Source organism: Crotalus tigris, unplaced genomic scaffold (genome assembly GCF_016545835.1).
Source record: "Crotalus tigris isolate CLP2741 ecotype Arizona unplaced genomic scaffold, ASM1654583v1 scf7180000018701.437623, whole genome shotgun sequence".
Lineage (NCBI taxonomy): Eukaryota > Metazoa > Chordata > Lepidosauria > Squamata > Viperidae > Crotalus > Crotalus tigris.
Window position 1 is genome coordinate 176,684 of NW_024097155.1, and position 58,317 is coordinate 235,000.

Here is a 58,317-nt window from a genome sequence, read left to right on the forward strand (position 1 = left end):
CTCCAAAGGAGTTCAGATGGAGACAAAGAACCACGGATGTAACGGACCCCCCTCCCCCCACCCATATCATAGGGTGCTTCAACATCCCGACGAACCTAACGCACGCTCCCTTGACTCGGGAGAATCTATGGCTTGTGTAAACCGGCTTACGACCTGTCAATCCAGCCAGGCGGGTTTCCCGAGCCGGGATCGGAAGCTTCGCCCAGCGCCCGATTTAGCGGACAGCCGAGAGAAGCGGCTGAGGATTGATTCTTGGGTTGACCTATCCAGCTTTCTCTCCCTCCGGCTTGCTGGGGGGGAGAGTTGTGGTTGCTGTTTGACGTCCCCGCCGCCGCCGCTTTCCTCTTGCTTCTCTCTCCTCCTCCAGCGCTGCGGGCTCGCTTTCCCGGCATGCCTGGCGCGGCCGTCTCCGCCGTCCCCTCTGACCTCGGGCCCGTCGTCGTTCTCTCATCCGGGCTCTCCGCGCCACACGGGGAAGATGGCGGCGGCGACGTCGTCGGCGGTGGCGCTCCCGGCCGAATGGATCCGCAACTGGGAGAAATCTGGCAAGAGCGAGTTGTGAGTTCGGGGGAGGGCGCCGTGCGGCGGGTGGGAGGGCGGGCGGGCCGGCCTCTGCCTCGAGCCGATCCCCCTGCCCGGCTAGGCCGTCTGTCCGTCCGTCCGGGCGAGCTGAGCCCCCCCCCTTGTCCCGCCTCCTCCCTGCTTTCAAGACCCAGGCCCAAGGCCGCCGCCTCCCCCGGCGGGCGCCTTCCTGGCCATTGGGACTACAGCCCCCAGGATCCCCAGCCCGCATTGCCCTTGGCTTTGGGTGGGAGGAATTCTGGGAGTTGGAGTCCAGCCGGCCGGGAAGACGCCAGGCTGGGAAAGCCAGAGGCTTCTTTCATCCTTCCGACCTCTAGAATAGCCCCCCTCCCATTTTCTTCCTCTCCCCCCCCATTTAATTTATCTCCCCCTTCCCATTTTCTTTCTCTCCCCCCTCCCCATATTCCTTCTCTCCCCCTTCCCATTTTCTTTCCCTCCTTCCCATTTTTGTCCCCATTCCCCCCCCCCATTTAATTTATCTCCCCTTCCCATTTTCTTTCTCTTCCTCCGCCCCCCCCCCCAAAAAGCTCTGCATGCCCACTGATCATCCCACCCCTCTCTTGGGTCTCCTTTTTCAGGCTTATCCAAAATCTGTCACTTGGCTTATCCTAATGGCATTTTTCCTTTCCTGTTTTGACCTCCACTTCTTTGGATTTCTTTTTCTTCTTCATATATACAAAAAGATCAACAGAAAGGAAAACAATGTATTAAAATGTTCTTAAGAAAATAAAGCGCTAGTACTGGTATATAGAAACCCTTTCTCCCCCCCCCTATTCTTTACCTGCCTTTAAATCTTTCCAAGGATACTTTGGTGTTATCCTCTTAATATGATTCATAGGGTTTCAAGACTAATGGATTGTGTGCCTGTCTTAACAGCAGTGGAGTTAACAAAATCAGGTGCTCCAACACTGGAGGTTTTTAACAAGAGACTGGACAAGCCGTCTATCTGAAATGGTATAGGGTTTCCTGCTTGATCGGGGTTGGACTAGAAGACCTCCAAGGTCCCTTCCAACTCTGTGGTTCTCTTAAATCCCTTAAATCAGGATCATGGACTGGGAACAAGAACATCTGTAAAGGATTCTTTTTTTATCCAAAATATTCTTACAAAGTCCAGTTAAGCTCAATGAGGATTTTCTGGTGTTCAATATTGTCCTGTAGAACTTGCATTCCTCTGTATAGTTTGGAGACTTTGTCCATGTATCAATTTTAATTTATTTTACCGTATGCAATTGTCATGCAGAGCATGGCTGCTTCAGTTGAGCTCATTAGGAGTCACAGCTAATGACTCCTAACGTGCTCAAATCCCAGCTAGTTTCTATTTAATTGAAATATCTTTAAGCCGCCTTTTGCTGTGAATAGCAAACGTACAGCAACCTTGGAATACCAAAGGAATACAGGTATCGCCAGTAAAACCCCGAGAACAGAATCAAAGTGTTGTGTTGTATACATTGATAGACTATTTATAACCCTTTTTTTTTTCGTTTCTACCCACAACTGAGAAAAAAAGTTACCTGTCTCATTTTCTGAGATAACGAATCCCACAGTTTAATCTGTCTGCAAAGAAAATCCTCGGAGAACTCATTAGTTGTACTGCATCTCACAAAAAGCCGGGATCCTTAGAAATTAAGACTTATAATGAATAAATAAATTTGAACACTCTGCTTTGCTCTTCCTCTTCATCAAGGCTGCCTATGATTGATTGATATGCAAAGCAGAATATTTTCCTTTTAAAGACCCCAAAATATACATGTTGGTCAAGAACAATCCAAAGTATGTAGTTTGCACATAATACTAACATGTCATTTGGGTTATTTAACAGCTTTTATTGGTAAGAAAGAAACTAATATGAAAAATGAAGCAGGGTAGACTAATCTCTTCAAATCATAGTATGCCCGACTTCTTTGCAGTCCTACTGTAACGTTAACAGTGATTCCCCAGATGGAAAGATATATTAGATAATATTAGATTTTTTTCCCAAGGGAGGTATCAAGTACATTTGGGTTAGAAAACATGAAGCATACATGTAAACAGAAGCCAAATCATGGTGTACTTTCTAGTAACAGTGTTCTTCTTGATTATTCCTTTGGTCAGTTGCTTTAAAAATATGGACTGGTCAATGTCTTGCCATTTGGCTGTATTTCTGATCATTCTGAATTACAAGGACATCTAATTTTATGTGACAAGATTTAGACCAGAAAATCCAGCTATGGAAACTGTTTCCACGCATATATTTCTGCAGGAGGACATTTCGAAAGAGATTTAAGCTGGATAAGAAGCATTGACTTGTTTATGTAACTCTTCTGTTCACAAACACAACTGTTGGTATTCCCCAAGTGCCCCTTATTACCATTTCTCCTGTGTGCTTTATTTTTTGTCCTCTTAACTTCTGAAGCCAATTTAAGATCCAACGTGCGCTTGCTTAAAACATGGCTCTGAAGTCGTTCATTTGCAGAAAAGGATAATTGTGATTGATACGGAAGTTAAAGTGCAGAGTGTTGGATTCAAGATTAAATATAGTTAATGCAGATTAATGCTGGAAATTGGCATTTTAAAGCCACTGACAATTATAATTTCAGTAAGGAACATGCTGCAATTATTTACAATCTGTGCATTAAGGAATTCGTAGAGAGGTTTCTAAACTTTCTGGGTTCACGTCACCCTTGGTGTGTTATAGTTCTCAGTGTTACATCCCGTTTCTTCGAGTGTAACAGCACAATTTGGGGAATTCCGAGATGTAACATCTGTGAATTTACCAGGGCCCAATGGGATATTTCACATTTTTTAAGGAAACATAGTAATGTTAGGCTAGCAGTTTGCACGGTGTGCAACAGATGTTGAGTTTTGCTGCACTTCCCTTGAAAATTTAAAATCACCTGTGGAAATTCAGAGTGCACAGTTTGGAAACGTGGCATTAGTAGTTAAATGTTAGCTAAGAACTGGGGTTTTCTTAATCTAAAGTCTAGTAATTAAAATGAGCCATGTAATTTTAGGCCTGACTAGGTTATCTGATTTCCCCTCATTTTGAATTAGTAAAGGCTTTAACGTGTTGTCCAAATATATTCATTTTCGTTTAAAACTGCCTTCTCTTTATCATAACCAGGCTATGGATGACAAATACGTATTCCTTTTCATGTTGTTATTAGACATTTTAAAAGTATTTGTTGAACAATTGCTTCTGTGTGTTTTTAGGTATAGCCCTTAATTTTGATACTGTAAGTAGGTCCTTCTTAGTTGAAAACGTAAAATCCAAGTGTGTAATCTTCAAAGAGAACAAAGAGCAGAATTAAACCCATTCCAATGCGAGCAAGGTTTCAGGTTTCTAAAAGATTTGATGCTAATGGAAGAAGTCATGTAGTGTACATAATCTCCTATTTTACAGGATGGTAATCTCAAGGTCATATATTATCCCCGAGAGTATTTTTCTAACGCCATCTAATCCATTGCTTCTCAAACTTGGCGACTTTTTAAAGATGTGTGGATTTCAGCCCCAAAGTTGCCATTCTGGCTGACAAATTCTAGGAGTTGAAATCCACACATTTTAAAGTTGCCAGGTTTGAAGAATACTGAATTAGTTCATATCATTGTTAATACAAGAAATTCTTTACTGTTTTTCTGTATTATTATTATTGTTGTTGTTGTTGTTATTATTTGGTCACAAACCTAACAGAACTCATCATTTGCTAAGGTAGTTTTGAAATGAAGACAGTTGTAAGCTTCCAACACTGGAAGTTTTTAAGAAGAGATTGGACAGCCATTTATCTGAAATGATATAGGGTTTCCTGCCTGAGCACAGGGTTGGACTAGAAGACCTCCAAGGTCCCTTGAAGCTCTATTCTATTCTATTATATTCTATTCTATTCTACATTACATTACATTACATTAAATGTATTCTATTCTATTACATTACATTACTTTACATATTTTCTATTCTATTTTATTATATTCTGCATTCTATTGTATGCTGTTGTTTGCACATTTCAGCTAACATGGAGAGAAGGGAGAACAGTAGAATAGAACTGGCAGTTGGAAGTTGGGAAATTGAAATGGAAGACATAAAATTGATAAACATGAAGGGTCCAGTTATTTGAAAATCCCAGATCCTACAGCCCTACAGTATAAATTAACAGCCAAGAGGAATGCACAATTGTGTCTCTTTTTCTTCACAGTAATAATAATAATAATAATAATAATAATAATAATAATAATAATAATAATAAAGTTGGAAGGGACATTGGAAGTCATCTAGTCCAACCCCCTGCTCAGACAGGAAACCCTATACCTTTTCGGACAAATGGCTGTCCAGTCTCTTCTTAAAAACCTCCAGTGTTGGAGCATGCACCGCTTCTGGAGGCAGGCTGTTCCGCTGGTTAATTGTTCTAACTGTCAGGAAGTTTCTCCTTAGTTCCAGGTTGCTTCTCTCTTTGGTTAGTTTCAATCCGTTGCTTCTTGTCCTGTTTTCAGGCACCTTGGAGAATAGCTTGACTACCTCTTCTTTATGGCAGCCCCTGAGATATTGGAACACTGTTATCCTGTCGCCCCTCGTCATGTTCAGTCATTGTACAGGTAGCCCTTGACTTACAACAGTTCATTTAGAATTTAGCCACGCTGGCAAGAAAAGTTTGTAAAATGGGGCAAAACGCATTTAACAACTATCTCACGTAGCAACAGAAATTTTGGCCTCAGTTGTGGTTGTAAGTCGAGGATTACCTTTTCGTGTTCAGTCATTGTATTCATCTGGTGGAAATTAAGAGTGGGTCTTTATTTGTTGTTTGCATCAGGCTCACAATAATGAAACTTCAAAGCAACTTTGGGTCAAGCTCCACTCAAATGCTTCAAAGGCCCTTGTTTTTTTTTTTTTTCACCCAGCCTCTTTGCTAACTAATTTGTCAGTTAATAGAACTTAGAGGACCTCTGTAAATTTTGCTATAAGTAGTGACTGGCTATGATTAATAGCAATTCCTCCATAAGTTTACATGACCGTCAGTTTCACTACTTTTCTTTAGTACTTATTACAGCAAGAAATGAGAGTCCAGGCAGATGCTGATTTTATTTTAGTTTATAGGAAAGAATGTCCCAAAAACCCTTCCTTTTAACAGAAAAGAGCTTGGCTTGTTTAGAATTACTGCTTATAGACGAATTCACTTGGCACAAAACTTAAAAACTGTATGAGTTTGTCTTTAAGCACTAATTTGCTTAAACACTGCTAGCAGATTCTTAGAATCTCTGAGAAACTGCCTGTGATTCAAAATTTAGAAAATCCACAGTTCTTCATCATTAAACGTTTGGCCTTTATAGTGAAGTGTTAATTTCTGAACCTCAAATTGGGCCTAAGAGCTCAAATTTTGGATTTACTACTTTAAAAAAACATTGTTCAAGCCTTCAAAGCATTGAGTACATAGATGTACCATTTGAATCAACGCCTTTTAAAAGTACGTTGCCCAGATCAAATGTCTAATATAAAAATGCAACTGAAAATGTAATCATTAAAACTTAATCTAAAAATAAGCAATTCTCCCAATGTTTAGGTTTTTATAGCATTCTGTAATTAGGAATGTTTTCCAGCTGGTGAAGTTGTAATAAAAACTCCACAAAATTTTTATTCACTTCAAAAAGAAATAAGATTTTAACAGTGTTTTAAAAAGTATCTCCAGTATGTATCCATTCTGCTACAGTACTTAAAATTAATCTAAATTGTTCATTAGCTTTAGGTCATCTTTTAAACTCTATATTCAAAATATTAAGGGAGTAAGCAGACCAGTTGGGTCTATCAAAAGGCACAGTTCTTTTTTCTTTTAAACATTTCCTAGGTCTGAATATATTTATTAAAAAGGAATGTGTTTTCATGAATTACAGACTATAATAATGTAATGGTCTGGTGTATTATGACATTTAATCAGCCACAAACAGGTAGCTATTAAATGGCATCCTTTTGCAGGAAATTAACTTAATTGTTTTCCTTTTGATTTTAAAATATTGTGCATAGCCACAAGAATATATTTCAGTGGGCAAACTATCAATTCTGGATATTAAACAATGTTCATTTCCTTTCAGCTTGCAGCTATGTCGCATTCTTTCTGAAAATGCAACTTTTAGAGGTGAGTAAAAGTCTTGGGGCTTTTGTAACTGAGATCAAACTGTAAAAATCTGACTTATATATCTTTCTGTAACCATCAACTGCAACTTAGAAATAATTAGAAATGACTTAAATTAATGAAACATGATACTGTCTTAAATATGTATCAGCAATATTCTTTTGAATATATTGCATTATTCAGTCCCCCTTTGTCTCGTTTTACAGGTATCCAGAAGGCTCTCTATGAGCTTACGTATCATGTTGTTAAGGGAAATCTAAAGCATGACCAAGCATCAAATGTTCTCGGTGATATTATAGTAAGTATTTATTTCTACTACTTCCTGAAGCAACCATCTTTAGCCTGACCCTCTCCAGTTTAGTGGAAATTGTAGGCCCGTTGGATCAGTGGCTTAATGGTGCTGGAGGTGGTCTTTTCTCCGCCAGTTCGAGTCCTAGCACAACGTGGCAGGTGAGCTCCCATCACTTGCCTCAGCTTCTGCCCACCTAGCAGTTCGAAAAGATGTTCTAAGCGAGTAGATAAATAGGTATCACTTCGGTGGGGAGACAACCCGCACTTTGTGCGTACAGTCAGAACCCTGTTGGTGCTGGACCTTCCCGGTTGCAGCACATATTTTGCGAGGTGGCTTTGGTGGAAGGAGATGACCCCGGATAATGCTGGAGGAAAGCCACTCGTCTTTCTGGTCCGGAGCTAGCTGCCCCCCCCCTCCCCATGGCGGCATCTTGGGAACTGCACAAGCTAGGAGTCTTAGGCAGCCAAACTACTACTCTGCAATTAGTCTTGTACTCTCCTGGCTAACATCTCCATACACTAAATAAATAAGTGGGAATTGTAACCTCCCCAAGTTCTCAGCCAGGATGGATGTTGATCACATTCTGATAGTTGCAGCCTGAACTTATTTGCAAGGTGCCCAGATGGAAGAAGAGCACCCTAAACCTATCATGCTGCTTTAGCTTTGGTGGCAAACAAACCACAAAAAAACCTGACAGTGCAAAAAAGTTAGTTTTAAATGTTGAGAAGGAAACTGAATAGACTAGAAAATGAAGTTCTTGGGTAATTCTTCTTTCAAGAGGCTGGGACAGAACGCTCTAAGGAGAAGACTGGATGGCTAACCTATTAACTTTAGCCTGTTCCCCTAGAAGCTGTTACTGATTCCTGTCCATTGTGACATAATTATATTGTTTTAGCTTTGGGGACTTGGAAACACTGCCGTGGTTTATGATTAACACTTCAGATCTACACTTTAATTAAGTCACTGTCACTGGGTCTTAGACTGGAAATCAAAGCAGTTGGAAAAACAGCCCTGCTTAAGGCAAACACTTTGAAATGCTCCTGATTTAGAAACGATAGTTAAATACGCAGTCACACTCCACTTTACCATTAAAGTCAGTTTTTAATTGTAATTTACTTTCTTCTAAGAGCAGGCCACAGAGTTATTTTATTTACTTCTTCGGGGTGGCGTTTCTTGAGGCAGCTGTCACTCTTAAACTCTCAAACCAGTTCGTGTGTGATAATGGTTTGTGGCTGATGACCTCTTTAAGAAGCCATTTGCTGATATACAGGGAGTCCTCGGCTTACGACCGCAACCGCGTCCAAAATTTCTGTTGTTCAGCAAGACGTTGAAGCAACTTTTGCCGCAGTGAATTTGGCTTCTCCGTTGTCTTTGCTTGTCAGAAGGCTGCACAAGGGGATCACACGATCCCAGGACACTGCAACCGTCATAAATACGAGTCAATTGCCAAGCGTCTGAATTTGGATCACGTGACTGTGGGGAGGCTGCAACGGTCGTAAGTCTGAAAAGGGGTCATGAGTTACTTGTTTCAGTGCCATTGTAACTTGGAACGGTCACTGAGCAAGCTGTTGTAAGTCGAGGATAACCTGTAGTTGAGTTGAGATAAGCCTTGGGCAGCCTCAGATTTGTGTCAGTCGACCTTAACTGCAGGTCCCAATCAGAGTATTTTTTTAAAAAAAAAAATGTTTCTCAACTAATAATTTCCTTTAACAGGAATTTCGGGATGATATGCCTTCCATTCTGGCTGATGTATTCTGCATATTAGGTAGGTCTCCTTTAATTTTCCTAGTTCCTTTAACAGTTTCAAGGAAGAATCTATAGGAAAGACTTGACTGATCGTATTCATAAAGGCTAAGATTCTCTTGACAGAGGAATAATGAAGTCTGAAACAGCACATGGATATTTAGGAAGAAATGTGTGTGTGTGTGTGTGTGTGTATGTATGTGTGTTTTCTGAGGTTTTCGCGGGTGTTTGTATGTAGGTCTCTGGTTATTAGGGTTTTGTCCCGCATCAAATTGGAAGTGTCTTGGCGACGTTTCGACGAAGTCCCATTCGTCATCTTCAGGCTGGCATTTTCAGCTTCGTGCTTCTAGGAGTAATGTTGCTCCTAGAAGCACGAAGCCAAAAACACCAGCCTGAAGATGACGAATGGGACTTCGTCGAAACGTCGCCAAGACACTTCCAATTTGATGCGGGACAAAACCCGAATAACCAAAGACCTACATAGATATACATGCATATGTATGTACGTATACATACATACATGTATACATATACATATACACAGTTTAAAAGGATCCCAGTGAAGTCAGGGCATGCTCAATAGCCAATGGATCATTTTTCATATTCACCATGCTAGCTAATTTTGTGTGTGCATTTATTATGTATAATATTTAATGGTCAGACCAAGAGTAAATTCCACAGTGCAGTCTTATAAGGTAGTGCCAAGCACCAACGGCTGGCGGGGGAATTCTGGGAGCCGAACTCCACAGGTCTTAAAAGTTGCCAAGGTTGGATACCACTGAATTGGACGCCGACTGTCGTGATAAATATTAGCCCTGAATAATGTGATGCTGTTTGTTGGTTTTGTAGACATTGAAACCAGTTGCTTAGAAGAAAAAAGCAAAAGAGATCAGTTCATGCAGTTGGTGTTAGCCTGTTTGGTGAGTTACTCTTTCTTTGCTTTTAAAACTTCATTTCAGGAAAAGAGAAGTGGTCGAAATGTACATGGTGGAAATGTTTAGAACTTTGCTCCCCCCTCTTTTTATTGTTTAATACTGCCCAATTTATAAAGGAAACATCTCTGCTGAACACCGGATTAGATCCAGATGACCACGGAAATCCCAGCTGTAATTTTGAATCTTAATTCAGGATAAATGATACCAGATCAAATTTAGTTATTCTCCCGATCTCCTCCGTTTAATGGTCGTTATTCTGCTCTAACATGCTGTTTAAAAACTACTGTTCATTTGGGGACTGTTCCAAGCTTACAGCGGCACTGGGAAAAAAAAGTGATTTGTGACTGGTTTTTGCAGCATCCCCATGGTCACATGATCACAATTCAGACGCCTGACAACTATTTATGGTTACGTGGTCCCCATTTGTTCCCAGCCAGCTTCCATCAAGCAAATTCAATGGGGCAAGCTAGAATCACAGCTGGAAGGACTTGCTTAACAACGCTGTCAAAAACAAGGTTGTAAAATAGGGCATCACTCGCTTAACAACTGCCTTGCTTAGCCACAGAAACTTTGGGTTCAAGCGTGGTCGTAAAACGAGGACCACCTGTATAACGTCTGGTCCCCAGAAAGGGGTTCGCCCTTACTGAAAGACAACATAAGGTCAGACCCCGTTGTAAATAAAACTCACCGTTTACTTTCCAGAATCTGGTTTCCGATACTATATTAAAAGAGCGTTTGGACCCAGAAACGTTGGAATCATTAGGGCTTATCAAGCAATCCCAGCAGTTTAATCAGAAATCTGTGAAAATAAAGACAAAACTTTTGTGAGTATATCGTTACTATTCCTCAAAACTCCATCCCTTTTAATGTTCCAGAAATCTCTCAAAACATGGCTGTCTCTTCAGCCCTGGGGGTCCCAGAGGATTCCTGGCTTTTGGGTAGGGGGGAGGGGGCCTCCCTGACAGCAGTTAACATTCATCTTCTCTTGTGTCTTGTGCTTTTTTTTAAAAAATCACAATTATTTTTAAACAGAGTTACTGTTTATAGTGACTTGCCCCGAAGGAGTTTTTGTGTGATGGGCGTTCATATAAATTGGTTCAATAAAGCAGAAAATGTCCAGTTTATTCCAACTTCCAGTTTTTTAACCCTTATGCTTTTCTTGTTTCTTCATTTCTTGAATTGTAGTTATAAGCAACAGAAATTTAATTTATTAAGAGAAGAGAATGAAGGCTATGCAAAACTGATTGCTGAACTGGGACAAGATTTATCTGGAAATATTACTAGCGAATTGATCCTAGAAAATATTAAATCTTTAATAGGTAAGGCATGTTTTCTGATACAAGTTCTCTAGTTACAGTTTTCCTTATATGCCTTAGATTTACTTCATTTTGAGTTTTCTTTATATTCTCTCTGTTGTCTCCAAAGTCTCCTTTCTCACACTTTCCTTTATAACATAGTTTCCTGGGTTAAAAAAAATATTCCTGATACTAATGACTATTGCGGATATTTGATAAATTAATGCTAGATAGAGGGTCTTAATCTTGTATGCTTCGTTGTCTTGAACAAAAGTAATGTTTTTATAACTCCCATCTGTTTAATAGGATGTTTTAACCTGGATCCTAACCGAGTATTGGATATTATCTTGGAAGTCTATGAATGTCGACCAGAATATGATGAATTTTTTGTACCTTTGATAGAGTCGTATATGTATATGTGTGAACCTCAAACACTCTGCCATATACTTGGATTCAAATTCAAGTTTTATCAGGTACCACAGAAGTTCACGGCTTAAAATCCTTCCGTTATTTCAGCAGAAATATAATATCCTAAAAGTATTTTTTTTTTTCTTTCCAGGAACCAAATGGAGAGACACCCGTCTCCTTGTACAGAGTCGCCGCAGTCCTTTTGCAGCATAACTTAATAGATCTGGAAGACCTTTATGTACACGTAAGTTACCTATTTTGCTTTTAACAATAAAATATGTATTCTGTTAAGTGGTAACCTGTCTCAGATTCGGGGCTTTTCTGTCTAATCCGTGATTTATGAGCATATTTTTAATCTCATTGAAGAGTAAGCATTCTCTCATTCTCAGGAAAGAAATCTTAAAAACATAAGGTTTCTTTTAGTGCATAATATCTCTCCTTTGATAAACATACAGTGAATTAATACTGATTAGGACTGACAGTGATACAATGGCACCTCGGCACTCATTGTTAATTTGTTCCGGGAGGCGCTCTAAGTACCAAATACGATGAGTACCGAAGAATTTTTTTCCCCCATGAGGAATAATGTAGTGAGTCACAAGGCAGCCAACACCAACAAGTTGTAGCATCTGCGTTGAGTATCAAACAAACTGAGTGCCAGGACAAAATTTCCATATCAAAATGCATCAAATACTCAGTTCAGCCGAGTACCAAGGTACCTCTGTATTTATCAGAGAGAGGAAGCTAGTATGTGGAAGCTAATATTCAAATTCCCTTTCCAGCTTCTACCGTCCGACCACTCTATCCTGGAGGAGCACCGACGGGAAATTGGGGAGGCTAAGCAAATTGTAAAGAAACTTACCATGGTTGTACTGTCTTCTGAAAAGACAGAAGAGAAAGAAAAAGAAAAGGAGAAGGAAGAGGAGAAAATGGAAAAGGTGAGTTCCTGCCGCACAGACGTCCATGAAATCAGATTCAAGGACTGAAGGATCAAGCAATATGGTTAAGGCAGAAACTTCCTAGGTTAGCAGTCCTGTACACCAGGGGTCCCCAAACCTTGGGCCGTGGACTGTCAGCGGGCCACAGCATGCCAGAAACCGGTCCGCGGGATGCAGGCAGTACATGAAACCACGCCCCCTCCGGTCCGCAGAAAAAGCTCTCTCCACGGATCCGGTCCCTGGTGCCCACAAGGTTGGGGACCTCTGCTGTACGCGATCTAGCAATCTAGTTTTAACAAGGTGGTCAAGAGTGAAACTTTGGCAGCTACGTGCCTTTCTGTTTTCATCCTGCCGTTGGGGGGGGGGGTGCTTTCAATTGGGTTTATTAGAGACATGGAACCTCTCCAGTTCTACGGAGGTTTGCTGAGAGTCAGCTGTCTGGAAGCCTTTCAAGGACGTTCTAGCAGGTGTGAAGAAGAGAGCAGACGGTTCCCATAACAAAGAGAACGTGTTTACATGAGTTACGTGGACATCTGGGGGGTTTGGCTGGGAATGTCACTGTTATATGCTATGGTCTAATGCAGGGGTCTTCAAACGTGGCCCTTTTATGACTGGCTGAGGAATTCTGGGAGTAGAAGTCCACAAGTCATAAAAGGGCCACGTTTGAGAACCCCGGGTCTAATGCCTTGGGATTTTAGAGTTGGTTTTCCTTCACCTTTACCAAGCCCTGTATTCAATAAAACAGTAAGCTTTTCAGAGATGAAAATAATCCTGGACTTTTATTCGGATACAAAGCCGTGTCGATACCGCAGTTCTACTGGGAATCGGTTCTGCTTTGACTTGCAGAGAAGATGTGGCTGAGGGCAAAGGAATCGTCTCTATTTTAGCTGAATATAAAATATTTCTGCTCCTGATAAAAATGGGCTCTCATCCTAGATCTCTCACATTAGGCTGCCAAAACCCAAACATATCCAGTCTACACGGGACTGTAGGTTTAATCAGGCATCGGGATGACTTTTTTTTTTTTTAAACTGGATTTATTTCAGCCCTAATATTTAAGCATAGGAAAACGGTGTCATTAATATGCAGATATGTTGAAAACCTGCTTTCTGAGATAGTCCTGGGGAGAAAAGCGCAACTTCCTGCTCTAAATCAAATACTTTCCTCTGTTTGGTTGTTTCTTCCAGCCACCAGATAACCAGAAACTGGGTTTATTAGAAGCCATGTTGCAGATCGGCGACTGGCAGCACGCACAAAGCATTATGGACCAGATGCCTCCGTTTTATGCAACGTCCCACAAATCTATTGCAATTGCTCTTTGCCAGCTTCTACACGTGATGATTGAGCCCCTCTACCGAAGGTGAATTGATCAGATGATGTATATTGTGCATGTTTTGACGAACTGCAGAATTTTCGGCTTCCTCAATGGACACTTCCTTGGTTTCAGAATTCATGGCTGGGGTGGTGGAGAGTTGATAAGCATTTTTTACTCACCGGGCCTTTGGCTTGGAAAAGGGTTATTTGCCTATTGCCTTTTTTGAGACGCTCCTCAAACTCGCCGAATCGTCTCAAGAGCTTCCCTTTCTCGTTTTCCAGAGTCGGAGTCCTCAAAGGCGCCAAAGGGACCCCGGTCCCCCCGTTGCAAAACAAGAGAGCCCCAAAGCAAGTGGAACATTTTGAGGACTTAAGGAAAGAAGTCTTCAGCATGCTGTGCTATCTCGGCCCGCACCTCTCCCACGATCCCATCCTCTTCGCCAAAGTTTTGCGTCTCGGGAAAGCCTTTATGAAAGAGGTAAGGTCAACTTCAAGCTAGGACTTTCAGAGATGGTTTTTTTTTTTTTTTTTTTTGCCTTAAAAGGTATCCTAGCAACAGCATCAAGGGCGTACAGGTCATCCTTGAGTTAGGACCGTAATGGAGCCATAAGCCATGGCAGTCTTAAAGTGGGCCAGTCATGTGTCCAATCTGATTTTATGAGCTTTTTTTTTTTGCAGCAGTCGTCATGGAGGATTTTGGCTGGAAACGAGAAGTAAATACAGGTTGTCCTTGACATAACAGTTCATTTAGTGACCGTTCCAAGTTACAACGGCACTGCAAAAAATGACTTAGGACCATTTTTCACACTTACGACTTTTGCAGTATCCCCAGGAATACATGATCGAAATTCAGACGCTCGGCAATTGACTCATATTTACGATGGTTTGCAGCGTCCCAGGGAGTCACGCGATCCCCTTTTGCGATCTTCTGACAAGCAAAGTCAACGGGGGGAAAACCAAATTCGCTTAACGACCAGGGCACTAACTTATCAACTGCAGGGATTCACTTAACCACTGAAGCAAGAAAGGTCGTAAAATGAGGCAAAACTGACTTGACAGGCGTCTCGCTCAACGACAGAAGCGTTGGGCTCAGATGCGGTCATAAGTCGAGAAGAACCTTTTTTGCAGCAAGAGGATCTCTCTTTTTTTGCCAGAAATTCAGAAGTAAATATGGGTTTCCGGCAAAATCATAAAAAAAAATTTAAAAATACAGAGTCACGTGGCACTGACAGAGGACATAAATGCAGCCTGAAATGGGCTGTCAGGAGGGGTGACCATCAGAACTTCAAATCTGGGTTTTAAATGTACTACCCCCAGCTAGGTCTGTCAGAACTTTGAATGTTCGCGAAACAAGTGGTCGTAAATTGAGGATTTTATGTCTAGCGTTTTGAAGGGGTACTTGAGAAATAGTTATTCAGAGCAAACAAACAGAGCAACAGAGTGACCTTCCTGTTTATCAATTTTAGCTAGACTAGCAAAGGTTGCTGCAATAAAAAAAGATTTGGAAAATGAAAACAAAGGTTTTAAGATGCATTAATGTTTGGGGGAACACTGCCCCAAGTTTCAGCTGCCAAAAATACCTTTCTTTGAAGTTGTTCCTTAATTCTGAATTACCTTCACTTAACAATTCTGTTTTGTTTTTGTTTTTTAAATCAAGCCATTTTGGATGCTCACAATACCCCTTTTCCAACACTGAGGTATCTGTAGACGTCTTACAGCTCTCGTTCTTCCCGCTTTTTTTCCATGTTGAAAATTATTATTTTGAAGCTGTTTCAAAAGCAAGCAGCTGAAGGGAAAACTGAGTCAACCTAGGTCTTTGCTGACTCAGATGGCCAGTTTAAAACAGCAACTCGTTAAAACTGTAGAAGCAAGTTGATGTTTTTTTATGCCTGGTTCTGTCATGTTTCTTCGGGAATTCTGCTGCTAGTAGTTACACATACAAATAATGTGTAATAAATACTGTCAGTCTACTTTGAGAGGAAAATTATCATTTTTTTATACAGCAAAAGTGCTCGGCATAATTTCACAGTTAAACAGCTGACAGGCAGTTAGAGCAGATTCTGTACAAAGTGCAGTGAAATTTATCTCCTAAACATCTGTTAATTAGATAAGCCCTGGTAAACCCAAGTCAGGATTTGGCAGGTTGCTGAGAACTATCTCCAGATGTCTTGCAAAATAAAAACGCAGCGTAGGGTTGAGAACTGATTTTGTTTTCAGTTCGCAGGTACCAAATGTTTTAACTGTCTGCTCATTTCAATAGGTGCTTGTTCTCACATTTTCCTGATTTGCAGATATCCCCGACCCCTCTTTGGGATGATGTGAATAAGCAGCCTTGAAGTTTACATTCTCTTTTGGGGGGGGCAGCTATGAGGAAGAAAATAATTATTTATTTAAAATCCTTTTATTCCCTTTTTTCTCCTAAAAAGAACTCTAAACTGGCTAGCCAAAATACCTTAAGAACGTACTTAAATCACGACACTCCTCTAAAAGTCACATTAATTAGAAAAATCTGTTTCCTGCCGTAAAGTAAACTGTTTTTCCCTCCATTCGCTGGGTTAATACTTGGTGCTGACTTCTGCTTTGCTCCTGGTCTGATTCCATTGCGTTGCATTTCCTTTGTTCACACAACGTTAAAGAAGCGTGAATCCAAACAGGTTCTTTCAGGATCAGCGTGCACTGTTTCAACTGCTCTAGAGGTCCTGAGCTTAAACCAGTTTGATATATGGACACTCACTTGAAGTTTGGAAGCTAGCTTGGCCAAGACCATTGTGTGTTTTCTTGTAGCCATTTTGGAAAGGAGAAGCAGGTGATGTGTAACTGCAAGGCTATGCCTAGTGATGCCGAGGTACAGTTCAGTGTTTTAAGTGCGAGTCAGACCATTTAACAGAATAAGAGAGTTGGAAGGACCTTGAAGATTTTCTAGTCTAACCCCTGGTCAAGCAGCAGACCCTATAGCATTCCAGACAAGTCGCTGTCCCAAGTCTTTTTTTAAAAAAACCTCCAGTGATGGAGCACCTACAATTTCTGAAGGCAAGCCGTTCCACTGGTTAATTGCATTCGCTGTCAGGAAGTTTCCCTTTAGTTCTAGGCTGAATCTCTCCTTGATTAGTTTCCATCCATTGTTTCTTGTCCTGCCTTCAGGCTGTTTGGAGAATAATTTGACCCCCTCTTCTTTGTGGCAGCCCCTGAGATATTGGAACGCTGCTATCATGTCACCCCTGGTCCTCCTCTTCATTAGAATAGACATACCCAATTCCAGCAACCGTTCTTCATTAAGTTTTAGCCTCCAGCCCCCTAAGCATCTTTGTTGCTTTCCAAAGTCTCAACACCTTTTTTTAGAATGTGATGACCAAGACTACCTCTGTAATTTTGTGGACTCGATCACAATTGCTCCCTAATTTTCTCCTTTGTGGGATTAACCAAGGTGGGAAAGAGATGTTATACAAATATCACCAACGTACCAAGCTTTTAACGGTTTCAAATGAGGGTTGAAGTTTTCTAACTGTTGACCTATAAACAGAGTCATTTGTGAGGGTAATTTCTTTGTAGCCAACTGAGGATGGAGATGCGTGGTTCAAGTTCTCCTGCTGCGCGCCACATTACGGAAGAGCTACCACATCCTGTTCTTTCCCTTTCAGAGGTTCAAAAAAAATTAGATCCACCATGATTGCTCTGACTCAGATGTTTCCCTCTGAAAACGTGGAAGAGGAAAGGTTTTCATTGACATGCTTGGCATTGTCTCTTTGGTCTGAAGCCATGGCATCGTAGCCGTTAACCTACTTTCTTTTTTTTCCCCTGTAGTACCAGCTAGACGGAAGCAAACAAGAGGACAAAGAGAAATTGGTAGGTTCTTTTAAAATACCTTCTTGACAGACCTTGTAATAATTGACCAAGATAGAACTGACAATCAGCTATCCAGCTACATTTACTCATTGTTGGCTGACATAGGCATTGTACAAGCAACACCCCCTGGGGCTGACTCTTTATCGCCTGCCATTCTAGTTGTCTTCTGGGCCACGATGCACAGTCTCTTAACAAATACTATTTTACAGCCTCTCTAGTCCAGGGTAGAAGCCCAGGGCTTGTGTAACGAATCCATTTCATTTGTGGAATTGCAAAAAGAATGTTCCAGCAAATGAGAGGTTGCGCGACTGTGGAATAAATCTCTTTTTAGGAAAGGGAGAAGATGAAAAATGCTGATGGCTTCAGGATACCGTGCATACATTCCTTCACTTTCCCCGTATACTTCCTTAGAATTAGTTTTCATTGTCTCCATTATTACTCGAGAATGCTTATTAAACTCCATTTCAGCGTTAGCATTTTTGGAATACCAAAAGTTATTTCTAGGCTCAGGTTAAGCCCAGGGTTTGCTAGCTACAAATTTCTCTTGACTAAGAAGCTCCAATTCGTTACAGTTTTGTCCTATTTTGAGAGGGGGAACCTCCAATCTGGTGGACTTGATGGCAACGGCTCCCTAGTGTTCTTCTTTGCAGAGGGAACCAAGTTGGGAAGGAGATGTCACACAAATGTCACCAACTCACCAATCGTCTTTATTTTTCTCTCGTTTTAATGATTTGAAATAATGAGTGGGGATGTTTCTAACCACTGATGTGTAAAGAGCAATGGGTCTTATTGGAAAGACGTGCCTGATAAAGTTGTAAAAAAAGCAAATTAAAAAGAGGACCCGACTTATTAATATTTTGGTTTTCCCCTTCTCTTCCCTGTTCGCCAGGAGATATTATTCAGCTGTCTGCTGAGTATCACTGACCAGGTTTTGCTTCCTTCTCTTTCCTTGATGGATTGTAATGCATGTATGTCCGAGGAACTCTGGGGGATGTTTAAAACATTTCCATACCAGCACCGGTGAGTAATTACCTAGAATGTTTTAAATCCAATATATCAGTGCCTTTGGAACGCTATGTCAATGGCTTCCTTTCTCCTTCCTTTCTCCTGTACTAGGTATCGTCTCTACGGCCAGTGGAAGAACGAAACCTATAATAGTCATCCATTGCTAGTAAAAGTTAAAGCTCAGATAATTGACAGAGCCAAATATATCATGAAGTAAGTTAAATATTGATTTGAATAAGCATTCCTATTAAGTATGTGCAAAACCAGATGCTCTAGCATGGAATGTCTAGCGTGTTAGAATGTTCTAGAGAAGCCTAGCATGGACTGTTCTGGGGAAGTCCAGAACATTCTATTAGTCCTCCAAGTCATGCTGCTCTGGTCATTGTTCAGTTTTGCAAAAGTTAATTTCTTAGGCCTAAAGCAGTTCTTGGTGTTCTCAGAAAGTTAGTTTTGAACATCTCCATTCTTTTGCATACTTAGATAGAAACAAATCCTGTTTTATTCAGGGGAGATTATTCATAAGATATGTAGGATTGCTGACTAAATTATCTGACAAGAGTGCCACTCTTATATTTCCTGAGGTATAACATTGAGCAAAACTTCCTGTAGTCAGTGTGAAACTCCAGAACTGTTGTTTAAATAATGCCAGCTTAAATAACAAAATAAGGGATGAATTAAAACTTGGTTAATTTTTTTTTTCTGGATTAAAAAAAAAATCCATACGTAGCGTCTCACAAGTACTTTGATTTACACGCTTAAGTTCAGGACAATATTCATTATATATGAAATATAACCATATACGCAGCTTTCCTCAGGATTTTGAGAGGACAATCTTAGACCTTATTCACAGGAGAGTAAATTAAATTGCTGTGTAATTAGCAGAGAAAGCTGCAGAAGAAAGGAACTAAAGTACGGTATTCTCTTACAGGCGTTTAACGAAGGAGAACGTAAAGCCTTCTGGAAGACAAATTGGGAAACTGAGTCACAGCAACCCAACCATTTTATTTGACTATGTACGTGGCAAGATAAGTTGCAATACGTATCTGTTGTCGCAGCAAATGTGCTTGAAGCTGCGTAGTTTAAAGCAAAGCGAGTGCAAAGAGCACCTGTTTATCAAAATTGTACAATAAATAGTCTTATGAATGCATTGCAACTTGACTGTTAATGGGTAAATGAAAGGAAATGGTTGAGTGAGAAGAGATTGTAGTCCTCAGGTTACAGTGGCGATTGGGACAGGAATTTTTGTCACTAATTGATTTGGTCATAAAGCACAACTTCATGGGGTCTCATTGATTAGTTTTGGCAATACCAGCAATCCTGGTTGCCATTGTAATCCCAGGACTGCACAAGTCATTAAGCATGAGAAGGCAGAAGTCCAAGGCAAGCAGGCTAGCAAGAGCTATAAGTTGCATGTCTTTGTCTGTCTCTCTCTCTCTCTCTCTCTCTCTCTCTCTCTCTCTCCATGTGTGTGTGTATGCCAGTGCCACAGGGCGGTGGTACCGAGTGTAAATGAGCAAAAAAGTGGCCAAAACAACTTTTGCCTTCCTGCTGGCTTCCCCATTAACTTTGCTTATGGGAAACCGGCAGATATTCGAAATCGTGATCACATGACTGTCTCGCTGTAATGTTATCACAAGCCAGGCACCAAATGCCTGAATCACAATTGTGTGATCACAGGCACAGGACCATCGCTGAAACTCTTGGGAACCAATCCTAAATTTCCCTCGTTCAGTTCTTTCCTAACTTCGAATAGTCAATGAATAAGTAGTTATAACCTGAGGACTATCTGCAAATCACAGAAACCAAGAAACTGAAGTGTGTGAAACACAGTTCAGTGTGTAGATGTATCTTGAAATGTTTCCCTTACTCTTTTTCAGATTTTGTCCCAGATACAGAAATACGATAACTTAATAACGCCAGTTGTTGATTCATTAAAATACCTCACTTCACTAAACTATGATGTTTTGGCTTGTATCCTTTGCCAGTTTCTTAGAAGTGTGATTTAATCGTGTTTTACATTTCTGCTGCCTCCGTTGTTCCTCACGAGTGATTCCAAGGTGATCCCTTGCTCACCCTCTAGGGCTAGTAGTTCTTGCAATATTGAATTCAGACTCAGAAATTTGATCTCTTTACACCAGGGATAGTCAACCTTGGCTCTTTTATGACTCGTGGATTTCAATTTCCAGAATTCCTGAGCCAGCTTAGCTCAGCTTGGAAACTCTCCCTTTCCCCTCAGCATGGCTGGCTCAGGAATTCTGGGAGTTGAAGTCCACGAGTCATAAAAGAGCCAAGGTTGACTACCCCTGCTTTACACCGTGACTTATAGCTCCTGAGTTTCGTTCACGCCGTTATTTAAAGCATTTTTTTCTTGCGCCTTTCGAAGGCAGTAACAATTCTTCTTTTGGCCCCGGGGTGCAGATTTTAAATTTTACCTACAGGGCATCAAAGGATGCCGTTAGTATAATTGTTCAATAGAATTAAGCCTCAGTTATACAATCAAACAATCCACCCCATCATAGAACTGCAGCTTTTCCCAAAGAAACTCCTTAAGAGTGGTTTGTTTGTTTTTTCTACTTCGTTTTAAGACTTAGCAGCATTGGGTGGCGATGGGAGGGCTAGGAAAAATATTTCCTTTCTTAGTGTGGTATTTACAAAGACCTTGTCTTCGTAAACACTAAGATTCCTTGTCTTAAAGATTGAAACTGAGGTCCTCGGTTGTTTTCTCGCAGACGTTTGATTACCCAACTTGGTAATATCAGTGCTGTGGCTGATGAAAAACTTGAAGAAGTTACATAACTGGGTAATGAAAACATCTGCAAGCAAACAATCGTGAGAGGACCAGAGGCTACCAATAATTCTGTTGCACCAGACTATCTCAGATGTCAGCACCCTGTAATGTCTTTTAATGCTAACATTAACAACTCAGTGCAATTCTTCCTCAACGTCATCCAAGATTGCATCATTGAAGCGTTGGCCAATCCCGAGAAGGAGAGGATGAAGCACGACGACACAACAATCTCCAGTTGGCTTCAAAGTAAGTATTTGTCTTTTGTACAGTTTGCCCAGTTAAAATGACCGGAGGCATCTCATCTTTATTTCCACAGCAGTCTTCTGGAAGCGCATAGGGGTTTACAAAACAATGAGAAATGCCACCTTTAACAAAAGCTACCATGCTTTCCACACACATCCAATCTCTAAGTCATCTGCTGGAATATTTGGGAACTACCTAACATGGGTAGCAAAAGTATTAATTTCTGGCTTACTGAGGTCAGGACTGTGTTGTTAGGTAGTTACCCTGATCTATTTCTTTTCCCCCTGTTTCCTTTTAGGCTTAGCGAGTTTTTGTGGTGCTGTTTTTCGAAAATACCCGATAGAACTTGCCGGACTCCTCCAGTATGTGGCAAATCAACTCAAGGCGGGAAAAAGGTGAGTGGAATGCAGCTGTCTTTGTTTTCACAGCCATCCTGTTAAACACAGGACTAAATCTGCTCGGTTTACTATCTCAAAGCATGGATGGATGGCTGGGTGGGTGAGCAGACGGGGTTCTTTGACTGCCTTCCAGCTCTGGATTGGGAGACTTAAGCAGGGCAGGTCAAATTGCATTTTTTTAATATAAACTCATATTGTAACATCTGTGGAGTGCATGTAGTCCCTCTGCCTCCCACCCACCCCCAATGTGGTTTAGCTAGGGCTTGTCTTTGTAATAGCTACCCTCATTTTGCATCTAAGTGGAGAAAAGCACTTATTATTATTTATTAAACTTGCTGCCCATCTTGCTGCAGGTTCTATTTATAAACTGCCCAGAGTCATCCTATGTGGGAGACAGACAATTTTTAAATTAGGATGGATGGATGGAGATAGCAGATAGACAGAAACAGCACTTAGACATATACTTCTTTACAGCCCTCTCTAAGTAGTTTACAGAGCCAGCATATTTCCCCTTAAAATTGGTGCTCATTTTACCGACTTGGGAAGGATGGAAGGCTGAGTCAATTCCAGACTGTGTGCAGAATTAGCCTGCAATACTGCATTCTAATCACTGCACCACCATGGTTGGATAGAGATAGGTAGGTAGGTAGATTGATTGATTGATTATAGATAAATAGACAGCAGACAGACACAGAAGCAATTTCCGAAAGTATTGTGGGAGGGTCCTGATACGATCAGGGCTAATATACACTCTACTGTAAAATCAGTTTCATCTCCATGCAATCCCAAGTCTTGGTTTGGCTTTATTTTTTCCTCCCTTATTCTTTTTTTTTTTCCCCTGTAGTTTTGACCTCCTCATTTTGAAAGAAGTGGTACAAAAAATGGCGGGAATTGAAATCACCGAAGAAATGACCATGGAACAGCTGGAAGCCATGACGGGCGGGGAGCAGCTGAAGGCAGAGGTGTGTGTTGCATGTTTTTTGAAGGGAAAGCAGAATACGGGGGATGAAAAATGCAGCCACTAAATCGCAGGATATTTCACCTCCCATTTGCACAAAATGACAGATTATTTTCAAGTGTGCCAGGAAGCAACAAACCTGATGGCGGCTAAAGCTTATTAGAAGTTTGTTCTTTGAGTTGCAATGATTGGGCAGGAAAGTTTCTCAGCTGGGTTTCTTAACTTTGTTTTTGCTTTTGTTTTGTTGTTGTTGTTCCTTTTGCTCAGGGAGGATATTTTGGCCAGATCAGAAACACGAAGAAATCTTCTCAGAGGTTAAAAGATGCCCTTTTGGACCACGATCTCGCCCTTCCGCTGTGCCTTCTCATGGCGCAACAGCGCAACGGTGTGATCTTTCAAGAAGGAGGGGAGAAACATTTGAAGCTGGTGGGAAAGCTGTACGATCAGGCAAGCAGAAAAGAATCGCATGTTGTTGTTTTTTAATGATCTTAAAATGTTTAAAAATACCTCCACAGGCAGACGGCTACCAGAAGGCTGGATTTGTCTGCTGCATGTGACGACCCAGGGCGCAGCAGCGAGGCAATGCAGTCAGCTGGCAATCCAAACCGCCCTTTAATTGCCCCAAATGTTCCCCAAATGCTCCCACATTTCAGGCAAGCTTCAAAACAAAGGAAGACACACACACCTTCAGCCACCTCTGGCTGCAAGTAGTTTCATACACAGTCTGATTAGAAGAGTAATTTACTCAAGGCCACGGAGATAACAAGGAATGACACATACATCCAAAATCTAACGAGTCTGTGGAAATACAAGCTTGCCTGAGCAGTTTCAGAAGGGGATCCAAAATACAGTCCGAGTTCTTTAAACATCCAAGCAACATTGTCAGCCAGTCCAATGGTCAGAGTTTCTGGGTTTCCAAGCAGAAATCACAACACAGAACAAGAGATCAGCAACACCACCACACAAAACTCCAAGGAATCAGTGTTTGTTCCCGATAAATGTTTTTCCCCACAGCGTCTCCTTAAGTCTCAGTCTCCAAATGTGCCTTGTGGAGAGGGGCGGGACGCTCTCCTCCTGAGTAGTTGAGCCTGCCTGTGTTGTTCCCTCCTTCTCTCCACCTTGGCAACTGACAGTGTGCCTGGCTGAAGAATTCTGGGAGTTGAAGTCCACAAGTCATAAAAAGGGCCAAGTTTGAAGACCCCTGGCTTATACCTTTGTGTTTTTCTCTCTTAGTGCCACGATACTTTGGTACAATTTGGTGGGTTTCTGGCATCTAATTTGAGCACAGATGATTATATTAAGCGAGTGCCTTCTATCGACGTCCTCTGTAACGAATTTCACACTCCTCACGATGCGGCTTTCTTCCTTTCAAGACCTATGTACACACACCACATTTCGGTGAGTACATGTTTCCCATACGCAGAATCCTTTTCTCGATTATATCAGATGGGGATTATGTTAGCCATGCTGGCTGGGGCATTCTGGGAGTTGAAGTTTACAACTCTTAAAATTGCCAAGGTTGGACACCCCTAGATGTAGGCCTTCTATGTTTTGCTTAAATGTAGTAGCTTTGACAGGAGAGATTATATATATATATTTTTTCCTGACCAGTCAAAATACGATGAACTGAAGAAAGCGGAAAAGGGGAATAAGCAGCAGCAGAAAGTCCACAAGTACATCACGTCCTGCGAGCTGGTGATGGCCCCCGTTCACGACGCAGTGATCTCCTTGCACCTTCCAAAGGTCTGGGATGATATCAGTCCCCAGTTCTACGCCACCTTCTGGTCGCTGACGATGTACGACCTCGCGGTGCCCCGGGGCAGCTACGAGCGGGAAGTCAACAAACTCAAAGTTCAAATGAAAGCCATTGAGGACAATCCAGACATGGTACGTATCCAGTTGGAACGTTCTCGGGAAATCTTGTCTTTGCCAAATACTTTAAGACTGTGAAAATACACATAGTCCTCAGCTTACAATCGCCATTGAGCCCAAAATGTCTGTGGTTAAGCGAAGACATTGGTTAAGTGGATTTTGCCACTTTTGCTCATTGATAGTTGACTTTTGGAGAAACACCTTCAAGATGTGCAGTTCGCTTGGCAAGCCAGGCTAGGTTGTGAATGCAGTGGGGTTTTTTTTTAATATGTTTTATTGATTTTTTAACATACACCTTAATATTTGGTAAACATCGTGTTGTCTGGGTAGTATTTAAAAAAACAATAACAATTTTTATAATTCTATAGTCCGGGTTAGTATTTAAAAAACAATAACAATTTCTATAATTCTATAGTCCATAGAATAACTTTACTTGATTTGCTCTTCTCCCAATAATATTTTCCTTAGCCAACCTTAAATTAATACAGTTCTTCTTTAAATAAAGGACAGTTGAATATGAACATTTTTCTCAACGTTGTTGCAAATAATCACATCAGTATAACGCTTCTTTTCATTGATCATCTTGATTGCCTCATTGTAAATACTGTTTACATTCTTATTTAAATTTGTTTTCCCCGCAGTATTCAAAACATTTTTACTGGTTGATTACACTTAAGTATTTAAATCTTTTTTCCTCATACAAGCCATCACATTTTTACATTTCTCATACCGTAAGAGAAAATAAGAGCAAAAAAAAGAGAGAGAAAACATTTCTTTTATATAAACCATCCCAACATTTTTATATTTCTCATGCCCCCCCTCAAAAAACCCCCAAACACAAAATAAAAAGGAAAGAAGGCATACTATATTACTTTAGGGCAGTGGTGGCGAACCTATGGCACGGGTGCCAGAGGCAGCACTCAGAGCCCTCTCTGTGGGCACACGCGTCGTTGCCCCAGTCCTAGGCCTTCAGTTTGGTTTTATAAAACCTTTTTGCTTTATTTCTCTGCTGCCATGTGCAAAAAAAAAAAAAAAGGTTCAATCAGTCAATTTCAACTTCTCGCAGGAAAAAAAAAGTTCTTGCAAAGTTGGAATTGATTGAACTTTTTAGTCCCACCCAGTCTGCCGTTATCACTGCAGCCATGCCCACCCAATGGGCCGCGCCCATCCAATGGGCCACAACTACCTGGCACTCGACGATGCGTAAGTGGGTTTTGGGTTGCAGTTTGGGCACTCGGTCTCTAAAAGGTTCGCCATTACTGCTTTAGGGGCTCATCCCTCTTAAGCTAATCTTCATTTATATCCAAAACCTTTCCATTTCTTTAACCATATTCAAATGCAGTGGGCTTTTTTTTCCCCTGTCCTAGCCTCTCAATAAGAAGAAGAAAGAAAAAGAACGCTGCACAGCCCTTCAGGATAAACTTCTTGAAGAGGAAAAGAAGCAGTTGGATCACGTCGAAAGGGTGTTGCAAAGGCTGAAGCTTGAAAAAGACAATTGGCTTCTTGCGAGTAAGCGGTGCGGGGTGGTCCTCCTTTCTGCATTGTTTTTTTCTCAAAGCTTGGCCATTTTAAAATGTCAGGACTTCAACTCCCAGAATTTTCCAGCCAGAGCACTGGGCTCTGGAATTCTGGGAACTGAAATCCAGACATCTTAAAAAACAGCCCAGGCTGAGAAACACCATTATAGACATACAGTGCGTAACAGTAACCGTTTCCTCCCTCTTTTTTCCATTTTTTTTTAAAGAGTCGACGAAAAATGAGACCATAACCAAGTTTCTGCAGCTGTGTATATTTCCCCGCTGTATCTTCTCCGCCATCGATGCTGTTTACTGTGCCCGCTTTGTAGAACTGGTGCATCAACAGAAAACCCCCAATTTTTCCACACTGCTTTGTTATGACAGAGTAAGTCACTCCTAAGTTTGGCTTCCGATTCCCTTAGAATCATTGAAAGGCCCTTTCTGTCAAGGAAGAAGGAAAAAAAAAAACTCTCGTTGGGGTTCCGACTGACTGAGCACAACGAAGCAAGCAGAGCTGAGACGATCCATTCTCTAATGCAAAACTTTATTGAGTACGTGATTTCGGCACAGGTGAAAGGAAAACCAGCTCTAGTTAACTGGCGCCTAAATCAGTATATTAAAAGCCTAGAAAGTTCCCTCTAATCGTCCAGGTTACATTATCCAATTAAGTGTTAGATACTTGTTATGAGAGAATGTCTTTAGTTCTCAATAAGCAGCTTTCGAGAGACCTTGATTCTCATGGACCGGCAGCTACATATCTGAAGTCGGAAGGAAGGGGAAGGAGGGAGGGAGGGAAGGAAGGAAGGAAGGAGGGAGGGAGACTATTGAAAAGTTAGGAATATTGAAACCTCTTTCTTTCACCATAATGTTTTTTTCTTTTATGCACGAATTTCTTCTAGGTATTCTCTGATATCATCTATACAGTAGCCAGCTGCACGGAAAATGAAGCTAGTCGGTACGGTAGATTTCTATGCTGCATGCTGGATACTGTAACCCAGTGGCACAGCGATAAAAGCATATACGAAAAGGTAATGTTTAAAATACGCAGATGCTTGATGTGTTTAAGGAAGGGAGTTACAGAGAAACCACTGGATTGTAGGAGTTTTTAACAAACTTTGGTCCAGTTGCCATGATTTAACCTTTTTAGATACTTTTGGCCAGATGATTGTGTCTTCATTTACATATTGCTTTTCATTTGGGGGAGAAACCCCCCCCTGCAGTCAGTGTGGTAGGATTTGGTACATTCCAACGACACTCTGACTACCCAAAATTTTATTTTTGAATTTTTGACTGATGAAGTTAACTCAGGTGAGGAAAGAAACATAACATCTCATTTTTAATAAACTTTTGGTCCAAGTTGCCGTGATTTAACCTTTGGGCCTGGCTAATTTGAGTCTTCATTTCCATGTATTTAGAAAGGAATCAGCAGTCAGTGGAGAGAATTTTAACATTGGCCGAAGACTGTCCTACATTTTTTTCTCCTGTTGTTTCCATGCAGGAATGTGGTAACTATCCCGGCTTCATCACTGTGTTACGATCCAGCGGTTATGACGCCGTGAACAAAGCTGACCAGTTAGACTACGAAAATTTCCGACACGTGGTGCACAAGTGGCATTATAAGTTAACCAAGGTAATTCAGGAACGATGTTGACCCCTGCCTGAACAGTGGTAAGGAATGTCTTGTGTCAGATGTTATTGTTCTGTGGTTTGTTTTTTTTTTCTCCTCCAGGCATCTGTACACTGTCTGGAAACCGGGGAATACACCCATATCAGAAATATTCTTATCGTGCTGACCAAAATTTTGCCGTGGTATCCAAAGGTGGTGAATCTGGGTCAGGCCTTGGAAAGAAGAGTCCGTAAGATTTACGAGGAAGAGAAAGAAAAGAGACCCGATCTATATGCTTTAGCAATGGGGTAACAAAATCATTCCCTCTCAAAAGAAACGAAATTTAAATTGCGTCATCCAAAAGACACCCTAACGCTGCAGAAGCACTATTTTTTTTAGATCAGCTTTTGATCTGTGTTTAGGTTTTGCCTGAAGTTAAAAAAAACCTGTATTATCAGTCATGCAGAGGACAAGGGGGTGTGGGTGTGTTGGTGTGAGTTTTGTTTTTTTTTTTGAATTATAAAATGGTTTATATGTACATAAGGAAAGGTCTTGGATTAACCAACCCCCAAATCTCTTTCTCTTAAGGTAAAAGCTTTCAAAGTTTATATTGCGTATCCTCTGGTTGAATCAAATTGACCGAGGAGAGAGAAATGGAAAAAAAAAGGATCACACCGTTAAAAGTTCAAACCCTTTAAATTTGCAGTCTGTCTTGATTAAACAAACGCCCAGGTGCGCTTATCAAGATTAGTAATAGAACAGAATTGAGGTTTTCCAAGAATGACATGAGAGGGAAAAGGGTCTGAGAGAGCAGAGGAAAAAAAGCCAATAAAAGAGCTATTCGGATAAAGTTCTCGTCAAAGCCACAAACAGGAGAGGAAAGGCTGAAATTGATGGTCTCTTTGGAACAGGAGTCAGTTTTGCTTCTTTCCTTTAGGCCACTTGTTAGAATGACTAATGCCATTCGTAAAATGGGGCAAAATTCCCTTCAACAATGTCTCCCTTAGCAACCTCAATTGTTGTAAATCGAGGACCACCTGTACAAACACCATCGTGAAAACCCGGAGTTTTTCTTTTGTCTTTAAGGCGACTTCCGTGTTTCTGTTTAAATGCCAGTAGTTGAGAGCAGGCCCAAAAAAACATATTTTGGGAAACTCTGACAATGAGGGATTAGGCAGTTGCTGGAGGCTTAAGACAGTGGTTCTTACCCTGTGGGTCAGGACCCCATTTGGGGTCGAACGACCATTTCACGGGGGTCGCCAAGCAACGCAGTCCGACATTTTTTCCCCCTTTTCCTTAGCTGTGCTACTCCCTTTTATTCTATTGGCTTTTGAAAGCCAATAGAATAGACTCTCTTGAATAGAGTCTAATTCTATTGGCTTTCAAAAGCCAATAGGAATTGTCCAGGCTGTCTCTGCCCTGCTGAGCCCGCCAAAAGTCCCATTCTGCAAACGGTGCTGTACCAGTTGAGTAGTCCTCGACTTACGGCCGGTTGAGTAGTCCTCGACTTACGACCGGTTGGGGGTCGCGGCATTAAAAAGGTTGAGAACCACTGGCTTAAGAGAACAATTCTGCAAAACCAGACACACACACACACACACACATAAACACTCACAGTTGTATCAGACTAAGCATTGGTCAAAAGACGGTACCTATAACTAGTGAAAATCCCTACCTTTTTTTTTCCTGAGCAGTAGTGTTTTTGAGTGCGTGCGTGCGTGTGTGTGTGTGTATCTCTCTTTTGCTTTTCGGCCTGTGTGTTCTGCCCATATTTAACCCTTTGTGCGGCTTTCAGCTATTCTGGGCAACTGAAAAGTAGAAAAATGGTTCCTGAAAACGATTTCCATCAGAAGGACCTTCCCACCCGGAACGCTGTACCCACCATGGTGCAAAACGGGCCAGGGGCAGCTGGGCTGCCTCCACTCACGATAAACACAGCTAAATTGGAAGAAAGCACTGCTGAGGAGACAGGTGGGTTGGCTGCCATCGTTAAAATAAGGATGGATTTGGAACGACTTATGCCTAACTCAGTGGGATTTTAACTTTTGATGAATTAAAGGAGCCCAAATAATCATTCTGTATGCACCAAGCTGCGGCTTGAATAACATTTTGCAGAGTTTGTTTTCAGCACGTCCATGCTGTCCTTTTTCATCACCCCATTCCTCTCCCTCTCCCCCAAAAAATCAGCCCACAACCCACCTCCTTGATCTTTGCAGATTGTTAATCGACGTTCGTAATTTCTTCCCTTCTTTTTTTTTTTAATCCAGATAAGTTGAAGGAGAAGTCCCAGGGTGCGGTTAAAGTGGTCAACAAAGCTGCCAACGCAACACCCAAAGTGATTGCGAGCAACGGAAACAGCAGGTGAGGGCCGGGCTGCCTTGGTATCTTTTGAACGCAGAATCTCCCGGCGGGAGGAGGCGTTGGGCTGCTGGGGATAGAAACAGCCCTGGGAAAAAGAGATAAATCTTTTACTGATGCTTCCCGCTGCTGCAGAAAGCAACATGGGAGCTGGGGGGGGCACTGCATTTTGGAGCCCCCAAAAGTGGACTTCAAATGATTGCTAAACAAATGACCGTAAGTTAAGGACTTAACCTGTACAGATACTGCTAAGGGCGATGGTTTAAACTGTTCCGATGCTAACCCCTCGCTTCCTTGTCTCGGGCGCAGCAAACTTGCCAAAGAAAAAGAGGACAAAGAGAAATGCGGGAAGGAAAAAGAGAAGGAGAAGAAAGAGAAAATTCCAGCTGGCACTCCTGAAGCTAAGTTACTGGGAAAAGACGGGAAGGATAAGCCAAAGGAAGAGAGGGCGAACAAGGAAGAGAAAGCGAGAGAGGCCAAGGAGAAGACACCCAAGACTGACAAAGAGAAGGAGAAAATCAAGCGAGAAGAAAAATCATCCAAAGAGGAAAAATCCAAGATTATTGTGTCCAACACCGAGTCCAAATCAATGGCGGACAAGGAAAGAGAGAAGGAGCCATCAAGAGAGAGAGAAGTGGCCAAGGAGATGATGAAATCCAAGGAAATCATTAGAGGAGGAGGAGGAAGTGGAGGAGGAGGAGGAGGAGGAGGAGGAGGAGAGAAGATTCCACTTGCTGGGTCCTTGAAGTCACCTGTTCCCCGGTCAGAAACTTCAGATTCCGAAAGGGGTAGGTTTACACCCTATTTTGTTTAGGCCAGCTTTTAATTTTCTTAGCAAAGGAACATGCCACTGGACAGAGGTGATTCCTTATTCGCAGCTGCTGCAGCAGCTGAAAGGAGTTCCATGGAAAGTCCAAAGTCACCCAGCGGGTTTCCATGCCTAAGGCGGGAATAGAACTCACCGTCTCCTGGTGATTGGCCCAACGTTTCCCAGCCAGCTTTCATGCCTAAAGCGGGACTAGAACTCACCGTCTCCTGGTGATTGGCCCAAAGTTTCCCAGCCAGCTTTCGTGCCTAAGGTGGGACTAGAACTCACCGTCTCCTCGTGATGGGCTCAAAGTTTCCCAGCCAGCTTTCATGCCTAAGGCGGGACTAGAACTCACCGTCTCCTGGTGATTGGCCCAACGTTTCCCAGCCAGCTTTCATGCCTAAGGCGGGACTAGAACTCACCGTCTCCTGGTGATTGGCCCAAAGTTTCCCAGCCAGCTTTCGTGCCTAAGGTGGGACTAGAACTCACCGTCTCCTCGTGATGGGCTCAAAGTTTCCCAGCCAGCTTTCATGCCTAAGGCGGGACTAGAACTCACCGTCTCCTGGTGATTGGCCCAAAGTTTCCCAGCCAGCTTTCATGCCTAAGGCGGGACTAGATTTCACCGTCTCCCGGTGATAGCCCCAAAGTCACCCAGCGGGTTTTCATGCCTAAGGCGGGACTAGAACTCACCATCTCCGGGTTTGTAACCCGTTGCCTTGATCACTGTCTGGGCTTCATCCATTTTGGGAAGGCGGCCTCAATTAGTTGGTCAGTCAGCAAGCTAAGCAGGGGTTGATGTGCCAAGAAATTGGGCCTCCTGGTTTCCGTAGACTCTTTAATACGGAGACTCCATTCACTCGAAAGGTTTAACCTCCCGACTTCTGTCTCTGTGTGTCCCCCCCCCACCCTTGTTTTTCCAGAACAAAAGCGTCGCAAAATAGATACCCATTCTTCTCCGTCACATTCCTCAAGTGTAAAGGTTAGTATGTCCTGAGGAAGGCAACGCCCATTTTCTAGGCTCTCAACTAACGTGGAATGCCAGTCTCGACTTCCTTCCTTCCTTCCTTCCTTCAAGTTTGGTGCCGAGTTTTGAAGCCTTTGGAGGTTATTGTTGTTGTTTTTTTCCCCGATGCATTTAGAAAAACAAAATGCATTCCTTTTGATTGGTTGGTGGACTCTTTTTTACTATTATTATTATTATTATTTTCAAAAGTAAATAAAACGGAAACCTCTTTTTTTTTATTAGAGGAGAAAAAAAAAAAGAAAGAAATTAAAACTTCAAGGACCTAGCACGAAGCATTGTAAATAGAGTATGGAAATATCAAGATGGTTTTTACTTTTTTTTTTTTTGTATTTTTTTTTTTAAAAGTGCAAACAAGCCAGAAGTGCCTACGCCATATTTTTTTTTAAACAGTCAGATATTTATATATATATTTGGAGTGCAGTGGTAGCTACAAGCAAGCGAATCTCAGCACGCCGGGCGAAGCGTGAGGGTGGTGTTCTTTCAGTCTTTTTTGTTCCTGCCTTGATCGGGAAGAATCGATCTGTTAAGCCTTGAAGAATTTCGCAGCGGAAACCGGGAACGTGGAGGCATCTTTGCTACATTCATCGGGCTGTTTATTGAGCATCTTCCTGCTAAGCCAAGAGAAGTCTTGAGTCCTGTTTAAAAAAAAAAAAAAAAAAGTCTCCTTGGTGATCAGCCCTCCTGTAGTTGTGTATGTTCAGGCAGCCCGTGGGCCACCCTCCCTGCGAGGTTTGTGTATATTCCACTGAGTTTCCCACTCTGTTGAGCTCTGCGCTCTGCATAACCCAGATGTGGCAGCCCAACCCTCCACTCAACAAGCGAGAAACCCCAGCAGCCGAGCACAGCCCAGCCCAGCCCTAAATCCCGGGGGCTGCAGCCTCCTTTGAAGACTCAGGGTAGCGATTCCTTGCTCCGTGTTTATTTCCTTTTTATTTCCCAAACCGCCCATGCTCATGGATTCTTTTGAGTTTGCAGTACGGGTTGAAGCATGCCAACTGTAAGTTTAACCGATCACTTATGTCCGCGCACTGGGCCGTGTGTGGGGATGTCGCTCTGATTTGCCAACATTTAGAGAGAATTAAATTTTTAAAAAAGAAAAAAGACAAGCTCTTTTAAGAAGCTGGCTTGAAATGGAGACTAGCTAGAGCAGGGCCCTAGAACGGGGGTAGGCAACTGTGGCTCTTTTATGAGTTGTGGACTTCAACTCCCAGAATTCCTGAACCAGCATGGCTGGCTGAGGAATTTTGGGAGTTGACGTCCATGAGTCATAAAAAGAGTCAAGGTTGCCTACCCCTGTTCTAGAACAAACCTTGATTCTTGGGCTGGTGCTCTTTGCATCTCAGGGAGTAAGAGGTAATGACAGCCAGCTCAGTGGCGTCAGAGTGGTGGGAAGCACAGCCCTCATCTCTAATCTGATGTCAGTTTTTATGTTGGCTTTCAAGAGAATAGGATAGGAACTGTGCAAGGGAATAATGCCACTTGATTAATACTTAAATTGCCATTTCCCCCCAATAATTAGACTAGAACTATAACTTTTACAATAAAGTTTTGGCAAAGAAAGATAGTGGGGGAGGCAATGTCATTTTTTTTTAAAAAAAAGTTAAGAGCACATCTGTTCGGTAGCTCATCTGATTGATGTAATTAGCCTAGGTTTGTATGCATACAATTGTCTTTAAAAAAGTATTAACGCTCTTTTTATTCCCGGAGGGGAAGTTGTTTTTGTTTTGTTTTGTTTGTTTTTGAGGTTCTGCCCCCGATTTCCCACGCTCCAGTGGTTTCTGGGAACCCTCTCAGCTTACCTGTCATCTCCATTCATTTTCTGCAGGACAATCTCAGCGAACTCAAGGACTCCACAGTTAAGGTTTGAGTCGTTCGGCCTTCAGCTTCTGATTTTATTTTTTTTAATTGCTTTTGCGGTGGTGAGGATGATGATGATGATGTTGTCGAAAGGTTTGGTAAAGAAGCACAACAGCAGAGCTTGGCAAGGTTGTCAGTGGCATACGGTTGTGGCAAGGCAGCGTTTTGTTCTCTTGCTCTGTTGCAGCTTTTCACAGTCTGTTCCAGACACTTGGTGGTCCCTTATGAAGAAGACTATTACAGATAGTCCTCGCCTTACAACTCTTCATATAGTGACCATTTAAAGATACAATGGCACTGAAAAAAAAAATAACCGTTTTTCTCAGCTACAACTGTTGCAGCATCCCCAGGGTGACGTGATCAAAATTCATGCACTTGGCAGCCGACTCATACTTACGACGGTATAAATTTCCCCCAAAATTGCCTTCCTCGGACACGTGGCTGTCCCATTCTTTTAAAATAAGCTAAATTCTCTCTGCCTGGTAACTGCATGCACGCATCCACGGCATTTTCTTGAAACAAAGGAAAAGTGGTTCACAGTTCCTGTCCCAATATTAACCAGGTTTAACCCCGATTAGCTTTTTCAAGATCAGCCCAAATGAGCTGATGCCACCTGCCAGTTTAAATAACTCGCACCCAATATTTGGAACATGACCAAATGCCTCTTTTTATCCCCGTTTTTCTCTTACTACAGACTTATGAAATTTAAACTGCCTTCACAGCAAACTCAGTGCTGTTTTGAGAGGTGATTTTATTTTCATGGCAAAAAAAATATATATGAACTTCTGGTTGCGGTTTGTGATGGTTCAATATATTTCCATGATATGAAACATCTATTTGAGAGAGAGAGAGAGAGATCTTTGATTATTCGGGTTTTCTCCCGCGTCAAATTGGAAGTGTCTTGGCAACGTTTCAACGAAGTCTCATTCGTCATCTTCAGGCTGGTGTTTTCGGCTTCGTGCTCCTATAAGCACGAAGCCGAAAACACCAGCCTGAAGATGACAGATGAGACTTCGTTGAAACGTCGCCAAGACACTTCCAATTTGACGCGGGGGAGAAAACCCGATAACCAAAGACCTATATACAAACACCCGCGAAAACCTCAGAAAAGATAGATAGAGAGAGAGAGATGATAGATACACACATATGCCAGCATTTGGGTGCAAGATTGAGTGAATTGCCTTGGACACGATGTAGTAATTTTTTGATATTGCTCTGATTTAACAGCACCACATTAACCACTCCACTCCAGCCTTGTCCACAAGTAAGGAGAGAGAAGTAGACAAGAAAGATTTGGACAAATCGAGGGAAAGATCCCGAGAGAGAGAAAAGAAAGATGAAAAGGAAAGGAAAGACCGAAAAAGGGTTTGTGATTTCTGCATATTCATAACACCGAGTACTAAGATAACACATTATCTCCAGCCTTTCTAATAAAAATGGCTTTGAGCAACTGTCTAGAACAGTGGTTCTCAATCTTTTTAATGCCGCGACCCCCCCCCAACCGGTTGTAAGTCGAGGACTACTCAACCGGCCGTAAGTCGAGGACTACTCAACTGGTGCAGCACCGTTTGCAGACTGGGACTTTTGGCGGGCTCAGCAGGGCAAAGACAGCCTGGACAATTCCTATTGGCTTTTGAAAGCCAATAGAATTAGACTCTATTCAAGAGAGTCTATTCTATTGGCTTTCAAAAGCCAATAGAATAAAAGGGAGGAGTACAGCTAAGGAAAAGGAAAAAAATGGCGGACTGCGTTGTTTGGCGGCCCCCGTAAAATGGTCATTCGACCCCAAATGGGGTCCCGACCCACAGATTGAGAACCACTGTAATAGAGATTTATCATTAAAAGCCACTGGGGAGGAAGAAGACCACAGCTTTTAACAGCTCAGCTTGTTTTAAGCCTTAATATTCACAAACTGGTGTTTCTAAAAGAAACCTTGTCTCGATGTTGCACCCATCTAGGATCATTCGAATAATGACCGCGAAGTTCCCCAAGATTCAACCAAGCGTCGGAAAGAGGAAAACGGGACAAGTATGCTCTCTTCTGCTTCTTCTCTCCTTGATAGTTAATGCCTTGTTGGATGGCTTACTGACAGCTTACTTGTTTGCCCTGTCTAGCTGGTTCCTCCAAACACACTAAGAGTGAAAGTCCTTCTGACTCTCCCCCTCGTTCCAATGAGAAGGAGAAAGAGAAGAACAAGTCAAAATCCTCCAGCAAGGAGAAAGGAGATTCCATCAAAGTTGAAAAGGTGGAGAAAAGCTCTTCTGGAAGCAAAAAGGTAAGGCGATGGTTGATTTTTCTGGGTTGATGGTAACCAAAAATCTCCCTTCATTTGATTAAAGTTGCGTTATCGGACGTTTCGGTACCTTTTGAAGCTTATTTTTCTTTCCTGGACCAGAATTGGTTTGGGATTATTGAACGAGAGAAGAGGAATGCAAAAATATAGAGCTTTCTTTCGGAAGAATGAATTCACTAGTTCAGTGGTTCTCAACCTGTGGGTCGGGACCCCATTTGGGGTCGAACAACCATTTCACGGGGGTCATCAAACAACGCAGTCCGCCATTTTTTTCCCTTTTTCTTTAGCTGTGCTCCTCCCTTTTATTCTATTGGCTTTTGAAAGCCAATACAATAGACTCTCTTGAATAGAGTCTAATTCTATTGGCTTTCAAAAGCCAATAGGAATTGTCCAGGCTGTCTCTGCCCTGCTGAGCCCGCCAAAAGTCCCATTCTGCAAACGGTACTGCACCAGTTGAGTAGTCCCCGACTTACGACCGGTTGAGTAGTCCCCGACTTACGACCGGTTGGGGGTCGCAGCATTAAAAAGGTTGAGAACCACTGCACTAGTTTATATCAAAAGAAACCCCCACAGTATTCCCTGATTCATACTGATAAAATACGATGTGTTTAAGTCATATTTATTTCTCCCCCCACTTATCTCCTTTTGTCTAGGAGTCCAGGCACGATAAAGAAAAACCAGAGAAGAAAGAAAAACGGGATAGTACTGGGAACAAAGAAGAAAAAAAACAATATCCTTTTGCTGTGCTAGTGTTCACATTGGTTGACCTTGTTTTCTAAGAAATTCTTTTCAAAAAATGATTCCCTTAACATTAGATCCACCCATAAATCTTCAGACAAACATAGATAATGATCACTGCTCTGACCAAGGTGAGCATAATTTTTTTTGACCTCATTGGAGATGGAAGCAGGTATTTGCCACCTCATTCCTGTTGAGAATGACTTTGAAGGAATTGACCATTCCATATACGTTAGGTGAGGCCTACAGGAATGTTCCCTATTCATAAAATTGGAGTTTCTCTGGCACGGATGGGCCCTGAGATGACGGTATAACAGTCTTGTATTTAAATCAAAAGGTAAATATAGGGTTTCAGTATTTTTGATAATCCACAATCCCATAATTATATCCTGTCCAGGGTCATCCTAATGCCAAGGTTGGACAACCCCTGCTCTAAATGCAGAAATGCCAAAATGGAGCATTCCCATTATGGATGTGAGTCACGGCAGACCTAAAATGGGTCATGACGTGAACAACCCACTTTTACAACCCTTTGGTTTTTCTATGAGGCTTTTTTTTTCTTTCTTTTTTTTGCCAGAAACCGAAAGTAAATGCCCGTTTTCAGCCAAAAATGTAAAATCGGTTATGTGGCCATGTGACACTGCAATAAGAACAGTCATCAAAAAAAGAGAATATTTGTAGCTCAGAGTTGAAAGGATCTTGGTGATCTCTGGGCTTGATTGTTTTCTTGCAGAAGTTTCATGATCCAAAAGTAGGTAACATCATCAGTTACCTAGTTTGGATCCCGAAACATCTGCAAGACAACAGCCAAACTCAGAAAGCACCAAGGACCCCTCCAATACAGTCATGTGACTCTAGGGGGATGGGCCTGGCCCTTAGAACATCAGGGCCAGGTTGTAAGTCCCTTTGGGGGGGGGGATCTGTTGCAACTTTGGATGGTCACTAAGGACTACTTGCACCACCTTGGGTTAAAGTGTTGAAGCAGATGTTAGGCAAATATCTGTAGGGAATGAACAACGAGAATCCAGAGGAAGAAACTAGAGTTGATCTCCAAAGTACAATTTGTGGCTACACATAAACTCCATCCTGGGCTAAATTGACTTCATGTCAGATGTGAAGAATCAGGATCATATGTGAAGCCTACACACAAGAATCTAATCAACTAACAGTCATCACTAAATTGACTCTAGATAAGAGTCAACAGAATTCAAGGGGGAACTGGACTTGGAGCATTTGTGGGCACGTAGCTATTCTAGGCTAAGTCCTCTCTTGACTCCGCCCCCAGGCTCTGTCTCTTCTCCTACCCTTCAGCTGCACTTTATTGAATGAATTGGATCAGTGGTGGACCATTCTCATAACTTCAGCTTGTTTCAACTCCTGCTTCTTTCGTGAAACATATCTTAGTAATTGCACTTCTCTCCTTTTTAGGGTGAGGTTCAAACAAGAAGATGGTGAGCTGTGACGAGACATGAACTTTCCAGACGTGAATTTTGATTGCACACAAGATTGTGAATGAAGTGGACCTGTCTCCATCTCCTTAAATTATTCGCCTCTCTGCTTTATTTCTCTCCCGTTGCTGAAGATGTTGATGGTTGAGTTGTACATTAGTGTAATTTTAACTCGTCGCTTAAGTTTCTTAAACATTTATTTTCAGTACTGGCTGGAAGTGTTTACCTGTTCCATATTTTTTAGCACAGTGTGCTGCCAACAGTTGCCATCGTGCAAAGGAGGTTTTTTCATATGTACAGAGTTCTTACTTTAGGTTATCAAAATACTTCCTCCGTTTAGCCATTTTTTATTTTTTATTTTTCCTCCAATTGGAAATGCGTTATTTTAGGTGTTTTGGAAAAAAAAACCACAACGACAAATAAACAGTTATTGAACGTTTGGATTTTACCTCATTTAAAAGAAAAATCCAGTTTTTATTTATTGTTTTTAATATTGATAACTAAAACCGAGGGGGGGACTGTTTTCAAGCAATGCTAAGGAAGTATTTGTATATTATGTGCACAACCGTGACTTGTTTAAAAAAAGAGAGAGAGAAAGAAGAAGAAGGGAAACAGAGGGCTACCCCATGCTCTGTTGTTCCTCACAATGCTCTTTACGTTTGTCATAATGTTTTTAAAGAAATTGGGGACTACTTTCTTCCAAAAAAAAAACAAAAATTCAGACCAATTAGGTTTCAATATTACAGCTACAGTAACTTTGTATCGGTGGACTTTAGTCCAAAAAATAAAAAAATAAAAAAAAAAGTTTCACAATGACCTTTTTTAAAAAAAACAAACAAACAATTTTTTTATCTGAAATTCTACCAGTGTAATCCTTTTTCTAAATAAAAAATAGTTTTCTCAACGGGTCGTAAATCCTTGTGTGCGTTGCTTATTCAGGTGTTTTCGTGGGCTGGGATTCAAGTGGTGTCATCCTCCGATCCTCGTGTTTTTACTTTTTAAAAAATTTTAAATTAAAAAGTTTCCTTTTAGCAGCAAACTTCCCGAAGGCTGTTGTTGCCTTCCTGACTTCACCGATTTTATGATACTTTTCATTTTGGAGGTCTGAAAAGCTGTTTATAGAATGATGCCCTCGTAACAAATATGTCAATGGATCCAAAATTAGCCGGAATTGTATAATTCAGTGGTTCTCAACCTGTGGGTCGGGACCCCATTTGGGGTCGAACGACGATTTCACGGGGGTCGCCAAACAATGCAGTCCGCCATTTTTTCCCCCCTTTTCCTTAGCTGTGCTACTCCCTTTTATTCTATTGGCTTTTGCTGAGCCCGCCAAAAGTCCCATTCTGCAAACAGTGCTGCACCAGTTGAGTAGTCCTCGACTTACAACTGGTTTAGTAGTCCTTGACTTACGACCGGTTGCGGGTCGCGGCATTAAAAAGGTTGAGAACCACTGGTATAATTCCTGTGGTCTATCTATAAAGCCAATTATTTTGATCAAAAGAAGAGACTAAATTTACCTGGTATTTTTCCTCCCTTTCAAAAAATCCATTTTGGCTTTTCTGTCATAAAAACATTGAAAAAGCTACTATAAAAAAATGTCTGATTTCAGTACCTTGTAATAACAGTGAGGACAATAAAAAAGAAAATCAAAGGCCTAACCTGTCAATTTAACCAGCTTGTTGTGGAAGGCTTTGTAAGAATCTGGACGATCAAAGTAATTACTCTTCTCAAAGAGCGAAAGATTTTACAAAAAATAAGCGCTTTTTTTTTTTTTACAGATACTATATTTTATACAAAGGGTAAGAGAATGCAGGTTTTTTTTAATGGGTAGAATGAAGCTTGGAAAATCTCAATGTCTTCCACACTTTGGCCATTCAAGGAAGGAAAACATTGATTTTACAATGGATTCACATGCTTTCTTTTCCTAAAGGGAAGAAGATATAATTAAGCCCTCATTGTTTGTCTGAATGATTTTTTTTTAATCGCTTCAAAGACCATTGAGACTTTGAAATCAATTTGTAATGATTTGTCCTGCCTGCTGAGAAAAGTTACATGGTTAAGTTAAACGTTTTAACTCCATGTATGGTAGGGAGTTTGTAAAAAATATAAGGCGAGGGATAATGAGTAGGTAGTTAAAAGCCTTGAATACAGGGCAATCTAAAATACGGTATGATTTTGTTTATCCGGTGTAGATCCTGTCCATCTCAACTTTTAGAGCGTTTCCGGGAGATGTATAATTAAAAACATAACCCTAAAAATTTTATATCTCAATAAAAGGAGGAGTTAAAAACAAGGGTAGAATAAATTTAAGAGTTAAAAAGGTGGGCCTTCAGTTAACATTCTTGCAATGGGGTGGTCTGGCCAAGAAAAAAATAGCTAGAATAAGCATTTATCCCACTCTGTAAAACCACAACTATTAAATCTCAATCCCTAATAACAGATAGTTCTCCACTTCCAACAGTTCATTTAGTGACCAATTGATGTTACAACAGCACTGAAAAAAGGGACATACAACCCTTTTTCATGTTTACGACCCTTTGTAGCATCCCCATGGTCATGTGATCAAAATTCAGGATGCTAGGCAACCGTCTCCTATTTATGACGGTCGCAATGTCCCGGAGTCACCTGATCCCCTTTTGCAATCTTCTTGACCAGAAAAGTCAATGGGGGGGGGGAAGCCACTTAACGACCGTGTCACTAACTCAACAGCTGCAGCGGTTCACTTAAGAAGCTTGCAAAAGGGAGCAAAACTCACAACTATCTCACTTAGTAACAGAAACGTTGGGCTCAAATGTGGTTGTAAGTTGAGAACTACCTGTATGACACTCCCCCCCCCATATTAGAGATATATATCTTTTCCAACCTGTAGAGCAGAGGCCCCCAACCTTTTGTGGGCACCAGGGACCGGTTCCGTGGAGAGAGGTTTTTCCACGGACCAGAAGGGGTGTGGTTTTGTGTGCTGCCTGCATCCCACGGATGGGGCTGTGCTTCTTTGTGCAGACCGGTTGCTGGCCTGCTGCAGCCCGGTATCGATCCACGGACCAGGGGTTGGTGACCCCTGCTGTAGATAACATAGAATTCTAGGGCTGGGATGGACTTCCCCCTTCATGAGAACTTGAACGTAAGCCTAACGCCTAACCCTTTTATTTCCAAATTTTCTTTGTGTGCACGAGGCAAACATGATAGCTTTTGTACCTTCCACTCTTCAAATTCAAAGCTCTCCAAGGGAAGATAGCAGCATCTTCGTCTACGAGAGAAGCAACCGAGAACTAAGGAGAAATTTCCTAAACGTGAGAACAATGAATCAGTGGAACGACTTGCCTCCAGAAGTTGTGAGTGCTCCCAACACTGGAAGCTTTCAGACAAATGGTCAGCCATTTGTCTGAAATGGTATAGAGTCTCCTGCTTGAGCAGAGGTTTGGACTAGATGACCTCCAAGGTCCCTTCCAACTCTCTTATTCTAGTGGATCCGTTCTGAGGCTCCGACGGCTAAAAAGAGACCGAAGGAAGAAAACCAGTATATTTTGGCAGACTGAACTGGCCACTGCATGTCAGTATTGATCTAAATTATGCAAAGGAAAAGCAGGAATGGTAGAAAACAGCTTTTGTAAAACAGTTGCTCTCCAAAGGCTGAAAGGGGATCAGAGCCAATAAAACCATGAAGCTCTTTGATTATGATGCTATTCCTTCAAACTTAACTTCATCTTGTGAAGTAAGCCGGTACCCGTAACACTCGTGCTTTTTCTTCTTTTAAACCAAACGCATGTCTTTTTTCTAATGAAATGCATCTTGTTCTAACGCCGACACGAACGCAGGATGTTCTCTGTCCTCAACAGAACTGCATTTTCTCAATAAATAAATATAGTTCTGTCCACTGCAGTCTTCGGCACACTGCATGGTGAAGAACCCCCAGTGCATTTTTTTTTCCTCACCTGATAGGTGGCCATTTTATGCAAGAGGTTGCACAGTTTACAACTGGCCCCTTCTCACAAAACGTGTCTAGCACACAAAGTTATTATTTTGCCTATGCTGAGGGAAAGTGGATCACAACATTGTCTGTTCTTTGGGGTCCTCGGTGCTCTCTGAGCTTGGCGGTTTTCTTGCAGACGTTTTCATCACCAAACTAGGTAAAATCATCAGCGCTAGAAGGAATGAGGATTTACTCTTTATATTCTAGTTCATCTTATTTAAAAATAGAAATAAGAGGTTCGCGGTGAGATGGACTGCATATTAGATAGATAGGCAGGCAGGCACAACCTGCCAGCTGGACTGAAACCATCTGAACTCTAGTGATGGTCTCTGTGTGAACAGAAATAGGACTGAAATTGGAAAGGGGTCATTTTTCAGTGACTATTCTTCCATTTTGCAGAACCTCTGCAAAACAGCCTTTGTGTACCTCTGTATGACAGGCTCTTGTTTTAACTTAGAGTTGCCAGTTTTGAGTTAATGGGCACATTTTATATTTGTGAAAATGAAGAGGCAAAGATGATTCTAGTTCTAGGAAAAAGACAGCAGTGTTCCAATATCTGAGGGGCTGCCACGAGGAAGAAGGGGTCAATCCTTTTTCCAAAGCCCCTGAAGGCAGCACAAGAAGCAACGGATGGAAACTAATCAAGGAGAGAAGGAACCTACAAATAAGGAGAAATTTCCTGACAGTGAGAAAAATTAACCAGTGGAAAAGTTTCCCTTCAGAAGTTGTGGGTGCTCCATCACTGGAAATTTATAAGAAGAGATTGGACAGCCATTTGCCTGGAATGGTACACGGTCTCCTGCTTGAGCAGGGGGTTGGACTAGAAGATCTCCAAGGTCCCTTCCAATTTTATTATTCTGTGGTTCTCCTATGACTTCTTTCTTCATTCCAGAAGAACAACAGGATACAACTTGGAGGCATTAGAAATGAACCCTGATTTAAATACTTTCTTGGTCATTCCAATATAAAACTGTGACTTAGTTTAACTGTCATGTTTTCAATAAGCTACAACTGGATGGGTTGCTATAACATGACAAGTTACACTTGGTTTTAAAGCAGATTCAGCTTATAGTTATATTAATGATGAGCTGTTTACTAATCCATACAATATTACACACCAGTTATAATCTAAACACATCAGTTGGGTCCAACACACTAAGTTAAAAATGCACTTTAGGTTTTTATGCTGGGATCATGTTAAAACAAAGGATGAGCAAATGAAGGTTTTATGGTATCAAAATCAGTTCTTTCTGCTAGTTCACCCCTTAGTTTGTTGAATTGTTCTACAGAATTGAAAGACTGATTGATTGATTGATTGACTGAGTGAGTGAGTGATTATGTGCCATCCAGTCATTTCTGACTCCTAGCGACCACGTAAATTTATTTTCTCCATGATGATCGGTCCCTAATACGTTCTTTCAAGTTTTCCAATGGTGCCCACATTGCCATCGTAATTAAGTCAGTCCACCCCCCCCCCCTTGTTTCTAGCCATCCTCTTCTTCTCTTTCCTTCCATCTTTCCAAGCACGAGAGCCTTTTCAAGAGAGCTGAGTCTTGGCATAAGATGTCCAAAGTAGGATAATTTAGACCAGGGGTCTTCCAAACTTGGCAATGTTAAGATTTGTGGACTTCGACTCCCAGAAGGCAAGTTGAATGCTGTTGAAGTCCACAAATCTTCACATTGCCAAGTTTGGGGACCCCTAATTTAGTCTAACAGAATTTGGAGATAGGAGCCTCAGTTTGCATAATGATCTCCTAGTACTGTTCGAAAACAGCTGTCAAAAGAAAGCTGCAGTTATTGAGGATTTGGAATTCATTCCATCTATAAACATTGGGGACAGGGTTCTCCCACCTCTCAGGCAGAATATAAAGAAAGATTTCCCGCTTAGCTAAGCAGAATTATGGCATTAAATAGTATTGACGTCAGCAAGGGTTTGCGTAGGTCAGCATAAACTTTATGGATGAGGTTAGGAACAGATCTGTGTTTAAAAAAATGATTTATAGCCGAAAGATTTTCAATTCAGAGGCGGCCTCGAATATCAGTTGCACAATTACTATGCTCCCGAACCAGGGAATGCAAAGTCAACGCAAACACGGCGTTTTGGCAATTGCTTTCCCTCCAGATCACGGGCAGGTATAACTGAAGGACAGTCCCCAACAAGACTGTTGGTTCAGCTAAAGAATGATAAATTGCCAGGGATGTCAGCCAATTCTTTGCAAATAATTGAAAAGTGCCTTTGGCATAAACTTCTTCTTAGGTTTAACTAGGTGGGGTTTACTCATTAGCCCAAGTTGGGTGGGTCTGGATAACATATGGAAATCATAAACCATGACTAAAGTCAGACCTGAAGCTAGACTACAATTGCAGTAATAGCAATAGCACTTAGACTTATATACCGCTTTACAGTGCTTTACAGCCCTCTCTAAGAGGTTTATAGGGTCAGCCTATTGCTCCCCCGACAGTCTGGGTCCTCATTTTACCGACCTTGGAAGGATAGATGACTGATCTATCAGGAGCCGGTTGGGATCGAACCCCTGGCAATAAACAGAATTAGCCTGCAATACAGCATTCTAACCGCTGCGCCACCATGGCTCCTAAGGAGAATATTTGTAGCTCAAGGTTGAAATGTGGAGTCCTTGGTGCTCTCTGAGCTTGGTTGTTTTCTTGCAGACGTTTCATGACCCAACTAGGTAACATATCAGTGCTAGAAGGTAGAAGAGGAAGAGGATGACAGCTGTGGGGTCCTTGTTGCTCTCTGAGCTTGGTTGTTTTCTTGCAGATGTTTCATGACCCAACTAGGTAATATCATTAGTGCTAGGACTAGAGAGCACCCAGAACTCCTCATAGGCTGAAGTTAGCTGGCTAGCTTGCTCTGTGTACTATGAGAACCGAGCTGGTGTAGGATCCTAAAGACATTTGTGCTCATCTGAAACGAAAGATTTTTGTGGCCTTGTGTGCATGTTTGAATAACGATAATCATCTTAAATGAATAAGTGGAAATTGGGAAATATTATTCTGAATACTAATTACCATTGAAAGATGATGGCTCCACATTGAAAAAGCCATAGAATCCTAGAGGATCAGATTAAACCAGGACTATTCAACCGTGGCAACTTTAAGACTTATGGACTTCAACTCCCAGAATTCATTGTGATGCCAGAGAATAAATTTGGTCTTCCTCTGCTTGATGCCCTTGGATGATGGTTTCTAAGGACAATTATTCTGTACCTGAAGGAGCACCCTGCCAATCACATAGTGTGGATGGGGTCAATATGAAGTGTAAAGCAAAGCCAGCCATGGTTTATGGATCCCTTTTAATCCATGGGTTAGGAGGCTTAACATGCAAATCAACCCACCAGGATTTTGCCCACAAACCACAATTAAAAATAGAACTTTGTTCAACACATCCTACCAACTCTTCTCAGAGTGTTTACAGTGTTTGAAATGTTATCTGGTATTGGACAACGTGAAGAAGTATAACTCCCTATAACATTTTAAGTTCAACCACTTCCTTCTAACAGTTGGATTTTGGGATTTGGAAGGGTTGATCTTAAGATAAGCAACCGTATTTACAGTATCAAGAAATGTTTCTCACCAACTCTTCTTATTCTGAAGAGTTTAGCTCCAGAAGTTCAGTTTATTGTGATTATTTTTTAATTTTTTTTTTTTAAAAAAAATAAAGTAAAAGCCAGAAGTGACTGGAATTTACTAATGGAAACAGTAAAATAGGTCGAATTTGTCCAGAATTGGGCATCTAGCAGTTACTGTTCTTTATTCAAAGCATCTATTTCTCTTCTTTGGAAATCTTGAGTCCATAGAATCTTGCATCTCTTTGAGGCCATCTGATTGTCTTTCAGCCACTTTTCCTTACTTCTCAGGCTAGCTGAAATCTCTCTGTCTAAGAGATAATCTTGTGCAGCCAAGACTTCATTTATTACTCTGTCCTCACAGTTCCTTTCACACGCCTATTGCTGCACAGTGTGAATCGTCCACAAATTAACAGTCTCCTTCTCAGCAGCATGCTGGAAATATTGGTATGTGGTTCGGGTGATTAGACTATATTGCAATAGACTCATACTAAGTTCTGCTTGCTGGTTTTCTCATATGTTTCTGCACTGAGACTGGAGAAAAAGAATTTTTTTAAAAATGAAATTTCTGTTCAGAGCAATGTGAAAAATAGCCAACACGCCCACTTCAGCTCAACTTAATTTTAAATCTAGAATGGAGTTGCTAACAAGGAATATAATTCTGTCCCCCAAACAGAAGTTACTGCATGCCATATATTTTGTGTGGGAGAGTCAAGACAAAAATAGACTCATCCTGTTGTGCAGAGCTGATTGTAGCTAGCTGACAAATGTCAAAAATGCACATTACTCAGTTTTTATCTTGGAGCAGGGTATTTGAATGTCTACGTTTGGAGAACTGTTCTCATCACCGTCTGCCCACCTAGGAGCCTCACAGCATCTGCGGCAAAATTATTCTGCCAAGTTTGTTTTTTTCCCCCATCAAAACTCGGGATTTGCTTATGAACACCTGAAAGTTTATAGTTCTAAAAAATTATGTAATAGTAATAGTAGTAAAGTTGGAAGGGACCTTGGAGGTCATCTAGTCCAACCCCCTGCTCGGGCAGGAAACCCTACACCATTTCGGACAAATGGCTGTCCAGTCTCTTCTTAAAAACTTCCAGTGTTGGAGCATTTACTGCTTCTGGAGGCAAGCTGTTCCACTGATTAATTGTTCTCACTGTCAGGAAGTTTCTCCTTAGTTCTAGGTTGCTTCTCTCCTTGATTAGTTTCCACCCGTTGCTTCTTGTCCTGCCTTCAGGTGCTTTGGAAAATAGCTTAATTCCCTCTTCTTTATGGCAGCCCCTGAGATATTGGAATACTGCTATCATGTCCCCCCTTGTCCTTCTCTTCGTTAAACTAGACATACCCAATTCTAGCAACCGTTCCTTATATGTTTTAGCCTCCAGTCCCCTAATCATCTTTGTTGCTCTTCTCTGTACTCTTTCTAGAGTCTCAACATCTTTTTTACATCGTGGTGACCAAAACTGGATGCAGTATTCCAAGTGTGGCCTTACCAAGGCATTGAAGAGTGGTATTAATACTTCACGTGATCTTGATTCTATCCCTCTGTTAATGCAGCCTAGCACTGTGTTGGCCTTTTTGGCAGCTGCAGCACACTGCTGGCTCATATTTAAGTGATTGTCTACTAGGACTCCGAGGTCCCTCTCACAGTTACTACTATTGAGCATGGTGCCACCTATGCTGTACTTGTGCATTTGGTTTTTCTTGCCTAAATGTAGAACCTTGCTTTTTTCACCATTGAATTTCATTTTGTTAGTTAGTGCCCAGTGTTCAAGTCTGTCCAGATCCTTCTGTATCTGAAGCCTGTCTTCTGGAGTGTTGGCTATTCCTGCCAGCTTGGTGTCATCTGCAAATTTGATGAGTTCCCCATCTATCCCTTCATCCAAATCGTTGATGAAGATGTTGAAGAGTACTGGGCCCAGAACAGAGCCCTGGGGCACCCCACTACACACTTCCCTCCATATAGATGCAGTTCCATTGAGGACCACTCGCTGAGTACGGCCGGTCAGCCAGCTACGGATCCATCTGGTGGTGGTTCTGTCTACCCCACATTTTTCTATCTTGTCAAGTAGGCCTCAATCTTCAGGGCAGAGTTTTTGCAACTCCACCTAGAAATCAATCAATCATAATAAAGCTGAAAGGGACCTTGGAGGTCTTCTTATCCAGCCCCCTGATCAAGCAAGAGACCATGATAGATATGGTGTCATGGAAACCCGCCATCCTGGGCCCAACATTTGGGAAGCCAGGCTCTGCCTGTCACAAGCCAGGACAAAGGGTGAGTGATGGAGGAGTAACACCTCCTTAAAAAAACCTTGGTCCAGCTGGCCCGGCTGGTAGCACCTTGTACGGGCCCCTTTCCAGGGTTACAGGAGAAGATGGTCAACGGTTTTGAAGGTGGAAGAGGACCGTATGTCCCAACAGCAGATAAAGCAAAGGGATTGTCTTCACTTAGCAGTGTCTCTAGTTCAGTGAAGTGGCTGCAAAAGGCATCTGTTCTCCAGAGCAGCCTTATATTTAATACCTGACAGTCGGTATAAAATGCCTTCAACAACAGATGGAGCAATGCATCGGTTGGAGGACCTCAGTCGTATCAATGGTAAATGCCTGGTCAAATTTTGAAACAATGACAACCGGCATCGACTGGGAGTTGTGCTAATCATAGCAAAAATGTGGGAAAGGAAGACTTAGATTAGGGGTGTCAAATTGCCAGCTGGCAGGCCGGATGCATCACACCGAAACCACGCCCACCCCATTTCTGGCAATGGGGAAAAAGTCGCGCTACGTCACGACACGTCACGTGACGTAGTGAGTTTGACACCCTGACTTAGATGGTTCAGACACATTGTACACAGTAAAGGAGGGTCTACGACAACTCGCCACATCCAACTCAGCACGGCCAACTCGCCACAACTATTTCACCATCGCCAGCTTGCTGCGGCCAACTCACTGCAGTCAACACACCGCAGGACCAACACACTGTGGAACAATTTGCTGCGGGACAAGAGTTACACTAATATAGAAAAAATAGTCAGAATCATTAAAGAAAGGATGCCAAAGGACGGACAAAATAAAACGTGAATGACAAAGAAAAATAAAATATTTTTTAAAATAAGTTAAAATAATTCATTTGAATTGTTGAATTGTTGTCCTGCAGCAAGTTGTCCTATGGTGAGTTGGCCATGGTGCGTTATCCCATGGCAAGTTGGCCTTGGCGAGTTGGCCGCAGCAAATTGGCTTTGGTGAGTTGACTGTGGCAAGTTGGCTGTGGCAAGTTGGCTGAGGTACGTTGTCCCATTCTGGTAAAGAAGACTCTATGGTGAGGACAGTCCTGTGTCTGGACCTTGATGGTCAGCGATTCTGTGGCAGACCCAAGAAAAGGTGGATGGATCACATCAAGAAGGACATGAAATACCTGGGCGTCGCCCCTGAAGACATCCTGGATCAACCCAAATGGAAATGGTTTTGCCAACAAGTGGACCCTGCCATAGCGCGGGAATAATGATAGGAAGAAGAGATATGATATTATGGTCCCTCTCTTGTCTTTCGTCCCCCCAAGACACCGATGTTTTTGTGAATTCTGCATCCTAACACTAGAGTCACTTTATCTGAAGCAAACTATACCTTGGATTGTTCTTGTTTTTCTGGAATACTCAAGGGAAAGTTATTATTGTCCTGAAACAGCTACTCAGTGGATCAAAATATACCACAGCATCAGTAGAATTGAAGAGGAGAAAAGAGAGAAATCTCCTCTCTTTCTCCTAACATCTTCAAAATCCAGGAGAAAACAGCCCAGATGCACCACACAATCCTGCCCTATTCCCTGCAGCCTTGACCTCCTCCCTGGATGAATTATATGTGACAGTCGAAACATTTCCATCCAATTTGATTGCTCTACCCAGACGTCATTCAGTCATTCTCTATTTGTGAAGAACAAAGGAGTCAGTCAGCTCACATCAACATGTTAACAGAGAAATGCTGCCAGGCCAAGAAGATGGGAGAAAAGGAGAAGAGCATTGTATAAGGAAAGAGGGAAGGTTCTCTGTAGAATGGGTGTGTATGTGATGATGGTCCCAACTTGAGGCAGCTTGAAGAGGATTTGGCCAATTCACAGCCCAAACAAGAGCCAGGCATGGCTTAATGTAGGCTATGTTAGGCCTGAGATAGCAGACAAAATAGCGATTCTTCCATGTCATGCAAGGAATAGGACCTTCTTGAGAGGCTTGAGACCGCCATGTGTATTTGCCTATCCCATCTCCTTCCTCCTCTGCATTCCAGGTTGATATTTCCAGAACTGGGTGGAGAACTCCAAAATAACGCGTCAAAATGATCTTCTACTTTTCCTCTTCAGCTTGAGCTGGCCGAGATTGCATTTTTTCCTAATAACCCCATGAAGCAATTTGAACCCACGGACACACCCTGAGACCACCAGTTTGTATCCCATAGCAGAGGGAGGAACCAGCTCACCAATGAAATAACTCAAGATTCTCTTTTAATAGACAAGCTAGAATGGGGAGAAAAGGATACATCTGATTGTATTAAATACCAAGTGGTATTTGATACACTTCAATACCCATATCCCCTACCCTGCAGCATATGGGAGCTATGGGGCCAGGATAATTTGCCTCCATGGGTCCCCACATATCCACCTTCCAAAGTCAGTCATAACTGACAATACTAGGCTAGCATCTTTAACATACCACCTCTGAGACAACTGGTGTGCAAGGTCTCAGTTACAATCAGTGTTTGATTGCCTTTGAATGCAATTCCTATGCTTCTCCTGCTTGCTTAGAGGCACAATGGCTCAGTAACTTAATGACACTGGAGATGGTCTCAGCTCCAGCGGTTTGAGCCTAAGCACTGTGTGGCAGGTTGAGCTCCTGTCGCTCACCTCAGCTTCTGTCCACCTAACAGTTTGAAAACAAGTTCTATAAAAGTAGATAGATAGGTACTATTTCAATGGGGAGACGAGTGGTGCTCTGTGCAGGCAGTCAGATTCCTGATGACTCTGAACCTTCCCAGTTGCAGTGCCCGCTTGCGAGGAGGCTCCGGGAAGGGGGGGCCTTGGATGACGCTGCAGGAAGAGCCACTCGTCTTTTTCTCTGGTGCAAAGCCAGCACGCCCTCCTGTGGTGCACCTTGGGAAGCGCACAAGCGTGTCCTACAACAAGACTGGGTACCTTGGCAAGCAGCATTGTGGCTACTACTCTGCAATAGCATTGTGGCTACTATAACAATGCCATACTCTAATACTAATAAATGATCCTGCTTGCTTTCTGCAATAGAATTCAGCTTCTGCAAATTCTACTGTTTGCTCAGGTAATTCTCTTTGCAGAAAGCAAAGAATGATTGACCTGTTCTGTATCCGATGGAGAACCCATTTCATCTTTTACTGGAGGCGTGACTAATTTAGATTTTTTTTTCATAGCAACCCACTCTCAAATCAAAACGGCCCTAGTTATTCTGCATTCCCACATACTCACCTAATGCATTTTAGGGCTTAGAAATTATTTTTAAAAGCAGTTTGCTCAGGAACCACATCCTTGCACGGATAAAATTGGTTGAAGAATCTTCCCCCACACAGCCATTCAACCAAATATCTGCTTAAATTTAAAAAAAAAATTGCAGAAATTAGCTGCTTTTTTTGTATTTGGGTTTTTTTCTGATTTTTTTTTTAAAGAAAAAAATCTTTCCTTTACAATTTTATTTACAAAATGTATTAAAACTCTTTGTACAATGCCTCATTCAAATGAGGCTCAGGAATTGATGCTCACACATGCAGTATACACTTGTCAGCCAGAAGTTTGTTTGGCAAGGGGTTTTTTTTCTTTTTTTTTTCTTCTGTTCGTGAAGTGCAATTTTTAACAACCGATCAAGAAGCAACCTAAAATTACTTTTCGGACCAAAAAAAAAGGCAAATGAGAGGAAAGAGAAAACCAAAACAGTTTTAAAAATGCCTTTGAAATGCTGCTTCATCTGCACAGCTTGAAATTACTAGCAGATTTTTTTTAAGCAATTGATAACTTGTTTTCCCCATTTTTAAATTAACATGCACGTTTTTAAAAATTACAACCCATTGACCAAACTTATCACTAGCATGAAGCCTTCGCTCTGAAAAAAAGTTATTTTCATTTGATAAACATACATTTCTTTTTATACAGCTTCTATGAAAATGTCTTTTTCCCCTTTTTTTGTTTTTGTCATTTTTTTTTACTTAAATACAACATGTTTTTGCACAGCATTTTGCATTTCCTTTTGCTGGAATATTATAGCATTCAGAAATTTAATATCACAGTTTCAGGAAAAAGCAGTTTGTTTTTGCTTAATATCTCTGTTAAAAAAAAAAAACACGAGTGCCAGCTTGTTCTACAGGAGAAATGTTTCTTGAGTTACTTTTTTTTTTGTCGTTGTTGTTTAATGTTACATTTTTGTGAAAATGAAATCAGCATTTCCCCCATTTTATTTCTATAGGCTATCCCTCGTCTTATAATGAACTATCAAATATATCATTAAAGATCTTTTTTTCTTCCTTTGAATAAGCTATCAAATATATTTCCAGTGACTTATTTCAAACATCTGTGTTTTTTTTAATTTTGAAGAAAAAAAATATATATCTATCTCTATGTCTTATCGTCATTTTTAAATGTAATTAATATCCAGTGTGTCATTAATGGAATGAAATGTTGCCGAGCTATTTTGCCGCACACACTGCCATTTCATATTAGAGGTGATTAGTAGGCGTTTGTTTTTTTCCTCCTTTTTTGAAACTTATCAGTGGTTTAACCTTTTTGGTGGATGGATGACCAAATGGAAGGAGGTGGCTCCATTTTGCCATTTGAAACCAGCCTGATTCATTTTGCACAATTCTGCCTACGCTTTTTCACCTCCCATTATCCCAAGACCTTCATCCCCGACTCTGTAAACCTGCAAGCTATTTAATTAGAATCATCGGTGATTAAACCTGGTTTTTATTTTTTTTATCCTCCAGCCCTACCATTGAGCCCTCCAACTTAAGTTGATTTTGGACAGATTCACATCCTGAACACTTGTTACATCTGAAAAAACTGTAAGGCAGTAACGCTCAACTCACCATCTTGAGTGTTGAATTCTGGAATGCATTATAGTCTTTATAAAACTCAAGATGACTTTTTCTTTTTCTTTTTTTTAAAAAAAAAGAAAGAAAAAGTAAGCAGCTGCAGGAAGCAGCTGAGAATAACTACAACAGACAACAGAAACTGGTCCCTGTTAAAGTACCTCTCTGTCCTTTTGTTTTTCCTCTCTTTTGTTGCAAAACAAGGATGAACACAACTGCTTCTTCTGAGCGCAGTGCTAAAATTACCTGTTTAAACGACAATCCAAAGGTGTAAAGAGACAGACAGCAGGGTTTCTAACAGCACAATGAGGGCCAACTTGTTTCTCTCCGGTCTGTCATTTCAATATTCAGCGATAATCAGTTTTGTTCTGAAGAAATATAAGTACATTTCTAAGATCATGGAGAACAACATTTGGGTTGGTTATTCCCAAAGCTCTACCAGATCTGTCGATTATCATTATTATTTTATTATTTAAGAAAGCACTTGGAGGTGATCTCTAAAATGGCTGGGACACCTGCCTGCCCACTTGATCTCTCTCTCCAAAGAATAGAACAATGGAAATGAAATGTTTCCTTAAAACACTGAGGTCTACAGTAGCGATGGTAAAAAGAGAATCCTGGAAAGAATAAAATTGCAGAAAAATAGCATGACAATATCTCAAATTTCATTGAACAGACCATCCCGGGAAGATTAAGCAGTGGAATTCTGAGGTGTATTAGGAACAGCTTAACTTTTTAATAAGCAGAGCAAGAGGGGGCTTGAAAACCCTTCCTTCCCCCCCCCCAAACATTGTCCATGTTTTCTGTGCAGTGGTATCAAAGAATGGCTTCTGTTGAATGTTTTGATTTTTATTCTTTCTTCCTTCCTTCCTTCCTTCCTTCTTTTGTTTTTACAAGAATACTTTCCACGTCTTTTCTCTCTGTCTCTCTCCGTCTCTGCCTTTACGAATATTGTCTGCTCAACGGGCTAGTCTCTTGCCGTGTTTTGTTTGTTTTTTCAAGCAAAGCAAAAAATATTTTTTTTTTTGATGGTTTGCATTGTTTCTAAAGTCTTAAGAATCTCCTGTTAAGGCACTGAAGGAAAAACAAAAAAAAAGAATCCTATGAAAAGTTCATTGCACCATCATCAGTATTGTGTCAAAACCGACACCTGGGAGAAAGTAAAATTGGCTCAGGTGACCAGGATCACTGAAGTAACTGGGAATCTCAGTTGTTCCTCCCTTTGCAAGCCATGATAAATGCAGGATCTGTAACGAGATGACAAAAGGCTGAACTGTGTCCCATAGAAGCAAAGTCATATGCAGGGACCAGGAAACAAACATAAGCGGAAGGAGGGGATCACCCCACTAAAATTTTTTCTCCTCCCCCTAATTTTCTCTGGTTAAATGGCATGGCCTAAGCATCCACTCTTCTCATTTTTGGGGCTGCCCCCTCTAAGATTTTGGAGTAAGCGATGGACCTCCATAAATTGCCATAAAAGTATTAGATGTAGTAGCAGTGACCATAATGGAGACATCACCATCATTCTGACTTGGTTGATAGAAAACAAGATTCAAAACTGGTTTTTTTGGTCAGGGAAAGTAGAATTCAACCCTTCCTCTTTATGGAAAGGAGGGATATGACTATTTTATTTTGTCAGCCATCTGCTTTTATAAGTTCTGTCACAATAACAAGGAGACTTAGAACGTTGCCCCGTTCTCTTCAGGAACTCAAACGTTCTCTTCCATTAAACAACAGGAGAAAGAACTCTGAAAAGTACTTACCACTGCTCCACATACATACATACAAGTGGATATCATATACAGAAGGTAAATTAAAAAAACAACAACGGGGAAACTATCAGCAGCAGCATTTTATACGTGTGCTCCTGGATGGATCAATATTTTCAACAATATTGAATGTATGGCTGCAGAACTAATGAGAAAAAAATAAGAGGCTGACTTAAAATCCAGATTTGAGGACTCTGTGAAGGAGCAACGGGTTCATGTTATTTAAGAAATTACTGTAATATAGGATTTAAATGGCTAGCTTCCGAATCCTGGGTGGGGTGTGTGTGTGTGAGAGAGAGACACTTCCTTGAATGCAACAAATGAACTAAGGAGTTTATTTGGCTCAATATAAGTGTGTCAGGGTGATGGGTGGACATCACAATTTGAGTGAAATAGACATTACATTAAAATTCCTTGTTCATTTGACGATGCTATTTTAGAGGACTGCATTTCTGTTGAAATAATAGGACAGAATTTCAGTCTTTATCATAATTCTCTCTCTAATGTATGGCTCTCCAAAGCTGAATCAAGTACTCAGTCTTTCCTGCTCATTCAGAATTATATTTCCCAAGAGGGGAAATGATTCATCGTTTTCAAGAAATAATCACCAATATCCATTTCCTAAGGAAAAGGCATCATGCCACGAAAAGGACAGATACCATCCCATCTCCAGATAATACTTAATTTATGTAAAAATATGACTTTAATATTAAATACTGCGCTTTATCACAGCAAATCCTTCTACCAGAAACAGAGATGGATAGATAGAAGAAAATATTTCTAGCTCTGAACTGAAATGCAGGATCCTTGGTGTTCTCTGACCTTGGTAACCAAACCAAACTTCTTGCAGGCGTTTCATTACCAAACTACGCATTAATATTGTTACCTAGTTTGGTAATGAAATGTCTGCAATGAAACAACCAAGCTCAGAAAGCACCAAGGATGCCCCAAAGATGTATGAAAGGTTTGAATTAGCCCCTTCCATTGATAGAATCTACCAATTGTTGATTGACAAATAGTTTAAGAATCAACCCTATCAACTTTGCGAATCCAAAAGTGCCTTTCTAGCTGCGTTGTGTGTCCAACATCCAAGATGTTCAATCCTAAAATGTTAGTCCTGATGAAGAGGGAGTGTCAGAATCCAATTATATTTCATTTCTATCTACCTACTCTGATGAAAAACCAATTCTTACTCTATTCTGGATTCTGTCATACTACGAAAAGGGAGGCGGGTAAGCATGGGGGGTTTATGACTCTCACTTCCTTCGTTAACTACAAAGTGACCGTTTGTGGATTCTCATTGAGAGAACTAACCATAACAATGTGGCCATCGCCTTTCATCTCACTCCCCTTTGCCGGCAGTGAGGAAAAGGGGGTGGGAAAAGAGAGGATGAATCCGGACTGACGGATTGAATCGCCCGGAAGAACTGTGGGCTGGGGTCTGCTTGGAAACACTTTAAAACATTGAATGGTGGGAGAGGATTCCCCAGATCCTGTCTAGTATGCCTGCAATCAGCTTCTCTTAATAAAGATCCCTGTTGGAAGAGACATTCCAGGAGTTCTGCCTTCTTAAGATGTAAAATTGAGGTGGGTCCTTACAGGGAGAAGACAAAACACCAAAACACATCAACAATAAAGAACACCAAACACATAAACCAGTGGATTTGCTTACTCAACCTTTAGCCATACCACTAGATCTTTACACTTTCTGTTCCGTACACGTTGTATCCTTCTCTGTACGTTGCATAATTCTGGGTATTGGGAGCAGGAGCAGGCTTAAAGTTTTGTGTGTTCTTTGTGATTTTCATTCGTTTGGACTCGTCTCGAGACTTGTAACAGAACTCTATCAAGGCCACCGTCATGGCAAGGCCAAGGCCTCCAACGAGTATATAAAAAACCCCTGCCACATTGCTCAAGCTGAGTGCACTTGTCTTGTCCTAAGAAAAACGAACCAGTCGGTTAGCTTCATGGTACAAAAATCAACAGTCAGGTGGATATTGCATTGCTAGCAAAAGAACGAGAGGGATTTGCTATGAAAACCTAAAGTTTTTCCTGCATCCGAGCTTAAAGCTCTTTGCACCCAAATCTTTCAAAATACAATTGTCAACACTTTTGGCAGATTAAAGTTACAAATCATGCCCCAGAAGAAGAAGAAGAAGAAAAGGTTTCACAAGAGAAATACACCCAGAAAAAAAGTTTCATTCCACCCACCCTATCATTTCTTTAGTGCTAATTGCGCACAAGGACAGAATGTCAGCTATGTGCTATTAACCACGTTTCACTGTTGTTATGGTGAATATGACTGTATCCATCTAACCATCCCTTGGAATTTGTCAGATATTCCCACTGGAGTGGGGCTGAAGAAAGCAGGGTGAATTTAAAGAATTCTTAAAAAAAAAAAAAAAAAGAAGGGGGAAAAAATAAGAGGAGACAAAGGCCTTTGAGAATTGTTGATACTGATGCATAGATTGATCATCCAAATCGGACTAACGTTTTCTCTGACATCCCAATAGCCACGTTGTAAGACATTGGTCAGTTACTTTCAGGCTGAGCTTGCTAACACTAATTTCAGTCTGAACATCAGGCTTGAACCAAGAAACAAACAGTAACCCAGCCAAAAATGAGATGGATTTCTACTCTCTAAGCTTTACCCTTAAAGCAGAAGGGGAAAAAATAACTGTCTGGGGTTGTTATTGTTGTTTTTTTGTCTGAAACGTCATTGTAACCATTTTGCTGCTGAATTTGTTTACCAAATCCCTTGGTTCTCGGTTATGGTGACTCCTTCTAGTTTGAGCTGTGACACAAAGAAAATCAGAAGGCTTGTCAACATGAGAAAGTTGTGCTGGTAACGCTGAGTGTGAATTGGAAATGCAGTCAAACTGATTCAGGTCCCAAGGTGGACAGAACCCTTTTGGACTTCCAAAGTAAGCGTACTTGATAAGAAAACACGAAGCACCCAACAACTTTAACATTGCAGGAGGTGGTCCAGTAAACCAGGGAACGGTTGGCCAACAGAATCAAACTTAGCATCTAGAAGTTGGCAATGAAGAGAAAAACTTGAGTTCTTCCATGCCGAAAGAAAAAACTACAGACCCATAAGTGCTGTCCGCACAAGGGGCGTGATCCAGCTTCACAACGGACTCATTTTAAAACCAGCACAACTCTCTTATGTAGGCAAGGCCTGAATGGTTGATGTCAATCTGGATTCCAGACCAATCTGGCAGATATTACAGAAAACTGGTGCTTTTCAATAGTTGCAGGTTGAGCCTCTGCTTACCATAAGAGTAAGAGTAACCGTAGTAGGAGTTTTTACAATCGGCCTGTCCAATCAACTTCTCATGTGGAAACCCTTTAAGCATCTTTCCCCGAATATAATCAATCAATAGGCAGAGAAAGACAAGGGCATATTGAGAAGCCTAGCTGTTACGGTCTTGACTTGAATTTTAAGTTCCGTCTGATTACATTTAAAATTTGAGTTACAACGAGGCTGATCCTGCAGTGGTGCATTTAAACATCCATCGGCCCAAAACTGAAAGTTAAAAGGCTA

General features: G+C 41.5%; 2 protein-coding genes across 10 annotated transcripts in view; one reads left to right on the plus strand and one right to left on the minus strand.

The window, feature by feature from the left end:
- Positions 1-388: 388 nt before the first annotated feature.
- THOC2 (THO complex 2) lies at positions 389-39,270 on the plus strand. 5 transcript variants are annotated; one of them, XM_039355621.1, is made up of 39 exons: positions 389-558; positions 6,634-6,677; positions 6,881-6,972; positions 8,680-8,731; positions 9,559-9,629; positions 10,347-10,468; positions 10,830-10,963; positions 11,246-11,412; positions 11,499-11,591; positions 12,130-12,285; positions 13,473-13,645; positions 13,882-14,077; positions 17,401-17,442; positions 18,332-18,462; positions 18,559-18,660; positions 19,376-19,460; positions 20,325-20,418; positions 21,401-21,481; positions 21,777-21,873; positions 22,721-22,838; positions 23,102-23,281; positions 24,068-24,232; positions 24,446-24,721; positions 26,074-26,215; positions 26,451-26,608; positions 27,123-27,251; positions 27,722-27,853; positions 27,953-28,137; positions 29,625-29,800; positions 30,097-30,190; positions 30,497-30,975; positions 31,916-31,974; positions 33,764-33,880; positions 35,104-35,241; positions 35,835-35,904; positions 35,991-36,151; positions 36,823-36,899; positions 36,991-37,038; positions 38,336-39,270. In XM_039355621.1, the coding sequence occupies exons 1-38, from the start codon at positions 479-481 to the stop codon at positions 37,016-37,018; spliced, it is 4,896 nt and encodes a 1,631-aa protein (XP_039211555.1). In that variant the 5' UTR covers positions 389-478; the 3' UTR covers positions 37,019-37,038; positions 38,336-39,270. The 5 variants fall into 5 exon arrangements, 3 of the variants coding, with proteins under 3 accessions (XP_039211555.1, XP_039211556.1, XP_039211557.1); XM_039355622.1 differs by having other exon boundaries at positions 390-558; positions 33,845-33,880; XM_039355623.1 differs by lacking the exon at positions 389-558 and adding an exon at positions 5,044-5,145.
- Positions 39,271-51,595: 12,325 nt separating this feature from the next.
- GRIA3 (glutamate ionotropic receptor AMPA type subunit 3) overlaps positions 51,596-58,317 on the minus strand; it is a 101,997-nt gene continuing 95,275 nt past the window's right edge. For 2 of the 5 annotated variants that reach the window (XM_039355625.1, XM_039355628.1), the window contains exons 15-16: positions 56,443-56,707; positions 51,596-54,248 (exon numbers count right to left, since the gene is read on the minus strand). In XM_039355625.1, the coding sequence (XP_039211559.1) occupies positions 56,462-56,707 (246 nt within the window). In that variant the 3' untranslated portion in view covers positions 51,596-54,248; positions 56,443-56,461. Of the gene's footprint in view, positions 54,249-56,442; positions 56,708-58,317 lie in introns of those variants that run through there. The other 3 variants (XM_039355626.1, XM_039355627.1, XR_005558178.1) reach the window with 3 other exon arrangements.

Excerpts from the sequence above, each read along its gene's own strand:
- THOC2 (XM_039355621.1), top strand. The coding sequence starts at position 479 with ATGGCGGCGGCGACGTCGTCGGCGGTGGCGCTCCCGGCCGAATGGATC. Across the intron at positions 10,469-10,829 it reads AAAATAAAGACAAAACTTTT|TTATAAGCAACAGAAATTTA; the intron begins GTGAGTATATCG and ends CTTGAATTGTAG. Across the intron at positions 31,975-33,763 it reads CACATTCCTCAAGTGTAAAG|GTTCTGCCCCCGATTTCCCA; the intron begins GTTAGTATGTCC and ends TTTGTTTTTGAG.